The sequence below is a fragment of the Prosopis cineraria genome, unplaced genomic scaffold (assembly GCF_029017545.1).
Source record: "Prosopis cineraria cultivar Desert tree isolate PC_DT_omini unplaced genomic scaffold, ASM2901754v1 PC13, whole genome shotgun sequence".
NCBI classification, from domain to species: domain Eukaryota; kingdom Viridiplantae; phylum Streptophyta; class Magnoliopsida; order Fabales; family Fabaceae; genus Prosopis; species Prosopis cineraria.
Window position 1 is genome coordinate 31,587,428 of NW_026555344.1, and position 68,175 is coordinate 31,655,602.

At 30.6% G+C, this 68,175-nt stretch overlaps 2 protein-coding genes across 2 annotated transcripts; one reads left to right on the plus strand and one right to left on the minus strand.

Annotated features, from left to right (window-relative positions):
- Window positions 1-36,842: 36,842 nt before the first annotated feature.
- On the plus strand, window positions 36,843-41,316 carry LOC129291252 (protein NUCLEAR FUSION DEFECTIVE 5, mitochondrial-like). Its single transcript, XM_054928520.1, is given in 4 exon segments — window positions 36,843-36,998; window positions 37,657-38,572; window positions 38,575-38,777; window positions 39,979-41,316. Coding segments are annotated over 3 exon segments (2,130 nt in total). The 5' UTR covers window positions 36,843-36,998; window positions 37,657-37,692; the 3' UTR covers window positions 41,026-41,316.
- Window positions 41,317-43,517: 2,201 nt separating this feature from the next.
- LOC129290015 (cytochrome P450 71A1-like) lies at window positions 43,518-48,414 on the minus strand. The gene is made up of 6 exons (XM_054926740.1): window positions 47,786-48,414; window positions 46,494-46,779; window positions 45,177-45,815; window positions 44,787-44,837; window positions 43,722-43,815; window positions 43,518-43,597 (listed from the first exon to the last, which is right to left on the minus strand). The coding sequence occupies exons 1-6, from the start codon at window positions 48,412-48,414 to the stop codon at window positions 43,518-43,520; spliced, it is 1,779 nt and encodes a 592-aa protein (XP_054782715.1).
- Window positions 48,415-68,175: the final 19,761 nt, after the last annotated feature.

Below are 68,175 nucleotides of genomic sequence, written 5' to 3' on the forward strand. Positions count from 1 at the left end.
TTCATTTAAAGAATAGGAAAGCAACATATCTTCTGGTAGCTTTCAAAGAATTTCAAAATATCAGTTCAGTCTTATGGAGCTAAATTGAAAATAAGTTGAAAGTAGAAAAGACTAAAATACACTCAATTCAAATATTTAAAAAAAAAACCAGCCACCATTGCTAGTGACTGGAGCTTCGCTGACGATAGTGACCATTGGACCTCTGTCTCCAGAGCTCTAGCCGCCAGCTGAACCATTGTCGATGGTGGCTGGAGAATTATGAAGAATTAATTTCTCCAAAGGTGACTAAGGTGGGTGTAGAACCCAAGACCCATTGGTTCACTAAAAAATTTTGAACCCCCAAGTCCCTCAACCCATTTAATTATATAATGCATAAAATTATATATATAATAAACCTTATTTTCAAACCACTTGATTATTACATTATTTGTTAATCATGTAACTTTACTTGTTAATACCTTAACAGGACTTGTTAATTACTTAATTTTCCTTGTGAACCCCACAACTCCTATAACAGAAATGAATTACTTGTTAATTGCATAATTATACTTGTTAATACATTAACAGGACTTGTCAATTACTTAACTCTTCTTGTTAAGTCTGTGACTCCCACAACAGAGCTTCATTACTTATTAATCGTGTAACTGTTGTTGTTAATATCTTAATAGAACTTGTTAATTACTTGAATGTACTTGTCAAATCCATGACTCCTTCAATTGAACTACATTACTTGTTAATTATGTAACTGTACTGGTTAATTAGGCAACAATACTTGTTAATTGTGTAGCTTGATTTGTTAATATCATAACAAGACTTGCTTAATTATTGTTTCAAAAAAGCAACCAAATTACTTATTAATTGCATAAATTTACTTGTTAATTCCTCAACAATACTTGTTAATTATCTATTGTCACTTGTTAAATGAATATATAATTTACATAAAAAATTGAGTTTATGAGATAACAAAAGTGATGACAGTCAAGTTTCCCTTACCAGTAAGGAAGTACCTAACAATGTAAGGTTTTTGGTGAGTGCCTATCTTTACAGGGCTTTAAACAGTAAGGAAGTACCTAACAATGTAGGGCTTTTGGTGACTGCCTGTCTTCACAGGGCTTTGAACGGTAAGGAAGTGCCTAGCCATGTAGGGCTTTTGGTGAATGCCTGTCTTGACAGGGTTTTGAATGGTAAGGAAGTGCCTAGCCATGTAGGGCTTTTGGTGAGTGCCTATCTTTACAGGGCTTTGAACGGTAAGGAAGTGCCTAGCCATGTAGGACTTTTGGTGAGTGCCTGTCTTTATAGGGCTTTGAACGGTAAGGAAGTGCCTAGCCATGTAGGACTTTTGTGAGTGCCTGTCTTTATAGGGCTTTGAACGGTAAGAAAGTGTCTAGCCATGTAGGGCTTTTGGTGAGTGCCTGTCTTTACAGGGCTTTGAACAGTAAGGAAGTGCCTAACTATGTAGAGCTTTTGGTGAGTGCCTGTCTTTACAGGGCTTTGAACGGTAAGGAAGTGCCTAGCCATGTTAGGGCTTTGAACGGTAAGGAAGTGCCTAGCCATGTAGGGCTTTTGGTGAGTGCCTGTCTTTATAGAGCTTTGAACGATAAAGAAGTGCCTAGCCATGTAGGGCTTTTGGTGAGTGCCTGTCTTTACAGGGTTTTGAATGGTAAGGAAGTGCCTAGCCATGTAGGGCTTTTGGTGAGTACCTGTCTTTATAGGGCTTTGAACGGTAAGGAAGTGCCTAGCCATGTAGGGCTTTTGGTGAGTGCCTGTCTTTACAGGGTTTTGAACGGTAAGGAAGTGCCTAGCCATGTAGGGCTTTTGGTGAGTACTGTGTTTATAGTGCTTTGAAGAATTTTGCTAGTCGGTCTCACATGGAAAATATGAGAAACTCACAAGTGAGGTTTGTTATATCTTCTCTTACTTCCTTGGGTTCTGTAAATTTTTGTTTTGCCCTAATCTAAAGGGTCCACTTTCTGTGGCAACGCATGCAATAGGGTAATGTGCAATGCGTGATTTTTTTTATTTGCCCCAACATAAATGGAGGCAAATTTTTGTGTTGAGCATTTAATAGATGGAAGATGCATAATACATGATTTTTTGATCAAAAATTTAATTTTTTCTGCCCCCAACTTAAATTATGGCAATTTTGATGCAATGCATGCCATGAGTGATATGGGAGAGTGAATAATTTTCTTTTGATTTGCCCCAATCTAAATTGTGGCAATTTTTATGTGAAATATGTAATGCATGATTGACTATCTTTTTTAAAAAAAATTCAACTTCTCATTTACCCTAATCTAAATTGAGGCTCACTTTGATGTGAAATATGTAATTTTTCTTTCAATGCATGTGAAGATATGGAATGTTCAATGCATTTGAAATTGTAAAATGTATTCCTTTTTTTTTCATAGGATTTTCATGCAAGAGGGAAACAAAACTTGAAATTAGCAAAATGCTAGGGTTCTCTTGGTCATTTGTAATAGGAAAATTGTTGGTCTCCCTAATGAAATTGCAAATCAATGACTTAACAACTTTTGCCACAAGAATTGGACACTAAAGGGTCACACTTTCAAATATCTAAAACTATTTATTCCTCCCCTATTGAGAATTTTCAAGACAATTTGTTTGCCTATATGAAATTCTTGTTAGACATGGATGTTTCTTCTTGTCTATCTTTATCATCAATGCTTGTATAGTCAGTAAGTGAAATTGGCACTGATTTTTATTTATCAATGTCAATGTAGACAATCACTGTAAACAAAAGGTCATATCTGAAAAGGAAATAGAGTGGCCAATCAATGAAATGTTGGGAATGTTTAGAGGCATCTCCATTCAGGGTATAAGAAATGTATGGAGAATAGGCATCATGTAGGTAAGACAAAATGTGAAGTGAAAAAGTGCTGGCATGGTAAAATTGAGGACTACCCAAATTTTGCATAATGGTCTTTGGATAGTATAGAGATAAAAGGAAATGAATATGAAACTTAAAAAGAAAGGTCCCCTCTTTGTTTTGTATGTCCCTTTGAAAATGACACAATTTTTGAGTAAAAGATCTTATGTTGAGCTATAAGCTTGCCCCAATTTCAATAATCTGCATCTTAAAATGATCTCCAATAAGAAAATTGCCCGATTATATTCAAACAAGTCAAATCTCAATGATGACTTATGGGATTTATAATGTGGCTTGGGTAAATTGGCTTATAAAATAAAAGGATATTTGACTAAAAAATTCTGTGCCCTTATGTAAATTCTTCCTTCAACCTTTTCTTCTTCTACTCTAACATAAAATTATGCTAAAATTCACCTAACAAGAGAGGATATTTAAGGATTGTGATATAGTAGAATAGGATAAAATTATGGGTTGAGGATGAAAAGATGTGATGGTCTAAGTATAAGTGCAAAATCACAATAGAATTTTTTTCAACATGTGATCTTGCAAGACTTGGCATTTCTATGAAGTTATCATTAGGAAAGGAAAAAAAATTCATTTTCTATTTCTTTTTCTTCTTCTTTTATTTTCCTTCCTTCCCTTTTCAATTTTTCTCTTTATGTCCCATTCAATGAGTGAATGCTAATGGAGAGATAATCTTTCTTTTTCCAGCAATAGGAATGCTTTTTTGCTTTTTTTTGTTTTTTTATTTATTCTTAGCTCTTAAGCTTTGCTTTCATGAGCTTGAAAATGGAAAGAAATTATTTGAATGGATAAATCTGGAGGGTTAAACAAAAAAGTTTCAATTAGGTGAAAGTTTCAATTAGGTTAATCTTTCTCTTAAAATTTAAAAATTCAGTATATTGAGTACCCAACCTCGGTGGTATTTGTAAACAGGTGGATAAAAGAAACACTACTCCTGGCTCAATATGGATGACTAAGGGAAATTTCTTCAAGATTTAGGAAAAGAAAAAAAATGCCTCATATCTTTGACTTAACTTGCTAATAAGCATGCTATCTTATCTCTCTAATTAGTCTCTTTTTATCTTTATTGCTTTTTCTCTCTGTTTTTTTAATTCATTCACTTTGCTTCATATTTTCATGAATTAAGGGCATTTTTCTTCAAATTGATCTTTTCCCTATCCATTGCGGGTTTTTTTTTCATTGGGAATACCAAACATTAAGGGAATAATGCATAGGATAAGAGAAGTTTTGTGGTCAAAGGGTAGAATAAGCAAACAGGGGTGTCAAATGAAAAAGTATGATTACAACATTGACAAAATTAAACAAGATCGTTACCAGTGATAGAGTTTGACCATACAGACATGAAGATAAGATATGTTAGAAACAATATCTTTGAATTCTCTCTTCAATAGTGAATGGTCTTATTGATGAATGTGACATTTAGGCTTGATTCCTCTATCCCCTCTCTTTATTTTTTAATCCTCACAACTTGTTCAGAAAAACTATACACCCCAAGTGAATGCTAGCATCCACATCTACAATATCATTTTTTGTGGTCAAGGCAAGGGTATAAAAGTATATTGTGAAATGTTGGTGTGCTTAGAATGGATGAGATAATGACAGCAGGCAAGGGGCAAGAAAATAACTGGCATTGTGGCAAGTAAGGTAGGAGACCTTGACCTTCTCATGTAAAGGACCAAAAACAAAATCCAATATGTTAAAAATTTCAAAGTCTTTTATCATGGCATGTGATATGAAAATGAATAGATGTAAATGCATTTGTTTGCTATATATGGCCTTGCTCTAATGGGTGATTATTGTGGAATCAAGTGGGGGGTAGGGATGGGAAGATGTATATAAAAAAATTTATTTATTTACAACTTTGTGTTGGTGTAGGGGACCAATTTGAAAGAATTTTGAATCTCACTCAGAGATGTAGGGTTTGTGATCGAATTGGGAGAATTTTTTTTAATGTAATTTTTGCTTGTTGTCTTATTAGTAATAAAGGCTAATTAAGCAAGTGTCACAATTGATACTTGTTTGAGCCTTAAACCTTGATGCTAAGGAAAGAACAAGATGATTCGACGATGCCTATAAAAGGGTTTAGGTATTAAAAATGTCACAATTTTATGCACTCTCTTAAGTAATTACAAGGCTACCTCATTTATGCCAAACAAAATTTTCTTTCCTCCATATGCTTATTGCATTATAGGAAAATGGAAATAACTATTAACCTACAAGGGACCAAAATTCCTACATGATTAAAGTCATGAAAGTAATAGTCTTATAACTTGTTATTGTTTTTTTTAAGGAAAAAAAATTAAGGATAGTTGGTTTTCAGTCATTTATGCACAAAAGTCAACTAATTCTCGTTAAACAAAGCTTAATTTGTCATTTAGGCAAATGAGAAGTTTCCAATCTCCTCCAGGTGCTTATTGCACTATAGGGGGAAAGGATTAACAATTAACCTATGAACAATCAAAACTAATACATGGCTAATGTTTCACTTTCAAAATGAAATGTGTTATTTTACCCTACAACAAGAAAAGTTGTTTAACGGGAGTTAGCTGACAAAATGCATCAACTCTTCAATGTTATGAAATGAATTTATAATCATTGAGGTCAAAAACCCATGGGCAAAGCCTAGTTATTTAATGCTAGCGCTATCCTTGTGACACATTAACATTGATTAGTATAATGACATTCAATACCCGCTCTAGCATAAGGTACCTAGTAGCTATTTTCCTTAAGGTAGCATGCACAAATGATATGTCATGATGATGATAATAATGCAATAAAACATGCTCTCATTTTATGTCCTATTTAGGAAGCTTAAGTTTGTTTATCTTTGTAATCATCAGGTATGAGCTAAAATAGTTGGCTACTAGTTTTTATTTAAGATGTGTAGCTCTAGGATAGATTTATAGTCCTGATAGATAGAAGGTTCCCAAGATACCCTCACTACATGGTGAAGACCTTATTTAATAATTTTGACCCTCTGAGAACATAAGCTCTTCAGGACCAAATTTATTGAGTAAGTAACAGCTTGGGTGAGGCATTCATAGTAACCTTCGAGAGTTCAAAAACTCTTCAGGGAAACCATTACTAACCTCCACTAATATGTGATATTCACAGACCCAGGTATAGAGCCTAAAATGTGTGTGTTGAATTGTGTGAGTGCAGAATGTGTGATAAGAGCATGCAAGCACATTATCTTATTCTCATATGCTACCCAACCCTCGTCTGTTAATCAGATCAAACAAAGAGATAATTATATGTATAGATAAAAGTATTCTATCCTAGAATTTATTCCGCATGTTATTTATCCTAAGACACATTATGAAAAGCAAAAAGAGAGAGAAAAGAGGAAAAGAGAGGGGAAAAGCACACACAAATTAAAAGGATAATAGTAATAAAAAAGAAAAACCATATTATATTTTGAGCACAACAAACTTATATAGGCTTGACTCTCTAACCTGTCCCCAGTGGAGTCGCCAACTGTCGCACTCGAAAATACGATGCAGATGGCGCGAGAGCCGAGGTTCTGGCCTTCAAAAGGAAGACCGGAAAAATGAGAGTCGCCACTAAGATTTTGAGGAAAATTTTGGGAAATCATTTAAAGGTGGATAAGGATAGTCTACAAAATTAGAGAATAGGTTCAGGAGTCGGTTGAGTGTGGGGAAGGTGTAAGGCACCCCACAACACCCGTTCGCGAAAACGGTTACCTAAAGTTTGTTGTGCTATATTAATATGGTTTTAAAATTATTTTAATTATCCCCTTTATATTCATGTGTTTGATATAAAAATGATAAAAATTAAGCGAGAAATATTTATTTATTTACGGGGAGGACTTGACTCAGAATTCAACTCTGAGGCCTACGTATCCTGTGATGGGGATCAAAATCCATGTAGTTCGAGTTTATAAGTTTGTTGGTGAAAATATTTTTTTGAAGAGAAATTAATTAGAAATAATTCACCATTTTGCAAATAAAACAATTTCTAAAATTTTGATATGTGTGTTTTAATTTGCAAAAAATAATTTAATTTTAATTATTTTCTCAATTTTTGAGTTTTTGGAAAAGAAAAGGGTTTAAAATTATTTTTCTTTATGTTTTATGGTTGGGAATTTTAACTGCTATACCTGCAGAGTCTTATTGGCTCATACGGTAATACAATTATTCTTTATATCTGCGGAGAATCCAAACTCTCACACGATAAAAGAGTTTAACAACTTAGTTTATTGACTTAAAATTTTAAATATTAATAATATCATTATTATTTTTTAGTGCATTCATACATATATACTTTTTTTTAAAAGACTCTTAATCATCATACCTGTAAAGCCTTATTGACTTTTATAATAATAAGATTATCCTAAACATCTGCGGAGATTCAAAATCCTCACACCATAAAGGATTAAATATTATATATTTTAATGCGTAATTATACAATTTACATTTTTAAACATGAAAATCTTAATCACTATACATGCGAAGTCTTATTGACTTTCACGATATGATGATTATTTTAAAGGTCTATAGATATTCAAAACTCTCATATGATCAAAAAATTTAATACATTAATTTTATTAAAAAAACATTCATAATTCTATTTACAAAAGTTATTTATTTATTTACTGTATACAAAGTGATAATCATATCATCTGTGAGGATTTATTATCCCACACAATGATGTACTTAATTTAAATCTCAACGAAGATTCTTGAAATCTCTCATGAAACTTAAACATTTTATTAATTATAAAAAGAAAATTAATTTTGATGATGAGTCTTTAGAACCCATATTATTATACAAAATTGATCCTTATATCTGTGAAATCTTATTGATTTTCACGATATAAAATCATTTTAGTTGGACAGTGATTCATGAAAACTTGAAATAAAAAATTGTGATTCAAACCCATAATTTTTAACTGATGCTTTGAAATTTTAGAGCATACTAATATATCATCAAACATTTAAATTTGGATAGCTCTCATAATGCAAACAGTAAGATCATGAAATCAAAATTTTAAAGAACTAGATTACTAATCCATCTTTAAGCATTTAAATGAATTTAAACATGCGTTAATCACTAAGTCAAAATAAACATTCATTCAATATATGCCCATATAAAATTAAACCAAATTTCACCCAACCCTTCTACAACATATATGCATATAAAATTTGTCACAACCATAATCACATTAGGAAATTTTTTAAAAAATATTTTATCCAAACTTGTGTTAATGCAAGTTCGATGCTTTTTTTTTTTTTTCAAGAGTGAAGTCCTATGAAGCTTTTTTTCACTGCTGCGTCCTCCTCTTCTCGGTTCTCTCTCTCTCTCTCTCATCCTCTATTTTTTCTAGCTTCTCTTCTCTCTCTCATTCTCCGTTTTGACGTCCCCTTTTTGCATGGCTGTGCTTCCTCCGTCTCCTCCCCTCTTCTGTGTCTCTAGCTTTCTCTTTTTAGTTTCGGATAGTGCTCTCTCCTTCCTCGGTGCTTTGTTTTTCTCTTCTTCAGTTTCTCCCTTCTCTTCCTCGGTCTCTGTTTTTTCTTCCTTCTTCTTCGTCTGGTTCGTGTGTTCTTTTTTTGCTGAAGCTCTCCTCTTCTCTGTTATCCTTTCTCGGTCTATGCTTCTCGTCCCCAGTTCTTCATGTTTTCTCTATCTCTCCCTCCTTCAGTTTTCCTCCTCTTTTTCCTCAGTTTTCTGCTCTCTTTTTCATGCGTGCATGCTGTCTCTGTTCTCCTTCTCGTTTGTTCTCTTCTCTTCTTCTTTTGCTCTGTTTTTTTTCTCAGTTTTTCGGTCTCTCTTGGACTCCTTCTGGTCTCCCACTCTCCGTCTCCCTCTCTTCTCGTTTTTTCTTTCCTCCTTCTCCCTCTCAGTCTCTCTCTTCCTCTCGTCTCTGTCTGTCTCCTCTCTTCTCTTCCTGTTCCGCTTCTTTCTCTCAGTCTCTATTTTTCTGCATTTTGTCCGTCGTCCCTGTGCTCTTGTTTTCTGTTCTTTTTATACTCTCGGTCTCTCCCTCTCGGCTTCCTCTTTCTCTCCTTTTTTGCTTTTTTTCGTGCTCTATTTTTTCAGCATTTTTTTCGTGCGTGGTTGTGTGTTTCATGCGTGCTGTTCTGGCTTTCTTTCTCTGCTTCTATCACGTCCGCCGTTTACCTTCTTTCTGTGCATTTTCTTCTCTGTGTGTATTAGCTGGCGTGTCGGGTTCTACTTCTGTGTTTTGTGTGTGCTTCTTCTGTGTGTTGACTGCGTTTTCTGCTTCCTTTTCACCGAAAAGGTTGTCTTTTGGCTGTGGTGAAATGCTGTGCGTTTCACCACAGCCTTTTATCATTATTTTTTTGAATTAATGTTTATATTTTTTGTTAACAAACACACACATATGTATAATTTTTTAAATAAAAAATAAGATTTAAGGAGAGAAATTTAACTCTCAAAAGTTGACTCTCAATATTTTTGAATAATTGAAATAATTTAAAGAGAGATTTTAAAAGATTCAAACAAGATTTTTTTTATTTTGTTAAATTATTATATTTTTTAAAGTATAATCCTAAAAAATAATTAAATTTCATTTTTATATTTTTATTTTTTTGGTTATTTATTATTAAATTTAAGAAATGCCTGGATAAAATATGGTGTTCACGACTGTTACTTTTCTTAAGTCACTGAAAACACACAACTTCACTATAAAACACTAATTTATCACCTCAATTCAGAGAAACACCGAAGCAATGAAAAAATATGCCCTAATGGCTAATTACATGAGTCTAATGGATTTATTCTCAGCATCAACTATAAATTCAACTCATCTATGAAGCAAATGCAGAGAAGTGATTTACTAACCATACACATTCTTTTCTAACCAACTTCCTATTGCAATATTCATTATTTGTGAGATTCATTGATTGTAAATTTACTCTTTGAGATAGATTTTAACAGTAGTAATTTATTCTTGATCTTACTTTGTTTATCCCTGTTTTTCATATCTAAAACAAAGGAACTTAAGCTCATTGTCACCTTTGTAAGGGGGAGATTTTTAGACTTAGCTAGTAAGAAGTCTATGTTATATTGTGGCAACCAAGAGCTCCATTTAATCTTGGTAGATAATGAAAAATATCAATAGAGCCTTGGGGACTCATGTGAATAAAGCTAAGCCTAGATAAACTTTCTGTATGAAGCTTCTCTTCTCATCACTCAGCTTTTTTTGGTGATATCGTTCCTTACTTATCTTCATATCTTCATTACTTGTTTTAAATTCTAATTAGCCCAATTCGCCCTTCCTCTTAGGCAATTTTTACAATTGGTTTCAAAGCGAGGTTGCTTATATTTGATTTAACAATTAGAGCACAAAGATCTTAATAATGGCTAATTTTACTTATGATAATCTCAGAGAAGAATTGTCCACAGCTAGACCACCTACCTTTAAAGGTGAGGACTATCTATTCCAAAAAAGTCAAATGATGATGTACTTAGAAGCTATTGACATAAAAATGCTAGATATCATCACTAAAGGCCTTTATATTCCAATAATGGTTGGAGACAATGGGCTAATGAGAGAGGAGAAAAGAAGAATTGAGTGATAAGGACAAGTGACTTGTCAATCTTAATGCCAAGGCCAAGCTCACAATGGCTTGTACATTCAACCACGTGAAATACTGTTGTGTCACTCATTACACAACTGCTAAAGAAATGTGAGATGCCTTAAGACTAGCTCATGAAGGAATTGATAGAGTAAAAGAGAATAGAAAGAGTAGTCTTATACATGAGTATAAGACTTTCAAGATGAAAGATGAATAAGCCATTAAGGATATACAAATCAGATTCACACATATCATCAATCACTTGATGAATTTGGGAGAGACCTAAAGACAGACTGAACAAGTTAGAAAGCTCCTTAAAAGTCTTTCGATGAGTGATAACCCAAAATCACAGCCATCACTAAAGCTCAAGGTGTTTCTATAAGGTTTGTTATTGCACTCTTCAGAAGTTTAAAAGAGCATGAACCAATTCTCTTACAATACATAAAAGAGATGAATAAGAAAAAGAAGAATCTTGCTCTGAAAACTGTAAAGGAGGAAGACGTTCAGTTTGATGAAGATGATGAATTTGCAATGATGCTCAGACACTCCAAAAAGTTCTATAAGGGAAAGAAGAACTTCAAAAGAGGATCCTTTATAATAATAAAAAAGATTAAAAGGAGCCTCTCACATGTTACTAATGCCTAGACACATCAAATAGGATTGTTCGTAATGGCAAAAGAAGTAAGAGGAAGAAAAGAAAAAGATGAAGCATTAGAAAAAGAGAGCATTTGCTACTTGGGAACATAGCTCCTCTAGAGAAGAAGAAGAAGAAGAGATGGCTAACTTATGTCTTATAGCACAAGGACAAAAAGATGATAAACTAGTTGAATCACAATCATATGAAGTAAATTCTAATATGCTTGAAGCTAAGTATAATGACTTATTTTATCTTTTTCAAGAACAATATAAACAACTTTTACATGCCAAAAAGAAAATTTTATAATCAGAATATAAGCTAAAAACCTCCTCAAACAAGGAGAGTAGTGAGAAAGAAAAACCTGATTTATATGCTAATGTAAGTAGTTAGCATAACACCCTAAAAAGGGATTTAGATAAATTCACTGGGGGTATCGAGATGCTAAACATTTTGATTGGCTCTCAAGTGTAAATCTTATAATCCCACAACTAATGCATCTCAGAAGAAGCCAACCAAGGTCATAAAATACTATTATAGTTATTTTAAGCCTTCGTGCATTCCTCAAGTCCTTTTATTACTTGTGTTTACTATAACAAAAAAGGTCACCATATCAAGTTTTGCCTTTATAGGAAGAATGGCATAAGTGGTTCTATGAAATGGGTTCTTAGAGGTACCAATGTGCCCTAGGAAACTAACTAGCAAGAAAATACTCATGAAGAAGTAAGTACCTAAAATGAAATGACATTCTCTTGTGGCTATGCCTCACTATCTCAAAGTAAAAGAAAAAAGAAGTGGTACATAGATAATAGGTGCTCAAGGCACATAATTGATGATATTCATCAATTTGTAGAACTAGTAGAAAGAAAAGGAGGTTATGTTACCCTTAAAGGAGATTAAAAGGATCACATTGCTAGCATTGGAAACGTTGGAAGAGAAAAGAAAGTGAGCATAGAGGATGTTTAATACTTCAAAGGACTCTTCCACAACCTTATAAGGATCAGCTAGAGCTGTGACAAAGAATCATATTTAATTCTGAATTCTATATAGTCTAAAGGAAGTTAGATGAAAAGGTCATTTTTCATGGTGATAGGAATAGTAACTACTATACCTCTAGCTTAGATTCAAAACCTTTTTCTCAAAGATGCTTTTTGAGTACATGAGAGGAAGTTTTTTTGTGGCATTAATGCTTGGCTTGTGTTAATAAAAAGAAATTAGAAAAATTAGTAAAACATGATTTGGTTATTAACCTTCCACTCTTAAGTTTTGATCAAGCGAAAGTCTGCCAAGTGTGTCAATTTGGGAAACAAACTAAATCATCTTTTAAATCCAAAGATTATATCTCTATTGAAAAATCTTTTAAACTCTTGCATATAGATAGGATCCTTCAAGAATAAAAATTTTTAATGGTAATCTATATATGCTTCTTATTATAGATGATTACTCTAGATTTACATGGACCTTTTTCCTTAACTCTAAGGATGAAAAGTTCTATGCTTTTAGTACTTTTGCTAAAAAGGTTCAAAATGAGAAGGGTATTGCTATTGTGTCAATCAGGTCTGATCATGGAGGAGAATTTGAGAATGGTGAATTTATGAAGTTCAGTAATGAATATGAAATCTCTCATAACCTAGAATACCATAACAGAATAGGGTGCTTACAAAAATGGCTAGAGCGATGCTAAATGATAATTGAGTCTCTTAAGTGTTTTGGGTAGATGCTATAAGTACTACAAGCTATGTCATGAACAGAGTATATGTCAGACCGAAGCTCAACAAGACTCTATATGAACTCTACAAAGGAAGAAAAATAAATATTTCTTATCTTCATCTATTTGGAAACAAGGTGTACATCCACAATAATAACAAGAAGAGTTTAGGAAAATTTGATGCTAAGTTTGATGTGAAAATTTTTTTTAGGTTACTTCAACAGAAGCAAGGCCTATCAATTTTTCAATCTTATAATTAAGACCATGAAAGAATCAATCTATGCGGTCTTTGACGAGAATCTTATGAGGAAGGAAGCTTTTGATGTTGATGAGGTGATTGCGATGATAAACAACCTTTAAATTTTAAATTTGAAATACTCAAAAATCTCAAGATTTAATGGAGAAGGAGGAGACCTCACAATTAGAGGAAGAACCTTCTCAATAAATAGCTTGCAAGAATAACAAAACCATGCACTTGAACAAGTTATTCGAGATGTTAGTGATCCAGTACATACAAGAAGCAAACCATAAAATATTACTAGTCATCTTACTTTCATCTCAAAAATTGAGCCAAAAATTATAAAGAAGCACTATCCGACTCCAACTGGATAGATGCTATATAAGAGGAACTTAATAAGTTTGAGAGAAGTCAAGTTTGGGATTTAGTGCTAAGATCGAAAGATCACCTTGTTATTGGTACAAAGTGGGTCTTCAAGAACAAACTTGATGAAAGGAAAATCATAGTCAAAAACAAAGCTCACTTGGTGGCTAAGGGTTAAAATCAAGAAGAAGGAATATGCTATAAAGAGACTTTTGCTCCAGTTGCAAGATTGGAGGCAATTCATCTACTTCTAGCCTATGCTACTATAAAGGACAACAAGTTGTACCAGATGGACATAAAAAGTGAATTTCTCAATGCCCCCATCCTTAAAGAAGTATATGTTGAATAACCACATGATTTTAAAAATCCTCAGAAGCTTGATATAGTATACAAACTTAAGAAGGCACTATATGGACTTAAGCAAACACATAAAGCATGATATGACCAATTGAGTTTTTTTCTTTTAGAAATTTCAATCGAGATAAATTTGATACTACATTATTCATTAAGAGAAATAAAATTCATCTACTTATTGTTGAAATTTATATTGATGACATAATATTCTATGCTACTGAGGATTCTCTATGTAAAGAATTCTCTGAGTTGATACAGGAAGAATTTGAAATGTTAATAATGGAAGAGCTGAACTTCTTCTTGGGTTTACAAATCAAACAAAGAACAAATGGAATATTTATTTATCAAACCAAGTATCCGAGGGAAATGCTAAGAAGTTTGGAATGGATTAGGAAAATAGAATAGATACTCTAATGAGTTCAACCATCAAAATAGACGAAAATGCTACAAGAACAGAGTATGATTGCAAGTCTTACAGAGGGATGATTGGGTCTCTCTTATACTTGATAACTAGTCATCCTATGATTTCCTTCAATATGGGTCTTTATGTAAGGTTTCAATCAACTCTTAAAGAATCCCATGTAATGGCTATGAAAAGAATTTTCAAATATCTCAAAGATACGGACACATTGGAACTTTGATATCCCAAAGGAGGAAGTGAATCCTTGATTAGGTACTTAAATGTAGACTTTGGAGGATGCAAAATAGAGAGAAAGAGTATAAGTAGGATTTGTCACTTCTTTGGTAGCTCACTTGTCTTATAGTCAAGTAAGAAGCAAAATACAGTTTCTTTATCATCAATGGAATTAGGGCAAATTGTTGTAAGACTTTATTGTTCAAAAATATTATAGACGAAGCAACAACTTGAGGACTTTAGGATAAAACTCAAAGATATCACAATCAAGTGTGATAACACGAGTACAATATGCTTAACAAAGAACCTAGTGCATCATTCTAAAACCAAGCATATTGATATTAGACATCATTTTATCAGAGATCATGTTTAGAAGAAAGATGTAATAGTGGAGTTCATTCCCACATAGCTTCAGCTTGCAAACATATTTATGAAACTATTAGTAGTTGAGCAATTCATTTACATAAGAGAATTGAATTTGTTAAATCCCAACAAGTTGTAAGTATTTCTAACTCTATTTTTGACTTAATTTTATTATGAATAGGAAACTAACTTAAGCATCAAAATGTTTTAAATGTTTTTCCAGGGTCATGATTCTGGTTTAATTCTAATAAGCGAAGTTTAATAAAAATGCTTGCTGGGGTATAGTTGTGGCTATAATAGTACAAGCCTTTTAGAAAAGCTAAAGAGATGGTAAACAAGTTATACTGCAATAAGACACCTGTTGGGGTATAGGAAAACCTATATCGGTGCAAGGCAATGATATTAGTATAGTGTTAGAAAAAGGGAGAGCCAAACTTACATCAGTATATATAGCTATTTGGGTATAAGCATATGCTTATATTGGTATAGCATACTTATACTAGTATAAGAGGTAAAGTTTCTTATTCTCATCTTTTAATCTCTATTGTCCATTTTTAAATTTTCCTTAATGGCTAGTTCTTATATATTAGTACAATGGTAATATACTAGTATACATGTGCATTACATAGCTTGTTTGTTCAGTTTTTACCTCAAAAACATGAACCCTATCGATATATATATATATATATATATATATGTATATGTATATACACCTTTCACAATCATTAAGAAGAAGAGGGTATTGTAGAGATTCAACTTGTGGATATATTTATGAAACCATTGGCAATTGAGCAATTCATTTACATAAGAGAATTGGGTTTTTTAAATTCCAATGAGCTGTAAGTATTTCAAACTCTATTTTTGAATTAATTTTATGATAAATAGAAAATAAATTAAGCATCAGAGTGTCTTTAGATATTTTTACAAGGTCATGATTATGGTTTAATTCTAATAGGTGAAGTTTAATATCAGTATAAACAAGCTATATCAAAACTAACAAGTTTGATAACTTTGTAGATGAAAGCACTTTAAAGTGCTCGTTGGTGTATAGTTATGGCTATATCGGTACACGCCTTTTAGAAAAGCTAAAGAGATGGTGAACAAGTTATACTGCAAAAAAATACTTGTTAAAGTATAGGAAGACTTATATCAGTACAGGGTATAGTGTTAGAAAAAGAGAAAGCCAAACTTACATCGATGCATGTAGCTATTTGGTATTAGCATATGCTTATATCAATATAAGAGGTAACGTTTCTTATTCTTAACTTTTAATCTCTGCTGTCCATTTTTAAATTTTCCTCAATGGCTAGTCTAATACATCAGAACAAACTGTGTACATATGTATTATATAGCTGGTCTGTTCAGTTTGTGCCTTTAAAACATGAACCCTATCGATACAAATACCATTCACAATCATTGAGCAGAAAAGAGTATTATAGAGCTTTAGCTTGTGGACATATTGAAAGAAACCATTGGTAGTTGAGCAATTCATTTACATAAGAAAGAGAATTAGATTTTTTAAATTTCAATGAACTAAAAGTATTTCTAACTCTATTTTTGACTTAATTTTATTATAAATAGGAAACAACTTAAGCATCAGAATATTTTAAATGTTTTTGTAGGGTCATATTTTGGTTTAATTCTAATATGTGAAGTTTAATACTTGTATAAAAGAGCTATACCGGAACTAAAAAGTTTGTTAATTGTGTAGATGAAAGCACTTTAAAGTACTTGTTGGGGTATAGTTATGGCTATACCAATATAAGCTTTTTAAAAAAGCTAAAGAGATGGTGAACAAGTTGTACCGCAACATGACACCTATTGGGATATAGGAAAACCTATATCAGTACGAGGCAATTATATTGGTATAACGCTAGAAAAAGAGAAAACTAGACTTACACTGGTACATACAGCTATTTGGGTATAAGCATATGCCTATACTGGTATAACATACTTATACCAGTATAAGATGTAATGTTTCTTATTCTCATCTTTTAATGTCTGCCATCCACTTTTAAATTTTCCTTAATAACTATTCTTATATATCAATATAATGGTAATACACTAATATACATGTGTATTATATACATCCTCTGCTCAGTTTTTACCTCAAAAATGTGAATCCTATCGATACATGTACCATTCACAATCCTAATCAAATTCCTTCCATAATTTTTCCTAATAGTTATGCGACCTAAAACAACAAATTTGCTCTAAATTTAAACCTTCCAATCCTCTTATTTTGATTAGTCTTTCCACAGCACACCGTTAAAGGAAATGGAAAGAACAAAGATTTCCAACACCTCTCTTGCTGCTTAAGGGATCTCAATGAAAGATTTTGTTCAAGCAAGATATGTTGTAACAAAAGGGAAATGGTCTGTAAGAAGCTCTTCTACCTTAAGCTCACACAATGAAATTCTACATAAGTCAGAGCAATTCTCAGATGCCAAAAAAAGGAAAGAAGTTGCATAGAAGAGAGTGAAATTCAAGCAGATCCTAAAGTGCTCGGTGATTCATCCTTACAACCAATGAATGTTACTGTGACTCCTTAGAAATTACAAGAATACAAAGTCTGTAAAAGAAGAAGGTCAAGGTGAAGCCTTTAACTTTGGCACACCATCTACCTCTGTTATTTGTAGTGTATCTAAAAGGAGAAGAGAAGAGCTAATTGTTGCTCCAAGTGCCTTGGTTAGCAACTAATCCAAAATGAAGTAACTAATATTGATTCAAGAACAATGAGATGGCTCACCTACATATTTAGAACATAAAGAGATCCATTCACTCAATGTCTTGAAAGAATGTAAGATTTATTCCGAAAGTAGTTAAGAAAAGAGATGCATGGGCAGTGGCTACTATTGCTCAAAATTATGCTGATGAAGATAGTGCATAAGGAGCAAAGTACGCAAGCTACTACACCTTTAGTAAGCATTCCTAGAGCACTTTAAAAGAAATTGATCTTTGAATTTCTCTAGAAAAATATAGCAAATATTGATGAGGTGGAAGAAAAGGTGAAAGTAGTGGATCTAATTAATTCAATTCCTACTTCATCTCATATTTTTAAGCCTATTGAACTTATTAAGACTCCCCTTGATGACGATGACAAAAGGGGAGGAGAAGGATAAGGATGCAAAGAGAGAAGATAAGGATGCAAAAGATAAGGAAGAGATGAAGAAGAAGAATAAGGATGTAAAGATGGAGGAAACAAACTAAAGGTAAAGAAGGAAGATTCAAAGCAATCTTAAAGAACCTAAACCTTCTTCTAAAAACTCAACCTCACATAATCCTACTCTTACTACTTCTCTGCTTCTTAAGCCAGCTTCTCTTACAACCAAAGCCTATCATGAGTTAATAGACCTTTTTGGAATACTCTACAAGCCATAACCTTTCATTTTAACTGAACAGTAGCATTAGTAGTATTTATCTTTGATATTTTTGCTATTCTATTTGGACTTTCATTTTTTTAATGTGTTATTATTTGTTCAAGGGGGAGCCAAAATCTCTCTCAAGACTAATGTGCTGCATATAGTTTTGTCATGATAAAAAAAGAGGAAAAATGTTAAACCTTGATTTTAATGACTACAAAATAGAGAAGATGTTGTTTTTGCAGAGATTTTAATTTGTGTTTAATGGCAATTAAAGGTAATTGATCTATAATATATTAGTTATATTTTTTTTAATTTTATAGTTATTTAAATTCATTGACTATAAGTGAGAATCTAATCTACATTTGAAAACTTTTCATGTAAATATTGATAAAATTAAAAGTTTGTTTTATTTTTACATAAATTTAATAATTTAACTACACTTTCTTAATATTGATAAGGTGATTAAAGATGTCTTATAATAATAATATGTATAATAAGAATAGGAAAAGTAATGATCAATGTATTCCCAATGTCATTTAATCACATGTGCTTGGCTCACAAGGACAAATAGGGAGAAGAGAATATGTGAGAAGATAGAACAAAGAATAAAAAAGTGAAAAGATGTAATTTTCTCTCCCTATATTTGGTTGAGTGAGAGAAAACGGGAGGAAAGAAAAATTGTTTATTTCATATGAATAATAATAACCTTATTATTTGTAGAAAAATATTTATAATTTAATATTTTAACATATTATTTCTATACTTTTTATTATATACTCCCTCCATTCAAAAATGTAAAGTATTTTTTGAAGAGTTGGATATTAAAAAATGTAATGCATTTTTAGTCTTTTGAGGTGTAATCATTACTTTTTTCAAAAGTGCCCCTATTAATAATGACTTTATATTTATTGTAAGATATTTAATAAGGATAAATATGAAAAGATAGGGTTAGTTAAAAAGTAGGTAACTACTTTATTGGAATGAGATTCGGTTAAAAATGCCTTACATTTTTAAACGGAGGGAGTATTACTTATTAAACCAAACTTTAAGTCTAATAGCATGATAGATCTTGAACTTGTTTATTGTGCAAATTAATCTCTCAACTTTTGCAAATAGTGTAATCTAGCCCCTGCCATTAATAAAAGTTAAATTTGACTAGAAAATGGCAAAATATAACTTCAAAAATTATAAAAAAAGATTAGAAATGTTATAACGACCTAAAAATTACAGACAATGACCCAAAAATACATAAAAGGACAAAGAATTTTTTTCCTATAATTTTTTGATCAATTAATAATTAAAGTTAACTTTTATTAGTGACAGGGGTTAAATTGCACTATTTTTAAAAATTGATGGAATAATTTGCACAATAAATGAGTTTAAGGTTTATAGTGCTATTGGACTTAAAGTATAGAAGGTAATTTGCACAATAACCCTAAATAAAAATATAAAGGAAAAACACTACTTTTGGTCTCTATATTTGTTTGAGTTTTGCTATAAGTCCTTGAATTTTTTTCAATTGCTCTAGGTCCCTATACTTTTCTCCGTCTACAATATTGGTACCTATATGTTTACATGACATAAATGGTGTTAAGATTGTGACATGTCCAAACCTGAAATAATGGAAAAAAAGTACAGGAACTATAACAAAACTCAAGCAAAGTTTAGGAACCGAAAGTAGTGTTTTTCCAAATATAATTGTAAATTCTTTAATCTAATGCTAAAAAAAATTATTTTGTCCAATTTTTATTTTTATTTCTCAATTATTATGTATATAATAATTTAAATTCTAAAGTGGAGGAAAAATTTGGATGACAATGGAGAGAGATAACATGCAGGAAACAAAAAGATTTATGGGTAAATTTAAAAATTGAGTCTTCTCTTCGAAATCTCCGCATATTTGAAGAGAAAAGTTAAAATAAAATTATGTGGGTTCTATATGTTTTTTTTTTTTCAAATTTCTCTCCCTCTCATTTTTTTCCTCTTTAGCCAAACGAAGACTTTGCACTTTTCGTTTTCCTCTATTTTTTTCTCTCGCCAAATACAGCTTAAACTCAATAGCTGGAAATTTTTGTTAATTGTGTTTGGCTAAAAAAAAAAAAATCCGTTGTGAAGGAAGTTAATCTCAACAGTCTATGAGAATCGATTACAAAGTAGTTTTAACTTTCCAATTTTAACCCTAAAACTATATCCCCGTGAACCCTCCTCGACACCTCACCAAAAAAAAAAAAAAAAAGCTTCAGTGCATCTCCTCCTCCTGCGTACGGTTGTTCGATGAGTTCAATGATTATATGCGTTTCCTCTATCTCCTTCCTCCTATATTTGAGTTCGATCTAGTCTGTCCTCCTTTATCTGTAGCGAAGCCACCTCCATTCTTCTCAAATTTTGGTCACTAGTTGACCATAAAATTGTAGGGAATAACATCATTTTTTCTTGGTCATTTTCTGTAATATTAAATTTTTTATTTTTCAAGTTTTTTTTATTATTTTTCAGTTAACTAATTGTAAAAATTAACTTTTATCAATAATAAAAAAAAATATTATATAAAAGATGAGTTTGGAATCAATGATCATTTATTCTTATACAATTGTCACTTTATCGAAAATTTTAAATATAAATTGTTAAAATTATAACCATGTCTATTAAAAAAGAAAACTCACGTGTGCCCCCACCCACTAGAAATTAAAGTCGAACCTATAAGGCTAAAGCTAAAACCTCTTTTTTTTTTTACTTTTTCTATTTTCATTTATAAGTTATTTTTAATATGTTTTATCAAAATTTAAAAAAAATTTAAATTTTGTTAATTTTGTCTTAAAATTTAATGAATTTTCACCTCTATCCTCTAATAAAGAGAGAAAATTATTTTAACAACTTTTTCTAACATTTAAGAAAGGTGAAAAGGTAAAGATGAACATAAAAATAATAAAGTGTCCTATAAGTAGGATCAAAATTAATTTTCTCTTTCATATAAATAGGATTAGAGAAGTATAAATTAAAGTAGATGCTTAGTGTCACAGTTTGCGTGGCAGTACTGCCCAACTTTTATATTAACTATTAAAATTAATATTAATAATATTAATTCCAAGCACTATAAAATTTACATGTTTTCTCTTTGATATATATACCCTCGGACGGAGAAGGCTTGCCCGTTACCTCAACCTGAAGCAGTTAATGAAATGGACTGGGTTGCGTCAGGAAGCAGAAAAATGAAGTGGCTGGAGAGTACCCAAACTATGAATAATTGGTGGTCTGAGATCAGGACTGGGAATTGGCATGAGAGCTTCCCAACAATGGAATGGTTTGAGAGCTTTAAGAATTGGATTCAGGAATTAATAACCAAAGGAGAAGTAAATGGAGAAGAGATTATGAGGTATTTCCTTGTTGGACTTGGTATGCTTCTTCTTCTTGTCGCTGTTGTAGTCTGTGTGTGGTTCGGTGGGCTGCCTTGCTTACTCATGATTCTCAGAGCAATTGGTCAGATGATTCGTTTCATTTTAAAATGTTGTTGGGTTCTTCTGAAACCACTTGGTTGGGCAATCATGTTCTTGTTAAGAAGTTGTGGTGTTAGACTTATGGTAGCACCTGGTCTGGCGCTCATATACATACCAAGAGCTCTCTTTTCACTTAGCCCTAGAATCTACTTTTGTCTTCTGCGCTGCTTAAGTACGCCTCTAGCACTAATTTCTCTTGTTCCAGTCTTTCTGGTTGTTTTCTTCATGTTGTGAGAGTTTTCTTTCTTGTTCATCTTTGTTGCATGTTTGTCGTTGGTTGGGGGATGAAAAAACATGTGCTGGTTTAAATTTTGATGTTGCTTTAATTTCTTCTGCTAATGCATGTTTGTTTCATTCTGATCATATATATATATAATGCTAGTTTGTTTTTGTTTATGTTGCTACTGTAAGTCATCTTTTTCAAATTTGTTTGTATATAAGTGAGAGAACATTCCCAGATCTAAGAATGAGGTATTAGCTAGCTAGTAGTGAATTTTCGATCTATTTTTAATTTTTTAGACGAATTTTTTATATTTTTTTTTAGTAGTGGATATTTTTTAATCGCTGCTTTAAAGAATTGCTTCTTAGGTGAGTTGGTTAATTCACATTAATAATTTGATGCGAGTGATGAGTTATATAGTGATTTATTATCGATAATTTTTTTGGTAGATATTTTTGATAATTTTGTAATAAGGCAAACATGCATTTTTGGTTCTAGCTTCAATTCAACACATCATTGAAGATGGGAAAATTGCTAGTAAGTTTTTTTTTTTTTTTGGTGGTCAAAATTATACTGGAGTACCAAAGGACCAAGGTGCAAGTGGATGGACTTAAGATGCAAGCAAGTTTAAATTTCATAGCTATTTGCTTGTACTCTAAATCTATTTGCTTACATCTTGATCTTTTGGTACTTCAGTACAATTTCAATCTCAAGAAGAAATTTATTGGGAATTTTTTCTTGAAGATGAAACAAGAGCCCGACTAATGGGCAAGCTATTTTTAAATTAATACAATATAATTAAAAAATATAACTTTTCGTCATTAAATTTGTATAATCCCAAAGATTATTAAATGGGCAACCTTCGTGGGTGTGAGTGCCTGACCAAGATAGCAGCAAGACCAAGAGAAATGGTGGCTTTCATTGCTGCATTTGCTTTACACTTTTAATTTTAAAAATAAAAGTAAAAGCAAAAGGATAAAGGAGAGAAAAGGAATTAGAGAGCGGAAATTTCATTAAAGGATCTAGGAGGTGACTTATCTTCAAATCAAACCCATTAAAATCCAAAACTTTACTGCAAGACTCAAACTAAATTGAAACTATTTTTAAAATGAAATGACCAAAATGCCTTCCATTTATTTTAAAAAGAAAACCCCTCAGCAGCCACTATCGTCGGTGATCGAAACCTCATCGACGACGACAGCCATTGGACCTCCGTCATTAGAGCTTCAGCCGCTAGTTGGACCATCGCTGGCGGTGGATGGAGAATTTTAGAGAATTAAATTCTCCAAATTAAAGATGATCAAGGTAGGTTTAAAACCCATGACTCCTTAGCTCACCAAAAAGGTATGGACCACCAAGCCATTAAATCCATTCAATTATATATATATATATATATATATATTCCCAAACTACTTAATTATTATGTTATTTATTAATTGAGTAACTTTACTTGCTAATACCTTAACATCACTTGCTAATTACTTAACTTTTATTGTCAACTCTATGACTCAAGCAACAGAATTACATTACTTCTTAATCGCATAACTTTATTTATTAATACCTTAACAGAACTTGTCAATTACTTAACTTTACTTGTTTAGTTTATGATTCTCATAACAGAATTACATTACTTGTTAATTTCACAACAATAATTGTTAATTACTTCACTTTACATGTTAAGATTATATTTTTTTAGGGCATCTCTCTCTCTCTCTCTCTATATATATATATATCTATATATAGCTGAGTATCTAGTTTGATGAATATTAATAAGGGAGACCTGACAATTGTCACTTTCATTGTCTGACAAACTCAATTTTTATGTAAATTATATGTTCATTTAACAAGTAGCAATAGGCAATTAACAAGTATTGTTGAGTAATTAATAAGTAAAATTACACAATTAACAAATAATTTAGTTGCTTTTTGGAATAACGGTTAAACAAATTTAGTTATAGTATTAACAAGTCAAGCTATGCAATTAACAAATATTATTGTAGAATTAACAAGTTATACAAATAACAAGTAATGTAATTCTTTTATAGGAGTCAGGGACTTAACAAAGAAAGTTAAGTAATTTACCAGCACTGTTAAGGTGTTAACAAGTAAAGTTACGCAATTAACAAGTAATGTAGTTTTATTACTAGAGTAATAGAATTAACAAGAAAAGTTAAGTAACTAATAAATCATATTAAGATATTAACAAGTAAAATTATGCAATTAATAAGTAACATAATAATCAAATAGTTTGAAAATAAAGTGTATTATATATATAATTTTATGCATTATATAATTGAATGGGTTTAATGGCTTGGTGGTTCATAATTTTTTGGTGAGCCAAGGGGTCATGGGTTCTAAACCCACTTTGGTCAGCTTTAAAAATTTTAATTCTCTAGCCACCACTAGCGGTGGTCCAACTGACGGCCAAAGCTCCGACAATAGAGATCCAAGGGCTGCCGTCACCGGCAAGGCTCTGATCATCGATGATGGTGCTCCAACTATTGAACAATAGTTTTGAAAATTTATTGAAAAATAAATTTGTAAGATGTTAGTATTATTGAATTTTATTGATTTGCATAATCTTATTCTAAATTTTCTTATAATTATAATTTGAAATAGAGGAGAGCAATGTTATTAATATCCAACTGACTATCGAACTAGTTAAGATATTAGTTTACAATTCAATACTCGGATCATGGTCTGAACTATGGCCCAACTAGTCACAAATAAATTAATATATTTTAAATACTATTTGTTTAAAATAAAATAAAATAATCATATATAGTAACAAAGATGAATGTTCAAATTTCAAACAAAATAATATAAAAAAAGATGATATCCATCAATATTACATCATTTTCATCCAAAATATACAAAATTATTTCATAATTTATAATTTATAAATTTAAAATATATACATATATAAATAATTCATATATATTTCTAGTATTTTTTAATTTCATAATTCTTATTAGGTATAAATATGTATAAATTATAATTTAAAAATATGAATTAAAAATTAAAAAAATTGTCTAATTCAATCAGTTTCTCATTGTTTTAACCACTTTTAGCTGGTTCGAGATTGGTTCAACCAGTTCTTGGCTGGTTCTCAAATTTTTTAATTTTTTATGGTGACCGAACTAGACTTGGAATCGGTTCCTAATTCAAGTGGTTGAGGTTTGATCTAGCTTTAATAACATTGGATGAAAGAGTAATCCAATACTTATGGGTGGAGAGAAGTATTAGAAAAAGGAATGAACACATTTTCTATCCCTTTTTCTTTTTTTTATGGGGTTAAATGATCAAGCATCATTTTCTATGCATGTTTCTGTATAAGTCCATACAAATGTTCTATTCATCTCAATTTATAAGATATATTTTTGAAAAAATGATAATAAAATCCCTTGAAAATATATAAATGATAATTTGATCTCTCAAAATGTCATAATTTCAGTGAAATCTCTAGAAACTTTTTTGTCATTAATAAATTTATATAAATGACTAAATTGCCTTTATTGAAAATGAAACGATTAACAATTTTTGTTTATATAATCACAACTTTCCTTCTTATATTCGCAACAATGCAACAGTAAATCAAGAATTTAACATATGAAGTTATAATTTGCTATTGCATTGTTGCGAATATAAGAAGGAAAGTTGTGATTATATAAACAAAAATTATCATTTTATTTTCAACAAAGACAATTTAGTCATTTATATAAATTTATTAATGAAAAAAAGTCTTCAGAGATTTTACTGAAATTATGACATTTTGAAAGATCAAATTGTCATTTACATATTTTAAAAAAATTTTATTGTTATTTTCGCTATATTTTTTGACAAAATTATACATATAAATAAAGTTTGTTAAATATAATTTATAATTTTAATTTTTATAAACTTTTGAAGAATGAAGGAGGAAACTAAATTTATTTAAAAAGTAAAATAATGAGGGATAATATTAAAATAATTATCATTAATAAAACTTTTACTTTAGAAATGCCTTATAATATGGAACACCAAATCTATCTTGAAATATCACACCGTCTTTTTTAAAAATAATATAATGTTTCCCTCTACTAATAGATCTAGATATTGACAGTCAGGTTTTATGATGGCTAGCCACATGTTAGAAGGGCCCCACAAATCAATGCTACGTGAGCTTGAGAAATTTTATCATTGCAACGCTCTTGCTCCGTGCTTCTTCATTCTTCTTCAGTACCATAGGCTCATCCCTTCAAAGATAATGCTAAGGGAGTGACGAGAGACCTAATTGCGAGTGTGAAACAAGTGTAAAATGTCACACTTCAAATTATGTTGGGCCTTAGAGTGTCAATAGATATCTTAAAGAGGATATAGGTTTTAGGCATAAAAGAGCAAGACAAGAAAAAAAAAAAAACACACACACACTGTATCTCTCTCTCCTCTAATCTTATTTATATAGTTCACTAATATAAAAAAATTTTAAAATTTATGAACTCTGTCTTAAAATTTAATAAGTTTTTAATTTTTTTTCTATTAAATATACATACTTCAATAATATATTTTCTCTCTCCAACATTTAATGGGGATAAAAGAGAAAATTTGTGATGAAAATTTCATGATATAGGACCAAAAAATTTCTTGTCTCTTTGCCCTATAAATAAGACCAAAGGGAGCATATGAGAATTAAAATAATTAAATTTACCAAATATTTGAAACTAACTTATAAAATAAAGGATTAAAGTACATTTTTGCTCTTTTATCTTATTTCGAGGGGCGCCAAACACCCCATAACAATAAGTATTTTTCCCTCTAAATCATTTTTCATAGAAGCAAAAATCCTCCCCATTAACAGATCACTAACGCAGGGGGATTTTTGCTCATTTGAAAAATGATTTAGGAGGAAAATGCTTTACTTATTATTACAAGATACCTTGTGTTTCTCGAAGGAAAGTAAAGGGACAAAAATACACTTTAACCCAAAAGTAAATATTAGTTACTATTTTGTTTAAGTAATGACTACTTTTATTCTAACAATGACCATAACGGAACAAGCAATTCCAACTTTGAAAATTGCAAGTTGCAACTGCTTGATCCATTATGGTCATTGTTAAAAGAAAAGTAGTCATTACTTAAACTAATGTAGTCACGGATATTTACAATAATTGGACTTAAGTGAATAAAAATTTTGTACAAAAAGTCATAATTGGTTGTTTCATTCTAATCATTGTTAGAAAAAAAATAATCATTGTTAAAACTAAAGTAGTCACTAATATTTATTTATTTTTATGTTAAACTAAGGGTAGTTTAGTTATTTCACAAAAATATTAATATCTAAAAAGTCCTTAAGAATTTAAAAAAAAATTATAATATTTTGTGAAATTTTATTATTATTTATATATTTTATGAGATTAAAGTGCATTTGAGAATCCACAACCACTTTCAACACTGTTAGCCTCTAACGAAATTGTCGCTCTCTCTCTTCAGTTTGCTTCTGGGCCTACTTGGGAATAAATTTAGGCTAAAGTCAAAGCTGAAGGCCCACTCACTCCAATCACATTACCCTCTCGTATTTTCAAGCATGTTCACTTGTAAGCTCCTTGATAATGACAAAAACGGGGAGAAGGTAAAAGAGCCTGAGAACTTTGAGCAAGCCAAGGAACCAAAGCAAGAGCCTAAAAAAGTTGGGTCAAAAAAAGAGCTGTGAGATCATTAAAGACACGGCAAGGATACAAATCAAGGCAAGCTCGTGATAAGGAAGCCTACTGTGAGAAAAATGGGGAGTGCAAAGAAATACAGGCCATAGTTGTCAAAGAGGAAGTGTCTATCCTGTATCCATGCCACCTAGTTCCTCAAAACCTTCTAAATTCTCTACAAATCCTCCCTCTTTGCTACACATCAACATTATCACTGATGACTTTGTGAAGGACTTTTGTGGCTAAAATGGATTCAATCAAGGTCAAGAAGGGTCCTATCATCACTGATCCGAAAAAGCCAAAGCCTTAACCCCTTTTGCTTTTTATGATTGAACATGAGCTTAATTGTTATTGTCTTTTTTGTTTATTTTTGCCTTGTATTTAACTTGTTATTGATTATTAATACAAATGCAATATTTAGTTATTTACCTTATTTATTCATTATGTGTTTAGGATTTAAATTGTCATTTAACCCTTATATATATAACTAGATTATTTCCCATGCATCGCACTTGATATTTTAATATCTAAAAGATAACATAAAATAAAATATATAAATTAAAAAATAATTTATTTTTGTGTACTCAAAATATTATATTTAGTTTATTTAAATAAATTAAAATTTAAGTAATAATTTATTTCTTATTAAAAATTGCTTTGCCCATTTATATTATAGATAAAATAGATATGTATTTTGTCTTAAAGTGTGTTATCTCTGTGATACATTTGTACTATCTACATGTATTTTTTTGATGAAAAAGAAATTTTCCCTCAAGAAATATTCTTAAATTCATCATTAGTTGTCGCGTGTAAATTAAAATCTGAGCAACAATTTCTGTTTTACAATGTGTTACCCCTAACATGAGAGTAACTTTTTAATATGGGAGAATGACAAGTAAGGACCTTTTAACAACATTAATGTCAAATTAAAAATTTTAATATTGAAACATGGTAGAAAGAGTACTAAAAATTGAGAACATCAGTATTGTAAAATTTTAATTTGACATTAATATTCTTACAAAGTCCTTATTTGTAATTCTCCCCTTTAATATACATAAGGGACTTCCATGTATTAACTTATTTAAATTTCTCATCTCTGGAAAATTAAAATATAATTAACATTTGGCAAAGAAATATAATTAACTTATTTTCTTTAAGAATTTGTCGGCCCATGCATCGTCTTAGGAAAAGTAAATATGTACTATAATAAACTCTATACTCTAATTTTTGTTATAATAGTATTCATAAATCACAATTATAGCTAAAAGCAAGAATAAATATACAGTGTATATATATATATTAAATAATTATTTTAAATTAAGTAAACAGTATAGCCAAAATTATAACACTCTCTCCCATCTTATGTACAAGTCATTTTTAATTTAACCATGTCACTGTAATTAAGAAGATGCAATTAAATTATTAGTTTAAAAAAAAAGAAAAATATTTCAAGTTACCCTTATTAAATGCATCATATTTAAAATATAATTTCTCTCTTATATATAACGTTTTCCTATATTCATAAAAATATGAAAGGGTAAAATTGAAAAAAAGATAAATAATGATCCAATTCTTATGTAAAAATACTTATAAAATAGATCATCAAAGGGCCTTGTGTAAATTTAAAAAAAATATAAATTGTCATTTTTTTAAATTTCCCGCCTCTTGCAAATTAAAATATAATTAATATTTTGATAAAAATATAATTAACTTATTTTCTTTCGGAATTTGTTGGCCCATGCATCATTCTAAGAAAAATAAAATATATATTATAATAAATTCTATACTATAATTTATGTTATAATAGCATTTATAAATTACAATTATAGCTTAAAGCAAGAATATATATATATATATATATATGTATATGTATGTATGTATTAAATAATGATTTTAAATTAAATAAATATCTTAGCAAATATTATAGTACTCTCTCATGTCCTATATATAAGTCATTTTTAATTTAAAAATATCACTTTAATTAAGGAAATAGTTAAATCATTAGTTTTGTCTAAAAAAGTTTAGCTTACCCTTATTAAATACTCCCTCCATTAAAAAATATAAAGCATGCTTTTAAGAGTTAGATATTCAAAAATGTAAGGAATTTTTAATATTTTTAGGTATAATTATTACCTTTTTTTAAAAGTACTCCTATTAAATAGATCACTTTATATTTATTTTACAATAAAATATCTCATTAAATAGAGGTAAATATGAAAAAATAAGATTAGTTTAAAGATAAGTAACTATGTTATTAAAGGGTAAGATTTGGTTAAAAATACTTTATATTTTTTAACGGAAGGAGTACATCATATTTAAAATATAATTCCTCTCTCATATGTAACTTTTTCCCATATTCATTAAAAATATTAAAGTGTAAAATAGGAAAAACAATTAATAATCCAATTTTTATGCAAAAATACTTCTAAAATAGATCATCAAAGGGCCTTATGTATATTAACAAATTTTAAATTTCCCACTTCCAGCATATTAAAATATAATTAACATTTTAACAAAAAAAAATACTTTAAAGAAGAATGGGCTTGCTGGTGCGGGTATAGTTTGTAGGGACAACAATGGGTGATATTGTCGCTGTTTGGGAACAATAGTAAAGGTTCATAATAGCTTTATGGTTAAATGTTTTTGCAGCTAAGGAGGCGTTGTAGATTTGTGATAGATTTGCTGGACAGGTTTGTAGAATTTCTCAATGCAAGTTTTAGTTTCGGTTGTGATTGGTGCTGTGAGGCTCTATTATTGGAGCTGCTTTTGCTTATAGGTGCTAAGACAAATGTTTCTTTTTCTTTGGTTTCATGCCAAGGAAATAATGCTACTGATATGTTAGAAGCTTTTGGTGCAAAAGAGTTGATGCCAAATGACTGGCTTTCAATCCTTTATCTAATATTTTGTTGGCAGATTTGTTAGGCAAAAGTAAGCAACGTGAGAAAGCTTATGAAGTTTTTGATTCTGGTTTGATTACGACTGGTGTAGGATAATTGTTTTGATGTTTGTTTTTGCTTATTTGGTATCTGTCAGACCATTTTTTTTTTTTGTTTGGTTTTCTTTTTAGCATTTAGGTTGTATTTAGGTTTTACTACTTTTTCTTTTACTACTTCTGATATTAGTGAGTGTGGGCTCATTTATTTAATATTAAAAATAATTTAGATAATTTAGAGATTTTATAAAAATAGATTTATTTTGAGGAGAATGACAAATAAGGATATTGTAAGAATATTAATATTAAATTAAGACTTTTCAACACTGATGTTTTCAAGTTTTAATACTTCTTCTACCATGTTTCGGTACTAAAATTTTTAATTTGGCATTAATATTCTTACAAGATCCTTACTTGTCACTATCCCATTTTGTAGAGATTTTATAAAAGGTAGAAATTATTTTATGTTTGGTTACAACAATTAAAAAAGTGATTATTAGTTCATTATTTTTAAATTTTATTATATCTCCCCTGATTTTTATTTTTATAAAAATAATTTATTATTATGTTATTTTAAAATTTTATGCTATCTTTATGTATTTCATTTTTTTAAAACATTCTCTCTTATTTATTGCATTAGATTGTTTTTACAAACTACTTAAAGTAGCTTTTGGAAATAATAAAATTTTTTCAGATTCTTATTATTTTTAAAAGTTTAAACAAATATAATAAAAACTCATAAAATAGATTTTTTAAAAAAATAAGTGATTTTTTTTCATGAAATAAGCTAAAACAAATGGCTCCTGTAATTCTTTTTTATAATCAATAATGTTGGCTTTTTTTGGCTAAAAAAAATTAGTTCTGTATAATTTTTTTTAATTTACCCTTATTAAATGCATCATATTTAAAACATAATTTCTCTTTTATATATATAAATTTTTCCCGTATTCATAAAAAATATTAAAGAGTAAAATTAAACAGAATAATTAATAGTCCAATTTTTATGCAAAATTACTTATAAAATAGATCATCAATTACTCTACGTATGTTAAAAATATAACAAATAATTTATTATTTATGATGTGTTATTCACTCATAAATTAAAATTTGAATAATATAAACATTTTATTTTTATAAAAAGGATAAATAATTCTAAATATAACTTCAAACCTAAATACTCTTTTTGATATACAAATAAAAAAAATAAATCATCCCCAATTTAACTCTAAACCTAAATCTCAGGCACAAAATCATTGGAAAGATATTCGGAAGCACAGAATTGCAACACTCCTAAAAGTGACCTTTTTATTTTACTTTTATATATACACAATCAAATAAAGATTGGAAAAATTACATATAAGTCCCATGGAGCATACTTATTTACAAATAAGTTTATAAAATTTAGAAACCATGATTAGGTAGAGTCAGAAAAATGGGTTGAACCCACAGGTTAGCCTATTTAACCAACCAATTTTGACAAATTGAGTTAAAGGAAAAAACAAGTTGGGCTAGCCCAACCTGCAAAATTGGCGGGTTAAAACGGGCTAGCTTGCTAGACAGCCTATTTTTTTTTAAAAAAATTAATTTATTTTTTCAATTACAATATATCTTTTTATAAATGTACAATAATGAAAATATTTTTAAATTTATAATTTATGATTCTCAAATATGTTCTTTATGAAAAGTAATATAATTTTTTTTTACAAATTTGCAAATGAAATTTTTGTTATAGTTTGTAAATCAATGATTTATTAATTTTTATAGAAATATTTTGAATATATATTATTTGTTAGTCTCATAAGATCTATTATCTAAAATCACAAATAATAATTCATTAAAAAATATGAGTTTATATTTAAATTTTTTCTCTCAATGAAAAAGATAACACACTTAAGCAAGAAAATGATTAATAATAAAAATCTAGCAATTTTTTTAATATTTTGGCTTCATTTTCTATTTAATTCTTAACCCGTGAAAAGAAAATATAAATAATATCAAAATTACATTTAAATTTTTTATGATACCAAAAAATTTTTTAATTCTAATTCTTTTTCTTTTATCAATTTCATATATATTTCTATTATTCAAATTTACTTTTAGTAGGACATCTACGTAAAAAAAAAAAAAGGTTTGGATTCTAAATTTTTTTGAAGTACTACAACTTTTTAAGAATGCACAATAGATCATTTAGATTTAGATAATTGTTGAAGAAAATAAAGCTTACTATGTGAGATTTATGTGATAGGATTTAGAGAAATGATTTAATTTATTTGCGTGTGTGTGTAATATATTGATCATAAATTTTAAATAATTTTTTTTAAAAAATAAAGTTACATTTTGGAGGCTGGCTTGCAAGCTCACCAGTCCACTAGTGTGCGGGTTGGGTTGGCCCAACCCAACTCATTAAAACTCTAACCTATGTGGGTTAGCTTGCAATCCATTTGATAATTCTACAATTAAATTTCTTTGGGCCTAAGTGTAATTTAAAATTGAGATAAAAAGATAATCATGTCTCTATTAAATATACATATATTATATCAATCAAATAATTTATGACTACTTTGTTACACTATAATTTTAACTTTTTACAACTATAACTTTATATATTTAATAATTAAAATGATTAGTTTAACTATTGAATATATGAAATTGCAGTTGAAAAAAGTTAAAGTTATAGTTATAAATTACTGATAAAATAATTGTAAACAATTAATGTTAAACTTTGTTAATATCACATGAATGTTTAACTATTGGATATGTGAAGTTAAAGTTAAAAAATATTAAAATTATAGTTGTAAATTGCTAATAAAATAGTTGTAAATTAGTTATTTGATTGTTGTAATGTATGTTTAATAAAAGTATTATTATTTTTGCAACCTAATTTTAAATTACATTCAGGTTCCAAGAGATCTAGCTGTTTTCAAATTTCGTCAAATTTATTTATAAATAAATCTACTTCATGAAATTTATATATATTTTTTTCAAAAAATTAATAATTAAAATATTATAGTTTTTTTCAACATCATTAATTAAAATATTATAGTGCAATTAATTTACATTACATTAGTGGTGTTTACGGAATGGGACGGGCAAAATTTAGTCCTGATCTTTTTTTTGAGATGGGACAGGACCATGACACTCCCATCCCATGTCTTGTCTCGAAAAAAAGATTGGGACTAAATTTTGGTCTCATGTCCTGTTCGATCTCATTGGGAGTCCTGATAAATTGAATAATATCGAAGAAAGATTTAGATAATAACGTTCATTAAAATTTTAAATCATATAATTTATTAAATTTAAAATCAAAACAATACAAGTACATAAATTACAACAATTTAAAGTCAATTATTAAATTATATTAGTCACAACTACACATTATAATAGCAGATACAAGTGATTTTTAAGCTATAATAGTAGCAACAATAGGTAAGTCAAGCACAACATCAAATCATTGTTCTTATACTTTGGTGGAGATATACTAAATTAATTATTCTTTTGAAAATAAAGCAAGAAATACGTTATAAATAAAAGTTATTAAATAGATAAATATAAGAATAAATTATATTAATATAATTAATATATTATAAAGAAAGATATCGCCATATTTACTCAATGTTATTAAAATTATCAATATAAAAAATTTTTAATTTTAAATAAGAATTGCAAGTATTGAAATTATAATTAATATAATTAATATAAATATAAATTATATTAATATAATTATTATACTTAAAATAAAAAATAATATATATATATATATATAATATTTGGGACGGAACGAGACATCCTGATGGTAATCTCGTATCTCGTCCCGTCTCGAACCTTTCCTATCCTATCTTGATTATTTTCGGGCCGAAATATATTAGAATGATATCAGATCAATTGAAACGAGTTGAAGTTGAACATCCCTATATTACTTTACAGTTTTTGTTTGCCAACGAATTTATTTTGACAAATCTAGGAACAATCTTATTTTATTAAACTCTCTGAGGTCCTTTGTCCGAAAAAACAAAAACAAAAAAAAAAAAAAATCCTCTCAAGGTCCGGACCCTCGAGCATCACTGACCGTTAGACGGCGCTTAGCGAGCCGATGTTGAAGTTCGGAGTTCCGCCGCTCCGCCGGACGTCGATAAGCTTCAGAGTTCGCGAATACACTTCGTTCTGCTCTCTTCCGCAGATCAGGTAGCTATTTCTTCTTCCTTTTTCTCTCTTCTTGTTCAGTTTTTCTCTCTCATGACACTTGTTCGCAGCAACTCGTCCCCGAGTTATGGTTTCTCCTTTTGCCTTTTTGTCTTCTCGTGCTATTTTAGCTTCATTACGGCATTTGAGTTTTGAGCTATGGTTTTCGTTGACACACATAAAATTTGGCGTAAGGATGTGACTAGCCTATGCAGAGTCTCCCAATTCAATCTGACTCAGTCCGACTCGAGCTGATCCAGCCTATCCATATATACACTGATTTTGAAGGATTAAAATGATTTGAAAGACTAGATCATTTCTTTAAATTAGACTGAATAAGATACTAGATATTTGAATCACTTGATTCAATCTGATTATATCAATTTATTTAATATAATTATAATTAATTTATTAATTATTATAATAATAAGTTAAGACTAAATGACTAGTAACCTGGTGCCTCTGCTCTCTCAGCTCATTGCTCCCTTGCTCGCGCAAACACCCATTCTGCCACCTACTCAGCCCTCAGCAAACGAAGCCCTGGCCCCTCCCCTCCGCCACCACCGTCGATCGGACGTCTTTTAGTTGCCTCTCCTCTGATTCGCACTACTCCGTCACCTCTCTCCTTTCATTAGCGCCGCCTCTCCTCTGATTCGCACTGCTCCGTCGCCTCTCTCCTTTGATTCGCGTGGCGCCGTCACCTCTCCTCTGATTCACATCTCACCGTCGCTCTCGCCTCTGATTGCACTGCGTCGTTGCCTCTCCCCTGATTTAGATCTCGCCGTCACCTCTCCCCGCTGAGTCGAGTTGCCCATTGTGGGTCCTTTGATTCCTTCACGTCTGCTGTCTCTCAGGTATTTTTGCAAACTTGCTAATGTTGTTAATTTCTTGTTCATTATATGAGATTCTCTCATGTTGTGGGTCCTTTGATTCCTTCACGTTCTGCTGTTAATTCGAACATGAATAATGATTTATGACAATTGTCTCATGTTGTGGCATTTAGCAATTGTATTTGAATAGCTAGAACAAACCAGCCCATTTAATAGTCTAAAGTTCTTGTGTGTATTGCTGTGAAATGGCAGAGATTAAATTGTTAGCGACTCTGTTTTTTTATTTAATTAAATTGGCAGCGGTTAAGTTGAGAAATGGTTTCTGTGTATTGCTGTTAAATGGTAGAGATTAAGTTCTTGCTGTGAAATGGATTATTGCTTCTCCTATGGGAAAAAGGAAAAAGGGAAAAAAAAAAAAAGAAGAAGCTAAATGAATACTAGGCTAACAGGATCAGTCTCTCAATCCTATGAACCAAATCTGATTCTGTTAATTTTCGGATTATCATAAGACTAGACTGGAGTATGGGTTGCCTAACCCATTTCTTTTCATGAAAGAGATCAGACTTTGGGTTAGGTTGAAGTCCAGTCTCATTCAGTCCTTTTTACAGTCCTAGATGTAATTGTTAGATTTCCTTTTTGGCCACTGGAAACTTTTGATTGCTTGAAATTGGTTTTGAAATCAAGTGATGGGCACTTGGGCCTGGAGGGAGATTCTATGGCTCTGGCTTCTGTACTATGAATATGAAGCACCCCTCACTGTAAAGCTTTATTTGCAAACTCTGTTACATTAATCTTTGTTTCAATTAATCGTTGATGATGCATGTGTTGTGAAATTTGAGTAAATTTCAGCTATTGTTCTTTCTGTGGTCTGAAAACTTGTAGTTAAATTTCTGCTAGTGGCCCCTGCTTGCTGTGTTTTGGCTTGATATGATACTCAGGCCTGAGTCTCTATTATACTTCTTCCCTCTTCATTATGATTACCAGTGACTTGTAAGATTTGGATATTTTTGTTTTGCACTGTTGGATTTGTTGCGTATTGGCATTCTTTTTATTAATCTTCTTATATTACAATCAAATTTGGAAATTTCTTATGGTACTTGTGATGTCAGAAGCATTGACACACCAAAATGGGCATGGCGTGTCCCTTTCTTTTTTTTCTTTTTTCTTTTGTCTATATGGTCAGATATGGGCAGGTATGGGTATCCACTTATCTGGACACGGAACACAGTGTTTGTTATTTTGTTTTCTTTCAAAACAGTTTCCTTGCTTCAGTCGAGTTTGATACTTTCATTCCTAAATCCCACGCAGTCTTTGTCACCAACGATCTGACCTAGTGGCCCTGAAACAGCCACCGACGTCCTTCCCCTACGTGTGGCTTCATCCTTCTTTGGTCTGTGAACTTGCATCACTCAGACAGTCAACTGATGTCGATCTACTTTGTCACCATCGCAGCGTCACTCTTCCTGTGAACTTGCGTTGTTCATATTGTCAGCCACCCAGTCAACTCACGTCACTCAGCTAGTCTCCTCCTCAGTGGGTCTGTCCTCCTCTGTCCTCCCTTTCTTTCGCGTCATCACATGCTCACACTGTTAGTGTTAGTCTGTTAGATGATTCACACTGTGGAGATACGATTATAGTATATGGAGAACGATAATTTGAGTGGACTGTGGAGATACGATTATAGTATAAAACCATGCCTTTGATTCATTTGTGGGTGATGAAGGAGGGGGCTGTCATTTAGATAATTTAGATAAATTATTATTTGTTTGTTTTAAATTTTAATTAGCTCTCCTCATCATAAAATTGGAGGAAATTGTTTAAGTTGGTCATTGTCATCTAATAGTATTTAATTGCTTAACTCCTTATTATATTGAAAATATGTGTATTTAAATATTTAATATTTAATTATATATATAGTATCCTAAAATTTTTGAAAATTGCCATATCTGCATATCATGCCGTATCATATCTGATGCTCGTACCTATATCGGTGCTTCATATGTCTGATCGTGTAAATAACTTGGCTCAAGTTGTGTTTAAGTATCTGGAACAAAAATTAAAAGGGCATCATATCAACTATGCATATTTCAAAGATCTATTGAGGTGTAGTATAGGTCCGCCTATGTCAAGACCATGTGACTGATGTCCTTAGCTTTCTAAACTTATCAAACCGTATCTTACACCTCTTTTTGCAGGAGCGCACCTTGTGAGTAGTGATTAATCACTGAGACATGGTTTTGAGGAGTTTACTTTGCAGACATGCCATCAAAAAACTACCTAGGCTCAATCCAAGCCCACTATCTGATTTTTGTAAAACTAGCTCCACCATCACACTTCCTACATTCCCTTCTATTGATCACAACTATGGCCTCACTACCTTCCTATTGCATGAATGCCCAAACTCTATTTCGCCCTTCTCTAGACAGCTTCATTCTACTCCCCTAACTAAACCAAACAATTTGGACTATGACCCTAAGGTTAATTTGAAGGTGGAGAATGAGGATGAGGATGGGACGATGAACGAGTTCTTGTCACGGTTTGTGTGGATAATGCGTAAGAAGCTCGTCACAGAATATCCAGCTTCTGACAAACAAACAATTGATGGCATGCTATTGATCATAGTTGGCAAGGTTGTGTCAGAGTTGGAAAAGGGTGGGTTGCGGCCGGTAATGAATGCGGCGGTCTCTTCTTCACAAGATTTTAGTGAGGACTTGTGGAGAACAGTCTGGGAAGTGAGCAATATGGTATTGGATGATATGAATAAGGAACGGAAGAAGGAAAGGATGAAGGGTTTTTTGCAATCTGAAGAAGTGAAGGAGATGTGCAGGTTTGCTGGTGAAATTGGTGTTCGTGGTAATTTGCTTAGAGAGCTTAGATTCAAGTGGGCACGTGAGAAAATGGAGGAACATGATTTTTATGAGAGTTTGGAGCGCCTGAGAAACGATGCACAAGCTGAGGAAGAAGTGAAAACAGAGAGTGAGAAGGTTGATGCTGTCGAGGAGAAATCTAAGACAGTTACTCTCCCCAAGAGACGAGGAAAGATAAACTACAAGATATATGGGCTTAATCTCTCTGATCCTAAGTGGGCAGAAGTGGCTGACAGAATTCATGAGCAGAGGAATTCATTTGGCCGCCTGAGCCAAAACTTGTGTCTGGGAAAGCCAAACTTGTCACTGAGAAAATTCTGTCATTAAACGATGTGGATGATCCATCTTCGCTGATAGCTGAGTGGGTAGAGATTCATCAACCTAACAGGATAGATTGGATTAATTTACTTGACAAAATGAAAGATCAGAATTTTCCTTTGTACTTGAAGGTATGTGAATAGTTTGTTCTTCATTAACTGTTTAGCCTGATTATTTTACTACAACCCAAACCTTCTCTATAGTTTTGGATTACGGAACTTTGCAAGGTAAATAGATTGTATTGTAAATCTATTCTGAGACTTTTGCTGATTGTTTGAAAAGGCCAAATTTCAATTCTAAGTACACCACTTCGCAAATTTTCTGCTGTATTTTCAACACAGTGTAGACTACATATTCACAAATTACACGCTTCAAATTGTTCATTTCCATTAGCATGGAGAAATTTGAACTAGCAATGATATAAAAGTATGAGGAAGATGCCAGAGGAATCAGTCATCAGGTATAGAGGGTTGTTTCTGATTCTTTGTGCTAGTGCAGTCTTCCACAAGTTCTTGGTTGACTGGATTTGGGTGTTACATTGCAGATTATAAAGATTTTCTTCATTCTCTTAAATTAATTACTTTGGTACTGGTTTTATATTCTATTTCCTATTTAGTCTTTCATGGAAGACATGTTTGAACTTGAGTATAACCAGCACAAATCATGTTTTCTTTGTGTTGGTCTTCCCAAAAGTAGGGTCTTTCCAGTGGAATCTTATAGTTGGTATCGGTATTTGTAGATTAGTTCTCTGATTTCCGGGCTGGTAATAGTGGTACTGTGGTAGATCTTTTCTTCTTCATCCTGCTTCCCATCTAACAGCTTAAAAGCAACAACAATAATAACAAGAAGCCTTATCTCACTAGGTGGGGTAACACCTTTGCTATTTTTTTGGTGGGTGATATGTTTTGTTTATTCCTTCTATTTCTGGTTAACAAGGCTAGCTTTAGAATGTCTAAGATAGCTACATTCATGTTTGACATGTAATTTTATGCTGTTTGAGGTGCTAAGAATTTTCATTAATCAATCCCTAACCACAAGGAATTAATTTTCTTGGAAATTGATTCGAGCAGCTGTACTTTTGGGTGGATTATCAATTAATTAAAAATTGTGATGCATGTCCCACAAATTTCTTAGGTTTTTATGCTCATGTGAATGATGTATTTTGCTTATGCAGATGAAACTATGAACATATTTGTATATGTAGCTTATGAGATTTTAAAATCTTTATGTATTACTTGGATATAATTTTAAAGTGAACAAATTGAACCAGGGATGAAAATGAGGCTATTCTGGTCTTTGGATTTAATTATTTGTCAAATTTTGTACTTACAGGTAGCAGAAATTGCATTGACAGAAAGGTCTTTCCAAACAAATATCCGAGACTATTCTAAGCTTATTAGTATTTATGCTGAAGATAACAAGTATGATGATGCTGAGAGGATCCTCAAGAAGATGAATGAAAATGGTTACCAGCCAGATGCTATAATAGCCAGTTCATTGATTCACATGTATGCCAAGGCAGGTAATTTTGATCGTGCAAAAGAAGCATTTGATAGCTTGAGAAGCCAGGGTGTCCAGCCAGACTTGAAAATCTATACTGCAATTATCATGTCATATGTAAATGCTGGCCAACCTAGGATGGCCGAAGTTCTATTGAGGGAGCTGGAGTCGGGAGAAATGAAACCCTCCTATGAAATATACATTGCATTGCTCCGGTCTTTTGCTCATCTTGGGGATGTTAATGGAGCTGAACGGATTTCAGGAGCTATGCAGTTTTCAGGATTTCGGCACTCGATGGAGACCTGTACATTGCTTGTTGAGGCATATGAGCGTGCAGACAACCCTGATGTGGCTAGAAAAAACTTTGACTACATGATAAAACTTGGATATAAGCCTGATGACAGGGTCACCGCTAGCATGATTGCAGCTTATGAGAGGAAAAATTTATTGGACAAGGCATTAAATCTTCTTTTGAAGCTAGAGAAGGATGGGTTTGAGCCTGGGATTGCCACTTACACTGTTCTTGTGGACTGGTTTGCGAAGTTGCAGCTTGTTGATGAGGCTGAACAACTTTTGGGGGAAATTGCTCAGCAGGGTGAGGCTCCTTCTTTAAAAATTCAAGTGAGTCTTTGTGATATGTATGCAAAGGCAGGAAATGAGAAAAAGGCCCTTCAAGCTTTGGGAGTTCTTGAGGCTAGAAAGGATGAATTAAGACCACATGAGTTTGAGAGAATTATACGGAGTCTTCTTACTGGTGGATTTGTGCAGGATGCGCGAAGGATACGAGATATAATGGAGGCACAGGGATTTACTCCATCAGGGCCACTTGAAATGGCTCTTAGTGGAGCTGGTCGTGGAAGAAGACCAGGTTTGAGATAGTTCAGTTATAGTGGACATGTGCTCTTTCTGGTCTCTAATGGCTTCTTGTCGTGGATGCCATGGGGTGCTGGAATAGTTGCAGCATGTAATTTACAAAGATTTGATTCATTAATTATGAGATTACCATTTTCTTGACCGGTTTATGTCAATCTTCCTGTTGTGACAGGTCACATTCCCAAATGTTCAGAGGATTTTTCCCCCTCATGTCTCCACAATTCTCTTGTTAAGTAGCTCTTTTTGTAATACATTGATAAGTGATATTTTCCAAATAAGTATTTTTCGTTAGCATGTTGGTCTTGGTTTGTCATGTTTTTTATTTTACTCTCAACATTATAGTGTACAGATTACAATTTCCTATAAGGGCGTACCTCTATGACAAATAGTCTGAGTTTAGAAACTTCTTAAAACACAATGACACACTTACCCCATTTGAATAACATCTGGTGGTTTCATTTTCTTTTTTCCCCCCATGCTATGTGTTGTTTGTCGTCTAACATTATTATTGTTGTTGAAGTATGTCAATAATTTAGCATTATAGTGGACATACTATTATATGAAGCGTTTTGGATTTCTGGTAGGTGAAAATTTCCATTTTAGTATCCTGGATGCCGTGAGTGCTTGAAATCCTTAAATTTGGATTATTGATATTGAGGATGCCTAGAAGCAATAGATAAAGGGCTTTTTATAAGAGGGGCATGTACTAACAACTTGAAATTACAAAGCGGGATTTAATTTACAACTTTTATTTAGAGTAGAGTTTCATGCCACTAGACTATAATGCCATGTCTTTCGTATGCCAAATATCAATAAAGCATGAATAATGTATCTTCAGCCGTATACGCAAGCGTCACTTGAATACAAACTATGTTTTGCATTGATTAAATTCATTTGGTATATCCTACCTTCTGCACTTTATTTTGGATAAATACCTTTTGGATAATTTTGATCAAAATTTAATTTTTATATTCTTAATAACTTTAAGAAAAATTTAACTTTTAATTTTTAAACCTTTATTTTAATTATTGATTTAAGCCTTGCATTTAGATTCCAAATAACTTGTTTTTCTTTAGTTTCTTGACTCATGATAACCTAGTTTCTAATTCACCCAAAAAAAAAAAAGAACCTAGTTTGTAATTGACCAAATTTTTTTATCTACTGTTATATAGTTTCTTAACTTGAAACAACTCAATTCTTATAATTAATTTTTTTCACTTAATAACTATAAGAAATGAGTTGTTTTGAATTAATAATAAAGATAAAATTGTTGGGCTAAGAGTGTTTATTTTTCCTAATTTTTATCTTTTTCTATATGTTAGAGGGATTTGAATTTTTGGCTTCTACTCGCGCACCGCCCATCACCTAGTTTAATACATTAGATGATTCATTCTTTTTATTTTAGTAGTTATAGAAAATTATCATTTGAAAAATAAATATATTATTTTAAAAATTCTAAATGTCCGTACTAAATTTGGATAATGGAGATCTGATCCCGGAATGATTGAGCCCTAAAATCTCCCCATGTCAACATTCAAAAACTCCCAACACCAATAAGTGGCTGGCTAAAACTAACAGTAAGATAATTTTTGGTCCAGAGGCTCATCAAAATTAAAATATGTCTTCATGCTCTAAAAATAATTAGAGAGGCATTTATAAATCTTTCTTAATAAAGTCTTTATACCGACAGTAAAATTTGATCCTATAATTTTATAAATTATAAATTAAATCCTTAATAAGATTTTTTTTGCAAAAAAAAAAATTTGTAACATCATTATTAATCCAATGGGCTTCTTGAGGTATCCAGTCAATACATGCATTGACTTACTTGAAATATGTACTCCATTTTATCGGTTCAATCTTGAAACATGGGATCTCTAATCTCATTCCCCAGTCAACAAAATAGATTTAATTCCAATCTTGAGACTGGAAACCACTTTTGGTTCAGTATGAATTGTCTAGATCAAAACTGAATAGTATAAGGATTTGTTTGTTTTCTGTTTTTAAAAATTATTTTTTGTTTTTGAAAACAGAAAAGTTTAAAATTTTATTGGGATAAGTGTTTTCATTTAGTTATTTCTAAAGTTATTTTAATTTTTTGTTTTTAAATTTTCATTTTATTTTTCTTATTTTTAAAATACAATACATTTAATTATTGAAAATTATAGTTATTTTAATAATTTTTATTATTAATTACAGCCATTAAATACCTATAACCATCATTATTTGTCCATTTTTTTAAATTTAAAACTTTTTTAAATTGACATAACTAAATAAATTTTCATTTCATTTTGTTTTAAAAACAAGTTTAAAAACTGTGTTACAAAACAGTTTTTAAAAACAAAAAATGAGAACAAAAATAAAAAAGACCTTAAATTTAATATGATTTTATTTCTGTATTCTCTCTAGGTAACAGTGTGACTTGGATCCAAAAAAACAAAAAACAGTGTGACATGGTGAATCTGAATCGAAGTGGGAGGGTCATAGAGAAGTCAACCTCAGAGCCCTCTGTTTCCTTTCAAGAAACCAATCAAAGCAATTGAAAGCTGAAGGAGCAAGTTGGAATAACCAGAGAACACTGAAACCCCATCAAAAATACCATGGAAGCTGAAATTTCACTCTTTTCTTGCTATCCTTCTACATATATCTTTTTGGATCTCTCTATTTGCTTCATGTCCATCACGATTCACTTGTTAATTTACAGAGAAAGTAATAAGCATCATGTGGCGGCATATCAGGAGGAATGACTACGAGAAGATTCCTATCCTTTTCTGCTAGGGCCTCTAAATTGTGTGACTGTGAGAATCATAAAAAAGGACCCCATTGTCAGTGTGAAGGAAGTTTTAAAATATGATAATTTAAAATACAAGAATTTTTTTTATCCATCTTATTTAATAAGGATAATTTTAAAAAAAATTAAAAAATAAATACTGAATTATAACAGTTAAAAGTTAAGAGATTAGATTGTAATGAGTTATAGTTGAGGTACTGAATCTCAACGAGTTATAGTTGAAGAACTGAGTTACAAGTGAGTTAAAAATTAAAGGATTAAAATACTAATTTTTCCAATAAAAAAATAGGTATGTTATTAACAAAAAATATGTACATTGAATAACTAAATTATTACATATTAATAAAAGAAGAATAATAATATGTATATTTTATTTAGGATAAAATAGGGTTTCTCTAAGGTGCTTTTGCCTGAACCTGTTTTTTATCCCATCTTTCAAAGTACCATCTTGTTTTCTTTTGGGCCAAGATAGTCCCAACCATCCATGATCAAGATGGACTTAGGTCAGTTAGGACGGGAACAAGCATAAAAACCTCTAATTAGTGTATTTATGAAGATTAATTTGATGAAAAAGAATGCACTCATTACACATATATACCTCTTGTGTGTGCTATATATTTGATGTCTCCAAGAGCTACGCTACCCCTCTCCTCCATTAAACTAGCATCAGGTATATAGCTCCCGTTCTTATTTTGTGATCATTATATTTAGAAGCATTTGATCCTTTTCAAGAAGTTCATTATTCCAATTGCTGGCATTGATCTCTTTTCTTTGCTTGAATCATATAATCCCAAGACATTTTTCAAAAAGGTTTTCAAATGAAATTCTAGAGAAATATTGATCATAACTTTTCGCATGCTTTTAAAGCTTAAAAGGTTTCTTAGCATTTGTAATTTGTGTATGGACATTTCCATTTTTTCCCTATTCATATGATTCCAAAAAACCAACAAAGATATCGCAAGAATTCAACAGAAACCTTTGAAGAGCTTTGGGTAGCTGCTTGCAAATATCTATGACTCCATTGGACCTAAACCAACCAAGAGATTACCAATAAAAGGTCCCAGCAAATGTGTAGTGATTCTTAGCCAATGACGAACAGAAGAAGCATTTTGGAAAAGTAGATATTAGGAACAAACACCATTTTCAATTATTTTCTCCATTTCTTTTTCTCTTTCTTTTTTGGCGTATAATAATCAAATACCATTTTGTCTGAAATTATTGATGTTAGCTAAATAAACTCCATTTTATCCTTATTAATCAAAACATAATTTTCTCGTATGAAACGTTTTAAATTACTTTACTCATAAATAATGGTTAAGAAAAATAAAATTAAGCAAAAAGTACTAAAGGATATTTTTATTCATACACAACTAGCTTTTAAAGCTTTGCAGATAGGGTTCTTGGCAACAAGCCAAAGATGATTTTTCTTGTGAGTGACAAGTCCAGTTACTACCTCAAAATCTATATCTTCTCTTTTAGTTCCTGCTGGCATTTCCCAGTCAAATGAAGAAACTAGATTAGCAAGTACAAGCTCCACCGTGGCAATTCCCATCATTAAACCTGGGCACATTCTTCTACCTGCTCCAAATGGAATTAATTCCATATCTTGTCCCTTAAAATCAATGGCATTGTTCAAGAATCTCTCAGGATAGAACACTTCTGGGTCATCCCAAGCCTCAGGATCTCTGTGAATAGCCCATGCATTCACATATACTGTTGTCTTGGCTGGGATTTCAAACCCTTGTATGATGCAACTTTTAGTTGTTTCTCTTGGTGCAAGTAATGGTGCTGGTGGGTGTAATCTTAGTGTTTCTTTCACAACAGCTTTTAGAAAAGTGAGCTTTTTAACGTCACTTTCTTGTATGAAACCTTTCTGATGATCATGGCCATACAGATTTCTAACCTCTTCTTGAACTTTCTGCATTACTCTTGGATTCTTCATTAGTTGGCTCATAGCCCAAACTGATATTGCTGCCACTGTATCTGTCCCTCCTGCAAGAAAGTCCTGCACGCACGCTCACACATATTTGTCTTAGTATAAAACATGAAAAATGAAAAAAAGATAAGTTGAAAGTATCTTTCTTTATTTAAAATCCACTTTGATTTTATTTTATAAAAGAAATCAATAGACTAATTCACGTTCTTCAGCTGGGAGCTCGGCCAATGGCCAATAAAAATCCCAACCTTGGTTAGATAGCCCTAGCTATCAGAATTGCTTCTTTTTTTTTTTTTTTTTTGCCCAACTGTTTGATTCTTTAATTAGAACTCACCTTCCTCTTTTTTTTTTTGAAAAAGAAGTTTAAGTAAGTTGGGTGCTAAGAAAATATTTTTTGTGAGCGTGTGTATCTATATAATGTTCTAAAACATTTTTCTAAAAAAAAATGAAATTTATTAGCTATTGTCCATACATCTGACATTATTACTCGATTTTATGGAAGTCTGAAAAAAATATGTGGGGAGATATTCCACTAATGGGATTGGGGTCAACGATTAAGAAGAAAAAGAACACACATTGCGATTGTTTTTGGGTAAAACTATTACGATTTTGCTAAGCTTTTGATCACGTCACCAAATTACTGAGAGATGCAATGAGGATCTATATGATGCATTTAAAAAAAAAAAAAACAGAGAGAGAGAGAGAGAGAGAGAGAGAAATGAGATATGAAGAATTATATATATATACCATGAGTAAAGCTTTGAGGTGATCAAAAGTGAGATTTATGGAAAACCATGGCTGATTCTTGAGGCGAAGGAAGACATCTACAATATCTTCTTCTTGTGGTTTAGGCCTTTGAGGATCAAGGTGTTCATCAATCACTTGTTGGTAAAATGCATCCAAGTCTTTGAAATTCCTCTCAAGACGACCGGTTAATCCTTTGAGGGAGTCGATCCACCCAGTGAAATGAATGTAATCTGACATGAAGAACGTCCCCATCAACTCCTGGAACTCCGTCATCATCCCATAGAACCTTCAATACGATTAACACAGTACAACGAAATCTGTCCTCTATAATGGTTAAGCTCATTAAAGATCAATTAATATAATAGAATGCTTGCAAGTGCTTTTAGCCTATACCTAATTTCTTTTCTTTTTTTCCCCATTCGTCTCAAGCTAAGTTCGATCCTTTAACCTTGTAACCTCAAAGATTTTATTTCAGAGGAAATATAACTGTTGGTTTCAATACCTTTAGTGTGTTTTGATACTAGTATTTATTTATTTTTCATTGCTTTAAGTCTTTAAGTTTAAATCTGTTTACAATTTTAGTCCTTATTATCACCAACATGGTTAAATCTAATAATATTTACATAAGTTTGTTAACTTTGTTAATGTATTGGTACAATTATGACAAGTTGGACATTGTATAAGCAAAATAATTAATAATAATCTTTTTGTCTGATTATTTGTTGTTATGTCTTTCCTTTTCATCACTAATTGGTCTCGTTTTCCTCTTGAGAACATGAAAAGTCATATGAGATTTGTAAGTTCATTTGTTTAATTTAAATTGATATATAAGGAAAGAGTTACTTCCTCCTCTCCTATTTACTAGAGAAAATAATTTTTTATTATATTTATAAGTCCCATCGTTGACTTTTGTTATTACAAATTTTTCCTTTATCTTTGAAAAAAAATATGTTATTAACACATATATATTTAATATGAGTAAAGTTGAAAACTTGTTAAATTTTTAAACAAAATTAATAACTTTTAAGATTTTTCTTAATTTTAATAAAATATATTAAAAGTAACTTATAAATAAAATTAAAAAAGTATGACATATTAATTATATATATGGTTTGGCTTGTTTGGCTTGACGATAAATATCTCCAGCCAATCTCCTAAGACTTATGACATATTAATTAAATTTATTTGTAAAAAGAAAATATTAAAATTGGTCAAAATATAAGAATCAATGCTTAAAAATTTAACTAATATTTTAATAATTAGGCTTAATCAAAAGGAAAATACCAACCAACCTGCTATTTTCAACTCCTTCTTCCTCATAGCTTCTTCCAAAAGCAACCCTACAAATTGTGGTACTTGCAAGAGATATCAAAACCTCATCCAAGTTTATAACTTTGCATGAATCTGCATATCCTGAGATCTTTCGAATCATCCGATGAACCTCATCCTCTCTTATATATGAAAAGCTAGAGACACGCTTAGCACTAAAAATGTGAATGACACAAATCTTTCTAATTTCTTTCCAATAATCTCCATGAGGAGAGAAAATTATCTCTATCCCATTGTAGGATAGTTTCTGTTGGCTAAGAAAATAGGGCCTATCAGAGAACAAAACGTCACGATCTTTAAGAGTTTCTTTGGCCATTTTAGGAGATGAGACAACAAGAACAGTTCTATGACCAAGCTTAAGAGAGAATAAGGGTCCATACTTTCTTGAGAGGTTTGTGAAGTGAAGATGAAGAGAAGAATTATTGAGTTGATGGAGGTTTCCTATTACGGGAAGGCCTCTAGGACCTGGCGGAAGCTTAGGTTTGAGAATGATTTTTATTATTTGTTGAGGAAGGAAGAAGAAGAAGAAGAAGAAGAAGAATGGCAAGAGAGTGAAACTTAGAATTATGGGAACAAGCGAGAGCGATACCATTTTGGTGTTTGGTATAATGAATCTCACTGGTTGTGTATGAATCATCCCCTTCCATGCACTTACACTATATATAGGCTTGTTTTACTATTTTCTAAAAGTCAAAACTAATTGCATTGAGTCATTGACTTCTTTCTTTGTTTTCTTTCAAAATTTATGGCATGCTTTTAGTGCACAGGCACAGGCACAGAGATATAGTCTTTTATTGTGTGATAATGACAATAATAGTTTTTAGTTCATCCATCCAATTATTTAAATTTAAAAGAAAATTAATTATATTGTGAGATTCTTTCTGTTCACTATCTACTACAACGCGGCACCCATATTTTGTCCGGTCCAATTTTTAAATTATTATTGGTGTACATAATCTTATATCAAATTATCTCATAATTTGGGATGAAGAGAGCATCTTTTATATTTTTATGACTAATAAAAATTGAAATTTTTTTCCTATATATTGTCTAATTATATATAAATTTTTTTTATGATTATTAGAGTTATAAAATTATATAAACAATTAATAAGACAAAAAAATGCAAATAATTTTTATGAACATATGCATTCAAACAGTTTGTCTGTTGACCTAGGGATGGTTGCTTCATCGAAAATGAGAAGTGTTAGTTGTGTCATTAATGAATTTCTGGAGCCAACTTAAGAAGAGCTTTGATATAGGCGCCAAGTAGTAACTCCATTGCCATTCAATGGTGCATGGTTTTTGTCGGAGTGATATCCTGCCATTATTGTAGCGCCAGGTCGAGGTGATAAGGATGCTGTTAATTTTGGTTTTCCTTGTCTTATTTTCATTTATAGGAGAAAAAAATTATATTATATAGTTAAAAAAATTAATTAACTACATTAATTATATCTGAAAATAAAAAAATTAGATTAAAATACCTTTTATTAATTATGTTAATAAAGTTTTCATTAATTGTTTCTTATGACTGTGAATAATGAAATTATGAGAGGTAATTTAAAAACTTCGTAATAAATTTTATTAAAAAATATAATTTTGCTTATATAAAAAAATCAAAAGTGATAGTTTCTCCTATAAATAAAAATGAAGGGAGTACTCCCTTCTAACCCTATGGTGCATATTTTAAAAGGATTATTTGATCTTTAATATAAGACACCTAATAGAGTATTAATTACACTTTTATAATATTATCCTTATTTAGGCTTATTTTCTCTGAACCACAATATAATGCATCTTTTAAAAACTTTATTTGGTCCAAAATATTAGATAACTTTTATATTTATTTTTTCAACTATACCCCTATTTTAGTTATTATTCTTTTTTTAAAAAATATATATTAAAATTTTAATTATTATTATCAAGGCTCTTATATAGAGCATTTAATTAAGGTATAAATGAAAAAATATGGATATTTTTAAGAATTAAATCATAAATTATTTAACTATAACGTATGTTATGATCCAAAGGAAGTATTAATCATGAGAGACAATATACTACCCCGTCACTACATATAAGGTATTTTATATAAGCTTGTATTGTCTCTAAATATAAAAAGTGTCATAATAATTTTGAGTGATTGGACAAAAACTGGAAAAAGATATTAATTGTGTGTTTTACCCACCATCATAATATTAATTTTGGAGCCGGGGATAAAAGGTCTGGCCTAAAGGGTAGGGCATAAAGGCCTTGTTTAAATAAGAGTTTAGGCTTTAAAAATTAATTTTTTCTTAAAGAAATCAGGCTTGAGGGCCTGATCCTGATAAGTTCTGTAAAAAAAGACTCGGGTCTGGGTGCCCCTTCAAGCCCTAATAAGCCATGTTATCTTATATATATGTATATACATACATACATATATTTGACAGACAATGACAAAATTTGGTTAATATTTATTGTATGTGATAAAAAAAAATTGTAGAGATAATTGACATTAAATTTCTACCTTCATCTTCAACAAGTGGACCTACATTTGAGGGATATAGTATTTTATTTTAAAATAATGATCAGGAGGATTTAGATTTACATTAATGAAGATTAAAAATCTTCATCTTAAATTTAAAATTTTAAATCTTTGTTGAAATTTATGTTGAATTTTAAAATATTCTATTTAAATTAAAGTGTTGGATTTTTTCAGAAAAGAGGGTTTAAGGGTCTAGCCCTGAGCCTTATAAATAAGGGCTGGGCTTTAAAATTAGATTAAATTTTGAATAACTGAACTTTAGGACCTGAGCCTTTAAGAGCTAAGGCCATTTGATTTTCACCTCTAATGAATTGCAACATTTTATTAGGGGGAAAAACTGAAAAAGTTTTTATGATTTTATGAGTTTTTAATTAAATAAAAAAATTTTATTAATATATAAAATTTAATTAAAAACACTTCATATATAAAGGCTGATGGAGTAATGCAATGTTAAAATTTATTCATTTAAATAAAAGTAAAATTAAAAGGTTATTCTATTTTTAGATAAAACTGACGAGTTAAGCACTTTTTTTTTAATTTCAGTGAAGTAATTAGATGTGTTTTATAATAAAAAGTAGGAGTATTTTTAACTAAGTCTTACATACTAATTAAAATTTAAATCTTAATTAATATCACATCAAGTAGATTATATTATAGGCTATAATTGTATACCCTCTGAACCTACATCTAACACCGGACGCACGGCCCTGGCACAAAGTCATAATTCACGAAGTTTGGTCGCTTTTAGATCCATCACAGCACAAGCCACGTCCCAAAGCTCCTAAGCTGAATTCTAAGATGTTCTTAAGCCCAAAACAGATCATAAGGGACTTCTTGAATAGGGAGGATCGATATTACACAAAGGCTCTCCAAAATATCCCCTCATGAGATCCAGATTGATTGCTTGTGAGGATGATACTGAGGTTGAAAAAGGAGAAGTGTGATGACGAGATACAAGGGCACTAGCAATATGGACCCAATTTGAGTGCTCATCACAGTGATGAAACAAATTTAAACTATTATTATATATTATATTTTTAAAATAAATATTTATAAAAATTATAAAATTAATTTTATACATAAATTAAATTTGAATTGTGCAGAATATGTTTGGATGGCTAATATATATTAATTATAAAAATTTTAATATTAAATTGTACTCTTCAAATAATATAAAATACAAATATATAATAATAATTTAAATCCATATAATATTAAAAATAAAAAATTTATTAAAATTATTTCATATTTTTTTATAAATTTTTATTTTAATCAATATAAAATAAAATATATAATAATAGTTTAAATTTAGATTACTCAGATTAAAATCTTATCACAGTGATAATGATCACCCAAACCAACCACGTGGCAATATAGCGCTTTTAGGGAGACACTAGTCTCACCGAAGTCCGACACTCGAAATCATTATTTGTTGTCAAATATTTTATATTGACCAACATTAAAATACCGCAAAAATAAGGAAGAAGAAAAAGTATACACAAACGAGCACTTGATTTAAAGGACGGGTAGGGTTGAAGTCAATGTCCCTCCGTCCCAATGATACATTAAATGACACCATAGTTAATGATATGGCATACTTCATGTGGTCCTTCATTTTAACAAACGCGACGATCGTTGACATGGTTTTGCTTCTTGGAAACTACACATTACATTGCCTTGTCCTTGTCTGTCTCTCAGTCACACGTCAGATGGGGAAAAAAAATTAATAGAAGTTATATGGAATATTTAGTTGATTTAAAGCGCAAATTTAGTCTAAATTTTTTTTTCATCAAGTGCAACTGATATTTTTAATTTTTAATTGATATAATATTATTTTAAAATTTTGAAAAATTATGTAATTTTACCCTATAATAACGTTGAACCAATATTGGTTATTAGTTGCAAATTTAAGACTGAAGTCAAAAACAATTTTGTCTTAAAAGTTTTTTTGAAGGAGCAATTGATATCTTAAATTTTTTATTAGTGTAATATTTTTAAGTTATACATATTTAACTGGACAGAAAAATCTAACAACATACTATCAATGTTAAAAGAATAGTTTATATTTCTAGATTCTTATAAGAGATCTTACCTGTAATTACTTGGGTGCAATATAACTCTATTCCAAGCACTTAACAAACTTCCCCTTCTATAAAGTATGTTTTTGCCCTTATTTTACCCATGAGCAAGTCTATACTTGCCCTTATTTTTTCCTTATTCTAGCTTTGGAAAAAAGCTATTGCATTGTTGAGAGAGTTTTATGTTCTTAATTCTTTAGCACAATAGAAGGGATTTGTGATTACTCTTACACCAAGAAAGGTAATGAAGCAACAAATTGGATTATTATGACTTGTGGAAAGGATTATGCCCAATTAAGTAAGTAAAACACAACAAGAAAAAAACACATTTCTCTCAAAAAAAGTTTTGAGAAAAAACTAGCAAAATTTGAGAGAAAAGACAATTTTTTAGGAATTTCTCTCAAATTGAATAATGAAAAGAATTTAATGAACTGATAGATAGTAATGTAAAGATGATAGTAAAAGAGTAGTAAAGATTATAAAAAAATTACATACAAAATCCATCCAACACAATTAATTACTCTCAGATTCATTAACAAATGAGCTTAAAGGAATAACATCATTCTCTTAAATTCAGTTGTCAATAAATTTGAGAGTAATTAATTATATTAAGTGAGATATTAGGATAATTCTTTTCAGATTATATATATATATATATAAAAGATATATGTATAAAAGAACATTGGTGGAGATTACAATTATGGTGTGACATTATTTTTATATAAATTAATTACATATATAATAATAAATATATTAATTGCTGATAAAAAAATTTCTCTCTAGTAAAAGATATCCTTGAATATTTTTTATTATTAATACCATACAAATTATTAGAAATCAAACATTAATTTCATGCTAAACAATAGTGTTATTTATTATTATTTTTAACTTACTTTGCAAACAAAAAAGTTGAGAGAAATATATCACTCTCTAAAAAATATCTAAGATAAAAAAGACACATTTTTGAGAGAATGTTGTCGAAAGAAACTTATGACTTTCTCACAAAATTTTTTAAGAGAACTTCTCAGATATTTTTCATTTTTCTTTCCAAATTTTCTGAGAGAAATTATATAATGTTACCATTTGAGCTTAAATATATTTCATTGTTTAATAATAACATATGTATATATATAAAACAAGTTGCTATTATGTTATATAGTTATATTAATCATATTATTTATATCTAATACAAAAGTAACATATCACATATATTAATAATATAAATATATTTTTGATTATTAAATACCATGTACGACATATAAATAAATTAATATACTCATTTCTCATAAAATTTTTTAAATCTTATAAAATATATTATAAAATTTATTTATTATTAACACCATAAATAATAAGAATCAAGTTTTAATTTCATGCTAAATAATAGGGTAAAATTTTTTGTTAACTTACTTTACAAAAATTTTAAAAAAATATATTGTTCCCTCATAAAAATTTGAGAGATATCTTCTCTCAAATAATTTTGAGAGAAATTGTCTCCCGTAAATATTTGAGTGAAAGTTTCTTTCAGAATAAATTGAAAGAACTTTCTCTCAAATATATTTGAGAGAAAATTCTCTCTCAGTTTTTTGAGAGAAATTATCAAATTTCTCTCAAAAATTGTTGAGAGAAAGTTTCTCTCAAAACAATTTGAAAAAAGATCATATAATATTATTTTAATTATTTTTAACTTTTAAATTTTTATTTTTGTTAAGCTTTTCTCACGAATTTTGTCAGGAGAAACATTTCTCGCTTAGATGTGGGCACATTCTCTTCAAGGTCTCTTAGTTTTTCTCTCAAAATTTCTCTCTAATAATTATTTTGGGAGAAAATATGAAAGAAAGTCTATATGAGAGCTTTTTTGAGAGAAGTTTTGAGAGAAATTCTCTCAAATAAAAATTTAAGAGAAAATTTTAAGTGAAAATTGCTGATTTGTTGTAGTGAAAACACCAATGCCTTTTTCAATCAAGATTTTAGCTAGAGCCAGTACTTTGGGCAAGTCAAATGCCCAAACTTATTCAAACTTATCTTAAAAATACCCAAACATATAAAAAAAATCATATAATCAAGCTCACCCTAACACCTCGAGCTTTTGAACTAGCTCAAATACTCAAATTATTAAATATTATTTTATTTTTTCTTTTTTTAGTCAATTTCAAATTTTATTTTGAAAAATTAATATTTTCAATATTCAATCTAATTCTAATTTTATTTTATTAATAATAAAAAAGAATTTGAGTATTCAAGATAAGTTTATTAGGAATTGAATTTATTTGGGTGATCCAAATAAGCTTGACGTAAAAAAAATTTCAAAACTGATTTTAAGATTTTCTAAGCTTATTCAAACTAGAGATAGATTTGGACCAAATTATCTCCTCTAATTTTAGCCAATGATGCTAAGGGAAGAAGGCACTCTACAGATGATGGCAACAGATGATGGCAATAACGACGGCATGGGAGTATGTGGAAACGAGTGGAATTGCCTAAAGAAGGTTGACAGGTTGTAGGATCAGATTTGTTTGTTTTTTTTTTTTTTAAGAAATAAGTATGTTTAGGATATATGTGTCTTATTTTTATAAAGTTTTTGCGTTAGGTTGTAGCAAATAATATGCTTTTGCTTTTCTGGTTTTAGCTATTAGTGATTGCATGGTGGTTTTTATTTTCAAAAATTGTTAAAAATAAGTTCTTTGGGAAGGGGGGAAAACATTGTATAGCTTCAAAATGTAAAATTCTTTATAGTCACAGCATTACACAGGGACATACCTACACACATCATAGAGAGGACAAGTGTCCTCACAAATATATATATATATATATATATAGTATATAAATAATTCATAAATTTAATAATATTAGTTCTACTATCCCCATAATGTGTATCTGTGTATGATCCTCACGTTGCAAAATTTATGGGCACATGTCATTGCGTTTACATGGAGACTAATTAAAGCATTTAAGTGCAACAGTAACAAGGCATGAAGAGTATATAAGCTTGCCAGTCCAGTTCATAAAGCTAATGAGTCAACTAAAGCAAGTTATATTCAGGTTAAAAAAAAAAAACAAGAAAAGAAACTATAGCAAACAATTGCGTGCCCATTTGGATTAGAGTCGAACAAATGAGATTCTAAATAATCATGATTTTTAAAAGTAACATTGATTAAAAGTGATGTTGATAGATCATAATTTTTGTTTGGACACCTTTTTTAAAAAGTAGTTATGACAAAGTTAATTCTATTTAGATTGTATTCATCAAAATTACGTTTGGATATCTAATTATCTAAGGGAAAGCTATTTTTATAAAACAAGGAGTTATCTAATGATCTCATCTCCCTTAAAGTTAGTTCAGCTATAACATGATAGTGGCAAAAAGATGCAAGCATAAATGATGAATAAGAAAGTTTTTAACAGTAGAAAATTTTGAGATTAGTCTATATAAAAAATTATATGCATCCAGAATAAAAATAAATAAATGAACCACCTTTTTCATAATGCAAAAAGCATATGAAAGTTCATAGGCCATTATTTACAAAATTGTTCCTAAACATGGAAGAGAGTGCAAAGACGCATTAATTCAAAAGTGGGAGAGAGGCATTTAATGTTCAGTTCATGAAGAGAAAGTGAAACAAAAAGGAACTTATGAATATTGAGTTTTTTGTAAGGGTTGAAAAAAGAAAAGAAGAGCAATGACATACCTTGCCATTTTCTTACTCAACGTGAAGTTATCACCTGAAGTTCGAAAAATTTATGCATGGTAGTAAGATTTGACTTAAGGATATAGAAAGAAGATAAGGAAGAGAAAAATTCAAAAGAAGAAGAGGAGAAGGTGGTAAAAATGTAGAAGGAAAAGATGCACTTTGTTTTGGTTTAATACTCATGACAGCAGATTTCATATTTGCTTTGGTTTTATAACATAAGTGGTATTAATGTAACTCTACCTACACTGTTGCAGGATGGATTTTTTATAATGATTATTTTAAACTTTTTACATTAGTTATGAAGGAATAGTTAAAATGAGGGTAGTGGAAAGTTTACCTTCTATATCGATTAATATATATAACCAACATGCAAAGTTGAAAGTCTACTTTCCATGTCAGTTATATATATTAACCAACCTGAAAAGTGATCTTTCTACATTGATTATCACTGAACTTTCCATGTATATATATTTGACCCCTCGTGTTTCCTTATGTCACACCCCAAAAATAGGACATGTTTGGCATGAAATATAGGGATAATATCCATATCTCAAAAGTCTTTACTCAAGAAAATTCTAATTTATAAACCATGAAAACATTGGATAATAAATTAAGCCATCATCAATACAAACCAAACAAACAAAAAATTTAATATATTGAAAAAAAAAATTGATAGAATCTCCCCTTAAAATAAAATCTTCCAAAAATAAATCTACAAATATTTTACAAAATAATAGTAGCAGCAAAGAACTCTCTTCCCATTAGCAAATAACAAAATACAAATAATAAGGATGAGGATCCTAACTATAGCTTATGTGGAGAACCTGTCATAAGAAATTTACTTTAAAGAAGTTTGATTACAACTTTTCATCTCAACTGAATATTACAGCCCCTCAAAGATTAGCGAAAGGCACAACATTAGCTAATATATCTGAGACCAAAATAATAATTTTTAGTAAATAATGTCCCAACAATAAATAATAGAATATGAATAAAAAAGGAAAAGTTTAAAATAATTGTGTGAGTCGAAGAGACGACAACTTTAATGAAAATTTAATAAACTTTAAAATAGAATAACTCTATAAAATTTTAAAATTAAGTCTTAAATCATTAAACTATCATGGCAAATGTTAATAGGACTTGATTCCAAGAAAGCACATGAATAAAATAAATATTTATAAATAAATTACTAAATAACATTAATGGAATATAAAATCCTCAAATAATTAGATTCATAATTATAGGGACTTATCAAAATAATTTACAAATGTGAATACACAGTCTATGAGGGTAAATAACCAAATGCTGCTTATACCACGAAAACAAATGTGGACACACAGTCCATAAGAATAAGTAACCAAACGCGGCTTGTACTACAAAAACAAACATGGACACAACGAAACAAACCTGAGTATGATGCTCACGAATGAGAATACCTCCGTTTCACTTGTGTTGGCCATCACACGAGGCTAGCACCTCCGATAAATACCTTGCTAGTTAGGTTTACCATGGCACGCCAAGGGCTAATGGAACTTTCATTAGCAACCAGTGTTTTATATAAAGTCCCTTCTTAAAACCATTTTCAAGCATACGAGAAAATTATCACTTTTAAGTTACAGTTCTCATTCTCAAAATCAAACTCGCATGAATACTTTTAAGCATTAAAACATGTTAAAATAAAATTTCATATCTAATGCTCATGCTTGCATTTATTGAATAATCAAAAATTGCCAATGCTAATGAAAAGGAATTTTATTAATCCTGAAAGGATATCTCATAAGGGGTAAAACATTCATATGCTATGATGAATCGTTTTTCACCACCATCTTGAAACTTAAAAATGAAAAAATTTAATTAACAAAATATCCACTAATCAACATAATTATTATTAAAATAATCAATGTAACAAAATAAATTTTAATAAGAAAAATTAATTGATAAATTAGTTGGAATGCTATCCACTTACTTATAGCACCTTCAACATCAAAACTCTTTTCTTGCAACTCCAATCAAGCTACCCTGCTTACGATTACCCTATAATATATAATAAAATCTTCATGAACTTTGCTTTTGAATTAACAAGTCTCCTTTTACGAGATTTCACTCAACCAAAATTAATAAAATGATAATTTTTGAAATTTAGGAATAAAATTACACCTAAAGGTTTCTTCTTAAACTTTTACTAAACGCCTAATATGTGACACTCCAAACCATTCAATAAAACTTGCATCCTTTAATTTTCTTGCCCATCCTTTTCCAAGCATCCAAGTATGACCTCAAAAATGATTATATACTTTATAAGTCATCAACCATTTAACTCTCAATAATTTAGAACTCAAATAAGATTTTGATAGCTTCTTAAATACCCCTTAACAAAACCTAATTGAGATATACAAATACTAATATACGAGCCAAATCATCCTCCTTGAGAAAACCATCACTATTATAGATATAGAATCAAACAATCTCTACCAATGGGCATTTTATCAAACATCTTTCATGCATGAATCCTCCAACCAAAATCCCACTTCCTTTTCTACAAATTTCATTTCCCAAATAATATAACATTCATATTTGAGATAACTCAGCTTTCCTTCCAATTTTTAGTCCAACAAAAATCAAATTAATTACTCAGGAAATCCAATTTCCAACATCACATTAGTCGTGCATAGCAAAAAAATGGAAAACAATTCACAATCTCAATCCAGTCATAGATGCACAGTAACAAGAGAGTGAATGATCGGAACTTCTCACCTTACATTACCAGCATCACAAAGGAGAAGAAGAGGAAACTTGGACGCTGAATAGGGGAAGAAAAAGTCCAACAGCGATGCCTCACAGAAACAAAAGAGTCTGTGACTTTGCCAAGCTCCTACTAGGTGTGAAGGAACAAAGATTCCAGCAGCGAAGACAATAAGCACACAAACTAAACACCTTGTGAAGCTGAGCCAGCTATGGCTTGAAATAGGGGAGTTATCTGGCATGGTACATGGGAAGAAAGAAAAGAGATATCAATTGCACTAGAACAAGAAGAAAAGAAAGTCTCACGATCAGCACCACCATCTTTGGAGACTTAATTTCTCTCGCCCATCAGTGACGTGAATAAGGATGGTGAAGACAACAGCAAACGAAGAAGATAGAGATAGGGAGCACGACTGAGGACTGAGCATTGCATAGGAGTGATGAGCTCCCACTTCACCGACAACAGCTGGAGATAGAGGGGAGGAAAGGGAAGATGGGAGAAAATGGGAGAGTTCTAGACTTCTCTTGTTTGGTTCCAGAAATGTCATTGGAAAGGAAAAGGAAGTATGAAGAAAAGAACGTGAGCCCTTCTCTCTTCTCTACTGCAACAGTCCACACTGACTTAAGAAACCAAAGAGAGTCAAATAATAAACTCATGGAGAAATTTACATAACAGGACTCAAAGCTTGTTAAGAAAATTTCAAAAGAAGACCCTATTAATTTTTCTGTTATTATAATATTTCTAAAAAAAATAAGGACTCTCTAATACTTTTCTATATAAATAAAATAAAACTAACATTTAGTTAAAGTAAGGTTTGAACTCTAGACCTCCATACGTATAACCAGTATAAATCCCACTAGGCCACTACTCTTGATTTATCAAAAAATAAAATTAATTAATTAATTATCATTTGGAAGGAAATTTATTTAATTCAAAATTAAGGGTCATTACACCTTATTTGTGAGACTACTCCTCTCATGGTGAGATTTTAAAACTCCAACAGTCTTTACCCATTTAGGTATTCAATACAAAACTCTACGGCCTCTTTTGCAATAGACCTTTTAACAATAGAGACTTCAAAACAATATGGATTCTTCAAATATTCTTTTAATATTTTCATGTAATTCTTAAATGGATACATCTACCTAAGATAGGCAGGACCACAGAGCCTTATTTTCCTCACCAAGTGAACAATTAAATGCACTATAATATTAAAAAAAGTTAGAGCAAAGTACATTTATAACCTTCATTTTCTAATTTATCTAACTTATCAGGGTCAATGATTTTACTACAAATAGAATTGAAGAAACTACATAACCTTGTAATTGTATGCCTAACATCATCTTTCAATGTGCCTCAAATCGGTAATAGTTGTTACATCAATACATGGCAATCATGAGGCTTCAAGCCTATTAATTTTAAATCTTTCATTGATACAAGATTTCTCACATTAGTAGAATATCCTTGTGGCACTTTAAACCACGTAAACACTCACAGAAGCTTGCTTTCTCCTTTTTTTGAAAGTGTGTAGGCTGCAAGAGGCAAATAAATCCTCTTTCCCTCTTCTCATCGAGCAAATAATTGTCCTGTTATTCCCATCTTGACTAAGTCTAGTCTAGCATTTATCTCATCCTTAATCTTTCCATTAATATGTAGGAGTATGCCCACAAGACTATCACAAACATTTTTCTTCACATGCATCATGTCAAGACAATGCCTCACATCAAGACACCGCCAATGTGGCAAATCAAAGAAGATAGACCTATTTTTCCATAAACTATTCTCACTTGCAATCTTTTGATTCTTACTAAAGATTACATTAATCATCTTCAACGGTTAGTAAACTTGCTTCCTAGTTAATGCCTTCGGAGAAAACTCATACTCTTGTGAGCCACTAAAAGCCTTTTTAAATCTGCGATAAGGGTAGTGCTAACTAAAAATCTCTTATGACTAAGGGAGACTGTCTTCTTTTCATGTTTTAAATGTTAAGAGTGTGTGCCTTCTTCACAAATAGGATATGCTTTACGCCCCTTAATACTATACATGGACAAGTTTCCATATGTAGGAAAGTCATTTATCATGCAAGAAATCATAGCATGTAGTCTAAAGAATTATTGCTGGTAAGCATCAAATATATCGACACCCTCCTCCCACATCATCTTTAAATCTTCAATTAAGGGTGTCAAGTAAACATTAATATCATTTTCAGGTTGTTTTGGTCCATAAATCATCATGGTCAACATCATGTATTTGTATTTCATACACAACCAAGAAGGTAGATTGTAAATTACTAGAAGAATTAGTCACATACTATGTGTGTTGCTGAGATTATTGAAAGGGTTAATTCCATCCATACATAGTCCAAGTCAAAGGTTCCCTAGCTCACTACCAAAATTAGAAAACTTTTGATCGATCATCTTCCATTGAGGAGAATCGATCGGGTGTCAAAGTTTACCATCAAATGTTTTCTTATCAAAATGTCATCTTAAATGCTTTGCTTATGTGGTATTAAGAAGCAAACGTTCAAACTGTATTATTAGAAGATATCATAGCACCTTTGAAGGTAAGCCTTTAATGATCTTATTACCATCACCACTGACGTCTTTCTTTACTTTATATCGTGGTGCCTCACATATCGAACATTTATATAACACTTCGTATTCCTTTTTATACAACACATAATTATTAGAGCAAGCATGTATTTTTTTATACTACATCCCATTGGGCACAAGATTTTTTTAACCTCATAGCGACGATTAGGAAGCATATTACCATTGGGAAACATATCTACCAAATATTCAAGCAACTAAGTAAAACTCACATCAGTCCATCCATATCTCACTTTCAAGTTGACTAATCTCAATATACATGTCAAACATGTATACTTTTTACACCCCGGATACAAAGGTTTCTTCACATCATTCTACAAGCTCTCATATACATGAACTTACAAAAAGGACTCCATTTCAATATCATGAATCATATCTTCTATTCTATCATCCCAAGCATCCTCATCACCTGCTTCTTGCTCTTGGGAAATAAAACTCCATCCTTCGGATTCACTATGCCATATCCATTTCTTATATCTCAAATTTATCCTATAACAAAGCAAATGCTCTTTAATTTCATCAATACTCAGTCGACTCCTATTTAAACATTTTACACATGAATAAAAATACAATTCATTTTTACTAAGAGCATTCCTCTTAGCAAATTCAAGAAAATATTTCACCCCATTCTTATATTCTTCACTTGTTCTCCTAAAATTCATCCAAATATGATCCATTGTCTAACTACCAAAATATAAATTTTGCAAAAATTAGAAAAAAGTTTGGCAAAATTTTTCCTTAAAATAGGACCTCCACAAATTTCGACAACGATTAAATTCAAATAATATAATTCTAAGCAATTTCAAATCAAACTCCCAAATAATGACAATTTAAAAATATAATCCTAAGCATTTTCTAAACACATATATATAACAATTTAAAAGAAAAAACACAAAATTCAAAAATTTTGATTATATAAAAGCATATATATTTTATTATTGGAATTATATTTGTTTATCAAATTATAAAGTTAGAAAAAAAAAATTAGACAACATTTCCCCTTAAAATATGACATTCCAAAATTTCAACAATTAAATGTAACCCAAATCAACTCAAATCTCAAGCTATTTTTAAATTCTAAATCAAATTTGAAATATCAAAAATTATAATTACAAATTCATAAAATTTCAATATAAATCTATCCATCTAAGATAAATATTTTACAAATCAAACAAAATAATTTGAAAAAATTGAACTTACTTGGAATACCTCACACGCGAAGAAGAAAATGAAACTCAAATCTTTAACAATGGAAAAGGACGGTTGGAGAAGAAATCTAAAACTTCAAAGCAATAAAGGACAAAAAATTATTGAAATACATGAGCATTTAACAACAATGGAAAAAGAAGGAAGAGGGAAGGAGGAGAAAAAAAGTGAGATCTCTAACTTGTAAAAATGGAGGAATAAGAAGGAAGAAGGAAGAGGAAGAAAGGTATAATGGAGGGAAATAGTAGACCCACAATGACAGACGGACTGACCCACAATGGCCGAAGGCTCTAGACGGAGGCAATGAAGAGAAAAGGTGTGACCTTTCAATGTTGGACTAAAACACGTAACTGAAATATGAAAAAGAGGAGTTGCTGTGTTTTGTGTCAAATGTGAAAAACACAGATTTTGAAAGACAGAGAAACCATGTCAGTTTTCTAGAAAACCGATGTGGTTTCCTTTATTCACATTGATTCCCTATGGAACCAACATGAAATAGTTTGTTTTGTTATTATTAAATATTTTAATGCCAGTTTTCACTTAAAACCGATGTTAAAAGTCATGATTTTTTTAGTATTATTTGACGTCGGTTATATTAATAACTGACATGAAATACCAAAAACTTTAATAGATTTTTTTTACGTTGTTTTCCACATTGGCGTACTTAATAACCAATATTAAATATCTTTCCACAATAGTTTTTTGGATAACTAACATTAAATGTGCTCCCTTTATTTATGAATATGCCACCACCTTTTTTTAACATTTTTTTTGTAATAATTGATATTAGAAGGCAACGTTAATTACATTTTCTACATTAGTGCTAAGTGGCTGTGATGACCTAAAATTTAAGTTGTGACTAGCATATAAACTAAGTTAATTTACTTCCACTAACCCTAACAAACAAGAACATACACCTAGCCTCTAACATAACATCTCAATGAAATATAACTTTGCTTTATTCAACATTTTACCATTCATAACAAATTACATTTCAAAATGAGACAAAAAAATCACTATTAACACCCCATAATAGTCATGACATCACAAGATTCCATAAGATCTATTAACTCTGTACCATATACACCATATGCCTATGAAGTATAGTTAACCACTAAAAATACTTTCAACATTTGTCTCATCTGAAAAAAAGGTATCGCAAGGGGTGAGTCTATTCAATGAGGGTATGAATAAGAAAGTGCATGAAAAAGAAGCAAAGGTGAGCAAGAGTTTTTCACAAAAGGACCTTCAATAATAAAATAAATGTACATGCATCCCAATGTTCAAATCCTCAAATATTTACTTTTACAAATTCTTCATGCCAAAGAAAATAGTTTTTCAATGCTTCACCAACAAGTCAAATAATCATGTAACAACTACTAATCAATCAATTCCAACATTTCTGAAATCAACAAACAATCACCAAGTTTTATAGGGAATAACCATCCTACCTATAATATAGTATATGACTACTAAAAAAACACTATTAGAAAAATGAAATTTAGCGAGGGATAAATCCCTTGCTAAATGCCATTTTCACTTGTTATATCGCATTTTAAATCTCTCACTAAATTAGTAGCTAAAAAAGGGCTCACTAAATTTAGTAAGGGATCTATTTCCCTCTTTAATTAGTAAGGGCCAATTCCTCGCTAATCCCTCACTAATACTATTCAGAATTTGATAACTTTAACGAGAGATTAGTCGCTCACTAATCCCTCACTAAATATGCCTATATTTAAAAATGGAGATGCCACATTACTCATCATGTGTGCATCAACTTGTGACATGTTACCAACAACCTCGTGTCTCATCGACTGCCATGTTACTTACCATCTCGTGCCCATCACCTGTCACATGTGTGACAACTTATGACATGTCATTGTTTACCTTGCATCATGTCACTTGCTCCTTACCATGTCATATATTCATTATGTTTATACTAAAGCTAAGACTTGAACCTTTGACTCATACCTTTCAAGCCTCATACTCTCTTACTTTGCTAAAGGGATTAGCTATACTATGAGATTTAACACAACATAACAGTATTACGTTCATAAAGGAACTTAATGCTTTGTGGAGCCAAAAAAGGCACTGCCTTCCTCAATCATCGATACACAACCTAACATGACATACCCTAAAAAATCTTCATAAATTTCTAGAGAACTACCTGGCAACCATAAACCTATACAACATCCACAAACCAAAAAAAAGAAGCTAAACAAATGGCTTTATAAATATAATAACATAGTGAAACATAGCTTCTTCATATTAGAAAAGGCTCAAAGAAAATCCAGTTTTGGCTTCTTAACTACCACCTTCATAGAATCCCTTTTAGAAACTTTATCTAATATAGATTTCCTGAACCCAGCTATTTTTGGGAATGCAGCATCAAAGTTAACCTTAGTGAGGCTTACAATGTTCTTAACAATAATTTGGCTTGCTTAGGGATAAAGCTAATAAAAGTTTACTAAGACATAAAAGATCAACTTTCAAACATGGATATTCAATGCACGAAGATGCATGCCACCAAGGATTGAATAGAAAACACGCACCATAATGATAACTTATCTTGGCAAACTCAATAACAGCCACTAATGTCTCATTGTGTCTGTAAACCTTGTATTCAGTCCATGCACACATAGTAGCATCACCTAACAAAATAACTTTCACTTTGTTCCCACTACAAAATGCAAAAATAAACCCTTACAGTTAGTAAAATGCCTAATATATAGGGAATGAACATAAAAAGATTTCACAATTATTTTCTTATTGTCTTTAATGGAAACACTACTCCACTGTAAAAATGCCACCTGTAATCAAGGGCCTCAAGTCCTTCACATTTGATGTTATACTATAGAAATCTATGATGAATGTAACAAACTGAATTATCAGCCTTACATAACAAAACCATGATGCGTAAAGTAATATATATATATATATATATAATGAATCTAACCTATAGACAATGATTCCAAACTGAAAAGTTACTTTAGTCTAGGACAAATCACAACTGAAACTCATAGAAAGGCACAAGAACATCAACCTCTTCAACTTGTGTGAACTGGAAAAGTTCAATACTATGCAACTTGTGGATTTTATTTGGCCACTCTTAGACATCAAATACCATGACATTATAACATTTTCCTTCTCTCAGCCTATCAAGAAACCAATGAACCATATTATCCCCAGTTGCACTTGCTCTCATCTTTGTCCCTTATGATTTTACATATGGAAGATGTGAACATGGTTAAACCATCAAAAAATAATAGCTTCATCCATCAATATACATTAGTAGCTACTTTACAAACCTTAGCATCAATGAAATATGAAGTGCATGGCCAACAATTTCTTTAGGTATCTGAAGTCACCTTCAAAAATATCACTGTATGGTACCATATAAAATCGCAAAACACGTATAGTCACTGACCAATTCCTAGTGTTAGGTAGAAGGTCACCCAATAAAACATGGTTAATGCCATCCATCCTCTTGAATGAGAAAACAGAAATGAAATCAAAAGAATACAACACAAGATAAGTGCAAAAAGTTGGTGCGAACTAAATGATTATCATATGCCTATTTATAGGGAAAATGGGAATAGATCGAAACCACTTAATTTACTCCACTTAAGAACATTCAATAGTTATACCATAGATAATCAACACTTCAGAAAACTTAGACAATATATGAAGAAGCATAAAAGCTGCCTTCCTCACCTCGATATAGAACTATGGCGATGTATTAACTTCAAATTAGTGGGTACATGTTGAAGCATTAAACACAAGAGACAAAGAGATCGAGTAAACAACTCCCTCTTCTCTATCTGCATAGTGCTCACAATTTGGGCAACATTGCCTCATGTTCAATTTGTGTGATGAAGTTTTAGTAAGCTTGAAGATGTTGAGGGATTTGTATTGATAAAGGGATAAAGCAAGCAAACCAAAGAGGCTCAGGGAACTTAAGTTTAGGTTCTCTTATCTCCTTGAAAACTCACGAGAGAGAAAAGTCCATGACCCTAAACTTAGACCGATCACTCTCAACTATAGAGTTAGACAAAAGTAAAAGACACTCTTTTAACCAGTGGAGAAACGGGTTAAAGTTGCAAGGCCCACTATTAACTAATAGGTATTAGAAAGGTTTGTCATTTACCTCATGGGTAATTGAAAAAAAAAGGCAATAAATTAGAAAGTTGCAAGAATACCTATTAACCTAAAGGTATTAAAAGGGTTTGTCATTTAGCTCATGGGTAATTGGGAAAAAGATAATAAATTGAAAAGTTGCAAGAAGACCTATTAACCAATAAGTATTAGAAAGGTTTGTCATTTAGCTCAGAGGTAATCGGGAAAAGGCAATAAATTGGGAGTAAGCAACTTAAATGAAATTGTGTTTGAAGCTGTTTTTTGTTAATTTGAGCTACAACTGTTTACTAATGTAGGAATTGTGTCTGAAGCCTATCAATATCTCAGCTTGGTTGGAGGAGTGTTAGGGGTGATATTGATAATGCTTCTTTGGTTTGTGTGCTAGCTTTTGGGGGGGGAACGCAATGTAACAAAAAATTGTTTAATTATATTAATTTAAAAAAAATTAGAGTTGAAAAAAGAAGATCGATAATGATGATTGATATGTCACAATAGTTAATGACAATGGCAAAACCAAGGTCCCTGCTCAGGAATGCAACTTTACTTTAAAATTGTTCATATAAAAATAAAATTTATGTAATTTTTTTAAAAAATTACATGCCTTATAATTGTGGGGTAAATCTAGTTTATAATATCAATTTTTCTATAATTTTTAAATTATTTTTTACTTATAAAAAAGAAAGAAGAGAATTTATTTAAAAAGTAAAATAATAAAAAATAATATTAAAATATCTCTCGTGAAAAGAACATAAGAAGCAAGGTTATTATGGATTTCTTCTCTCCATCACGTGACCGCACAAGTTTAAAGTTTTAACTCTTCCTTGTTTTTACTGGACTAGGGTTGTGCAACAGTTCAATTGTTTTATCTAATTCAATCCAACTCAAACAAGTTCTGTCCGATCCAATGTAGAAAAAATGGGTCTAGCAAATTAAAGAGATCAAAAAAATTATACTAACTTCTTGGGTTAGATTGGATAGGAAATCAAACTCACAAACGACTCGATCCATTCTAATCCTATAAAATTATTTTAATATAATTTTAATTATTTTAATATATTTGAATAGTTTGAAGTTTGAAATCAGCATTTTTTTCATTCACATTTTGCCCTTCTATTTAATCTAATTTTAATATAGTTTGCTATTAAATTTTTATTGTAATGTATATTAGACATATTACTAAAGTGTGTTGAATGTTGTTGTTGAAGTTTTCAATTTGAATCAATTCAATTGTAATTGAAATATTTATTGTTATTTTTAGAGATTGTTATAGATTTTTTATGATTATAAGTATTTTTATTATCTTAATTGAGTTTTATCATGATGAAATGAATTATTACCTCTCATATAAGGAAAAAAGAAAAGAAAAGAAAA

What these genes read in the sequence shown, in the direction of transcription:
- LOC129290015 (XM_054926740.1), bottom strand. Translation starts at nt 48,414, where the DNA reads ATGGTATCGCTCTCGCTTGTTCCCATAATTCTAAGTTTCACTCTCTTG. An exon ending in GAAGGAGTTGAAAATAGCAG is followed by an intron (nt 46,780 to 47,785) that starts GTTGGTTGGTAT and finishes ATCGTATTGAAG; the next exon opens with GTTCTATGGGATGATGACGG. An exon ending in AAGCTTTAAAAGCTAGTTGT is followed by an intron (nt 44,838 to 45,176) that starts GTATGAATAAAA and finishes TGGTTGGTTTAG; the next exon opens with GTCCAATGGAGTCATAGATA.